The 72,089-nt window shown below is 47.2% G+C and overlaps 1 protein-coding gene across 1 annotated transcript; it reads left to right on the top strand.

Annotated features, from left to right (window-relative positions):
• The first annotated feature begins 23,881 nt into the window (after window positions 1–23,881).
• Window positions 23,882–61,034, top strand: LOC138489271 (myb-related transcription factor, partner of profilin-like). Its single transcript, XM_069616967.1, has 3 exons — window positions 23,882–25,437; window positions 25,787–31,464; window positions 59,533–61,034. Exons 2-3 carry the CDS (start codon window positions 31,080–31,082, stop codon window positions 60,678–60,680), a joined length of 1,533 nt encoding a protein of 510 aa, XP_069473068.1. The 5' UTR covers window positions 23,882–25,437; window positions 25,787–31,079; the 3' UTR covers window positions 60,681–61,034.
• The last annotated feature ends 11,055 nt before the right edge of the window (window positions 61,035–72,089 follow it).

Here is a 72,089-nt window from a genome sequence, read left to right as displayed (position 1 = left end):
AGCAGAACTATACAGTTACAGAGCAGGAGTTGTTGGCCGTCAGAGACGCATTCACTGTGTGGAGACATCACTTGTTGGGTACCACGTCTCCAGTGCAAGTATACACTGACCATAGGAACTTGTTAGCGCTACAGTCTTTACAATGTACTACTGCTCGTCATGCCAGGAGGCATGAATTCTTTGCTATGTACAATTTCAAGCTTACCTACCATCCTGGTCCTATGAATTCAAGAGCTGATGCCCTTTCGAGAATACACAGTGTGTCGTCTCGTTCTTGGGGAGGTACCATTCTTCACGGTAATCAAGTGGTCTGCGCTTGTACATTACACCCCTCATTGGTCTTCCATTCAGGAATGGGTAGCAAAGGGACCCAACGAAATACTGGAATATAACATGGATGTTATCCGTTCTTTGCCTTATGTACATGGTTGCCGGTTTCAGCCTGATTTTGCCACTCTGCACACAGCCATGCAGTGGTGTCATGAATCTCTTCTAGCTGCCCATCCAGGTGGGAAAAAGACCTTGGAGTTGTTGAGACGCTGGTGTTGGTGGCCTGCCATGATTTGGGATGTATCATCTTATGTTTATTCATGCTCAATATGTGCCCAATGTAAAGGTTCCACTTTGAAACCTCTAGGTCTCTTGCAACCATTACTAGTACCTGATCGTCCTTGGTCAATGGTTTCCATGGACTTCATTGTGGAGCTACCACCTGTGAAGGGATTCGACACCATCTGGGTGGTTGTGGACTACTTTTCGAAACTAGCCTTGTTCGTTCCTTGTCAGGGGTTGCCCACAGTACCTGCTCTTGCAGAGTTGTTCCTACACAATGTGTTTCGCTTTTTTGGTCTTCCTGATATCATTGTCGGATCGTGGTGCCCAATTTACCTCCAGATTCTGGAAACATCTCACGAGCTCTATAGGCATTGACAACCGTTATTCCAGCGCATACCATCCGCAGACAGACGGTCAGATGGAATGCCTTAATGCCACGCTTGACCAATATCTGCGTTGTCTTACCCTACAATATCAATCTGTTCTCAAACACGTAGAATTTTCTAACAACAATTCTATCCATGCATCCACTGGTACCACCCCGTTCTATGCCTTATACGGCCAGAACCCTCGTACCCTGCCCTTAGACACCGCTTTGGATACTATGAACCCCGTGGTGCAGGGCTGTCTGCGTGATCTCTCATCCATTCACAAGGATGTTGTGCTCCATTTGACTGATTCAAAAGAGCAGGCCAAGCGGTTTGCCGACCGTCATCGGGGCGAGGCCCTGCAGTATCAACCTGGTACCAAAGTGTGGTTATCCACAAAGAACCTACGTATGCCTGGACGTAGGTGTCTTCTGCCATGTTTTGTTGGTCCTTTCACGGTCCAGGCTCTGGTCAATCCGGTGGCCGTTCGTTTGGAGTTGCCATTATCTTGGAGAACGCATCCTGTGTTCCATGTTTCATTGTTAAAACCTCGTGCTTAAGCTACCAGATTACCTATCCGTCCTCTGCCTCTCATGGTCCATGGTTCTGGAGAATATGAGGTCAATGCTATTCTTGATGCTAAGACAGTTAGGGGTAAGAGGTATTTTCTGGTGGACTGGAAAGGTTACGGTCCAGTGGATCAGATTTGGGAACCGGCTGCGAATATACACGCATTTTTTGGCTTCCAGGAGGGGGGTTCTTTCATTGGGGGAGGATGCTGTCAGGAAACGTAAAGGGATCTGTTGTCCGGGCAAGTCCGGAGCCAAGTAGTGAGGCCTGTCCCACCCACTGTTTCCATACGAACCGGTCTTGAACGTCATGGAGTCAGAGCATTTCCCTACAGCGGTCGTACCTGTAATCATCAGGTACGCTACCAGTCTTTCTGAAAGCGCTGGGGGTTGTCCTGGCAACGCGGACGCTCTGCGTTGCTGGGATCACGTGTTTTTACACGTTGAGCCCAGTTTTGCGGATCACATGACCGGCGTTCTGAGTATTAATGGCCCGTTCAAACTTGGCGCTTCGCTTCTGAATTTGTATTCTACTGCCATTGATTTGTGAGCTTCTTGACCCTTGGATTCTCGTGCCCTCAGCTTGCTTTTGGATTTCTTTTGGCTTGCCCTTCTTGTCTTCTGGCTTCCGGACTGATTCGACCTCGGACTGCTTCTCGACCGTCCTCTGCTTAGTGATTCTGATTCCTGTTTGCTTTCTAGGTTCTGACCCACGGACTACTTCTCGACCTGCTGCTGCCTAACCGTCTAACCCTTTGTCTCTTCCTTACCTGCTTTGTTGCTGACCCGGACCTCTTCCTCGACTCTCCTTGGATCTGCGACCCATCATTTGGACATCGGAGCCCTTCTTACCGCTGACTTCTCCTACGCCCTATTCCTCCTGGCGTATTGAACTAGCGACGCTTTGTGCTGCTGATTAGGCATCCTCATGCCGGCGGTGGGTAGGTGGATCACTGAACTCTCTTCAACACGGACTCTGGGATTTGGGACTATTAGGCGTCCCCGTGCCGGAGGGTGATAGGGTGTTTTCCGGACTTACCTTGGAACACCGGATTCCTCTTCTTCACGGACCTGCAAGAATCATACAGATGGTAAGAGCTTTCTATGTTGACTCTTCATTCAGCAGTCTTGTTAAATCCTTGATAAGTGTCTAATAGTCTTGGTGCTCTTCTAGGTTAGACGTCACGTGGTCTACTTATTACGACTTCCTACTAGTCCTTCAGGTATTACCTTGTTATGATGTCCTATATTGGGTGATTACTGTCAGTTGGCTGTTATTAATTGTGACTTCCTTTGCAGGCTGGCGGTTCCTGTGGCGTCCATCCATCTTTTGGTTAATAGATCCTTCATGGGGTATTTCTGAGCCCCTCTGAAGGGTATATTGGCAGAAAGAACTCGTCGGCTACACGACGGGTTCAACTGCCAAGACTGAACTACGCTTATTTGGCAAAGAATATCAAGCCTGTGCTGACACTGCATGGCATACATTGATGACATAATAATATATAGCAAGACATGGGAAGAACATCGCCATCAACTGTATACAATCATGAGGGCTCTACCCAAAGCTGGGCTAACAGCTAATCCAAATAAATTCAAATTGGCCCAGTCAGCCATAAAATATCTAGGCTTCTTCGTAGGGAACGGTAGTGTACAACCCCAAATGGAAAAAGTAAAAACAGTCTTTGAAGCATCAACACCTAAAACCAAAAGAGATCTAAGAACCTTCTTGGGATTAATAGGATACCATCATAGGTTCATTCCAAATATTTATGATAAAACCTCCAGCATGACCGATAAACTTAGAAATGCAGAACCACAAAGAATCCAGTGGAAAAATGAGGATGAAATGTGTTACAACTTGAAGCAAACCCTGTGCCAAAATCCCGTTTTTAAATGTAGCAGACTTTTTCCAAAGATTTCATTGTTCAAACTGATTCCCTGACTGGATTAGGTGCCGTCTTATCACAAAATCATGATGGCTTAGAACACCCCATACTATTTGCCAGTAGAGAACTCTTTCCCAGGGAGAAAAATTACTCAGTTTTGGAATTAGAAGCTCTAGACATAAAATGGGTCATTCTACATCTCAAGTACTATCTATTAGGTAGGAAGTTTAAACTGATCACTGATCATTCTACCCTTGCAAGGATAAGTCAGTGAAACAAATCTAATCCGTGGGTTATGCAATGGTTTCTGGACTTACAACCTTACTGCTTCACAGGAAAGGACAAAGGTAATGTTGATTTCCTTTTTAGGTTCCCCAGTGAAGCAGTTCTGTCCATATCGCATAGGGGTATGAAAAACTTGGGGGTGGTTCACCACTCAGTCCACGGGGATCCTTATCCCGACAGCTATTTACATTCCCTCTACCTTTATGGGATAATAGAACTCCCATAATTCCCCTCCTATCTTTTTCAACCCAACTACTGACACAAGGAAGAGGAGGACTGAGACTAGGAAGATTAATCTCTAGTGATCTGCAATGGCTCTGTCCCACTAATGAGGCCATGCACTCAGTCACTTCCACACACACCTGAAACACATTGACAGAGCATAAAAGGCAGAGCCTAGAAGCAACACGAAGAACGAGAACGGGTACGAGAAAGAACAGCTGAGTAAAGGCAGCCGAAAACCAGGCTGAGAAGAACAGAAAGCCGAGATGCAACCTGACTGCGAGTGGGAGCAAGAGAAAGCAAGGTGAGGGAATTGGGTCTCCAAGAAGCCGAAGAGGTTCAGAGAGGGAAGCCAAGAAGCAGTAGGAATCCTTTCTTTGATGTGCCCGAAGGTTGCTTGTTTCCCCCCGGAGCGGTGAGAGTATGCAGGACAGTCTGAAAAAAAAAGGGGGCGACCCGGACCTTGGGCGTGATAACAGTGAAAGGCATTGAAAGCAGTCACAGCCGGTGAGTTCTTGAATGAAAGGAGTTCTTGAATGAAGGGAGAGCCCGGTTTATGAAGACACGAGTGATAATGTTGCGAGCAAGGTTATGTGTATGATGGCAGACGCATGGAGAAAAAGATTCAATTGTTCAGAAGAACAAAGTAACAGAGTGGGCCTGCAGAAAATGAAAGACTCATTATTGAAAGTCTCTGTGACCTGTAAAAGACTCTCCCAACCCAAAGGGAGCTGAAAGTAGTTTTGGGAAATGGTTTGTGAAAAGCAAGTCGGACAGAGAGGCTGACAAGGAATAAGCCATGATCCCGAAAGGTCTAGTTTTTGAATAAAGTGAACATTTAACTAAATCAAGGTGCTAAGAATGCCCATGTGAAATCAAAGTGCTAAGAGGGCATGAGTGAACGGAAACTACGATAACCAAGATGCATTGTGTCGAAGTATTCATGCCTGGGCCTGAGTAAATTCATGCAGTTTCTAACGTCTTTGATGTGAAAGTGAAACGACAACCAAGAAGGTTGGGGGAAGGGAATCCTAAAGTTGGAAAATGAATTGAAAGAAGTGGAGGCCCAGACTGGGGTGAGGGAAGCCTTAGAGGCCTATTGTGGAAACTGTTGTAAACTTGTCTAAAGTGAAGGTCCAGACTCGGGTGAGGGAAGCCTGAGGGGCCTATGGTGAAAGATTTACCCCGAAACCCTGTTGTACCAGAACTGTGTTATGTTATGTTATGTTCAAACTGAAGCAAGCAAGGGAAGCCTGAAAGAACTGTGCTATGTTGAATGGAGCTGAAATAGACATGGGAAGTCTGAAAGTCTTGTGTGAGCTCTTTGAATTGTGCAAACTGGTTATCCAAAAGGAATTTCTGAAAACCTGAGTGATTCAACTTGGGGAAAGGAATTGTAGTTCAGCTGCTTTGCCATTCTGACTTTCTTCTGATACACTCTTTGTTTTGATACATTTCCCTACACTTAATTATTGTAAAAGTGTGAGGGCAAGCATAGGTTTTTGACATAGACCTTTCTTTATTTTAACTAACTGACATTGATGGTGTAGACTACTGCCATTATAGAGATAGGGCTAGCTAGGAAGTCTCCAACCCCCATTCAGAACTTAAATAAAGGTGTCGGACCTTAAATCATTGGGCCTCATTACGAGTCCGGCGGTAACCCTGCCAGTGCTACCGGCGGGTTGCAACCAGACCCATAAATATTTACAGGTGCCTGACTTCCCAATGCCACCGGGAGATTACAACCCCGGCGGCCCGGAAATTCAGGCGCCAGTAAAATGTTAGTCCCCATTCCCATAGAGTCCTGCAGGACTCTATGGAAATGGTGACACAGAAGCACCGGCACTGTTACTAACCAGTACTTCCGTGAGCATCTGCCTACTGTGGCCGCTGTGCCCGGCAGGGTTAGACCTGTCGGGCACAGCGGCTCTGGCAGGCAGTCCTGCAATATGCCAGTCCGGAAACACAGTGCCGGTAAACTTACCAGCACTGTTGTTTCTGGCCCGGCAAGGTCGTAATGAGGCCCATTGTGTCTGTGTCTGACTTGTGATACCATGCCTGCCTCACAATTGTGAATTCGAGATCCTGTCTATGGTTTTGTATATCTACTGGGAATTTGTAGTACATAAAGTTATTATTAACCTTTTTTTTTGTATTTGCAGGGAAGAAATATTTACTTATAACAATAAACAACCAAGAAATGCTAGTCATCCTTATTGCAGGGTTGGAAAGTAGGTGATACCTCTTGCAAAACGGCATGCAAACACTGATGTGGTGGTAATTATTCTCACCCATTTGCTTTTGAATTGTATTAAGTAGTCTAATATAAACGCGTGACGTGAAGTAGGGAAGATGGAAGATGGAATCTGCTTCTGTTGTTGACTATAGGAAGGGTCCCTCTCCTCAGCACTTTTATGAGCCTTGGTCCGCCCACAGACCTAGCACTGTGATACAGGATTACAACATGAAGGGACCCACCATGCATGAATATGACCAACTGATGCATATCAGGAAAAGCAAACAATATGACCCTCACGAGACAGGTACCACCCAGTTCAGCAAACGTCATCACACCACAGGGCTTTGTAAGCGAGAGCTAAGGAGCAGGAACAGTATGGAACCTCTGCTTTGACCAGATGGGCCAAAGAAAGCAAATGAATCAGTGGATTGAAAAAACTACCTAGTATTTACATCATTATCTTCTACAAGTTATGCATTCAACCCCACATACCGATCACACAGAAGACACCATGTCGCTTGTACAGTATATGCCCCACCTAGGAAACACTGAAATATCAGCAAGGAGAGAAACCTTCAATTATTTCATACAATAGTTCATTGTCTAACAACGCCTACACATGTTTCACTCATGAGACATTCTCCTTCTACGGACCTTTAAGTGAGCTTCTTCATGGCTATGACATTTGAAGACACTTGTAAATAAATCATACATTGACATAATATGAAACAACAGAAAGACATAATACAGACAAAAAACCTTAACTAGATCAATTAAAGGACAAAAGAAAAACATCCATTCATATTTCATGCAATAGTGTGATTTTTCGGTATTGGCATAGTTGACCTAATGCCAACTTGACCTACTCCCATTTGACCGCATCTTTTTGGTCGAATTCAGTAGGTCAAATGGTATATTTTAATAAAAATAAAAAAAATAGTTGTGTGGCGGGGTGAGGGAATAGGTTGAGGTGGGGGGCAACTGGGGGGGGGCTCCCCCCTCATTCTGGAGGTTGTGGGGGGTGTCCCTCCACAGTAGGTCAAAAACAATTCAACCAAAAAAAATCTGTCAAATCGGCAGTAGGTCATGTTTTTTTAGGTCAAACAACCGATATCCTGATTCTCTATACACATCTCGCAACTTATAACTGCTATTACTGCCATCTTGTTAATTGCATTTTTAAATGATATTTTATTTAAAAAAATAGATTCCAAGTGCACTCATCTGAGAGAGATCCTTATTTATACAAAGGATTTCACTTTAAAAAACAAAGGGGGACACAGTACCCCATACAACGTTGTTTTTAGGTGTATAGCCAGATGTTCTTAACATCATGCATTACAACAACACAAATGTTTGAGCTAAACAATCCCTATACCGAGGTAACCTTACTACACAATGGGCCTCATTACGAGCTCGGCGGTAGCCGTTGAACTCGCTACAAGTACCGGCAGCCCCAAATGGGCCATAACCGGCCCATTACGAGTTGAATGGGCCGGTAATTGCCCATTCGCGGGTGCCGGTGTGGGCGGGCTCCCGATCCCCATTCTGTGGGGAGCATGGTTGTACTGGCACCGTTGATATCGGTGCCGGTGCAATCACGAGTTCTGCTCCAGACCAGGCGTGCAGAGCGGCACCCGCGAGCAGAACTCGTAATGTGGTGGTACGGTAACAACGGTGCCGGTAAAACTACCGGCGCCGTTGTCACTGTACCGCCACATTCGTAATGAGGCCCGATTTCGTTTAGTGTATTTCATGAAGAAAAATACACTGATGTAAACTAGGAATTTGTATACACTTGTATTATGTTGCATTCAGGGACTTCTCTTTTTGCAGGGTGTGTGTGGATCATACCATCCATCTCTCATTTCAGATCTGGATTTATTTCAAGACACCCTGGTGTTTGAGGAATTTAAAGGGACTGGAAACGATCTTGAATTGGTGCCTGAATGCGCCACATTAAGCTTTAAAATGCTGGTACTAATGGTCTGGTTGTTCTGAACCTTTCAAGGATGTAATCATGGTCCTCGGTTTTGTAAATGTTTGTGTAAAGGCTACACCGATTGGGAACCTCCCATTGCAGTGAATTGCAGTAAAAGAATATTTTGGAGGAACCTGGAAGGAATAACACACAACTCAGATATTGGACAGGCATCAGCCACCTTTCAACGTGGTGCTATGCAAAGAATAAAAGACTTTGAATGTCCACAGTTCAGAAGGGGTGTGGCAGGGTAGTCCGATGCATCCAGGACGGTGCCAGGGTCATTTAAGGTGTTCACTTGAAATGAGCCTGAAGCCCCAATTTTGGCAGCCAAGCAAAATATACAGCATTTCATACATTAAGGGCCTCATTCCGAGTGTGACAGTCTGGAAATAAGGGGGCCGGTTGCATGGTACCGGCTCCCTTTCCAGACCACCACACTCCAACTCTGCCTTCCTGGGCCTGCCAGGCGGAGTTGTCACAGAAGCACTGCCACCATTGGCAACAGTGCCGGGGTTCTGTATCATCATTCTCATGGAGTCCTCTGGGACTCCATGGGAATGGTGACTTACACTTTCTGCCGCCTAATATCTGTCATGATTCCTGCCCCTTTTGTCCCCAGCCCTCCAAGATGTCAGGCTGGAGCCAGGCCACAATCGCCTACATGGCCCTCAAGGGCCTCTCCATCCCTCCAAAGACTCACTTGGAGTCAGACTTGCCGCTTGTGGCACCAGACTCACTCACTCCCATAGGATAACATTGGGGATTAGACTTGTAATGCATTGATGGGGACAAGATGGATGCCCCTGCATATTTCGGTTCCCAGAACTGCATGTGCGGTCTAGTCTTTTGGGTGTGGTTCAGCCCAGAGGCACCTGGGATACCCAGAGACTATTTAAGCCACACCCAGGCTGAGAAGCATGCTTTGCGTTTTCTGCACCTGCAGCGTGACACTCGCCGTGTTCGGATCGGTCTCCAGTGGGCCTGCATCTTTCTTCTGCGCTCAGCTCCTGCAAGAACAAGAACACCGTTAGGAACAGCCTTACCTTGCAGCCCTTCTGCCCATCATTCAACGCTCCTTCTGTTCTGCGGGCATCTTCGGCGGTGTCATTCCCATCCCGGCACGCTGCTTCCTAATGAAGAGGAAAAGAACAGAGACAAGGCATTAGTAAGCATTTTACAGCTCTTCGCTTATTTTTTTTTCCAAATACAGTACGAGCTTCAAACACTTACCTGAATCCCAGCCGCTCTGGGGGAACTGTGTCTCCGGAACTTCTCATCTATCTGCGAGGGGGAAAAGACACTCCAGGTTAGCATGGAAACATCTAGAGGCGCCGCATACCGCACTTACTCACTGCATTTGTTCTTCATAACCGGCATCCACGCTGACAACGTCGCGGCACCTAAAAGACACAGAAAAAGAACTCCGTTCAATACAAATACGAAAAGGGTGCATCGCGCATCGCGCTCTCACTCACCTTCAGCGCCACTCATCTCAGCAGCACGCCGCCATCCCCGGACGCCAGCCATCATCTAAGAAGGAAAGGAACGAAGTTAGAGAACTGTTCAAAGACTCATTATACTTACCAGTCGGACTCTGGCCAGTGAAGTAACTAGGCACCAACGAGCCCGCATCAATCAACGCGCCCCTGCGCTGAAAGCAGGATGGAGAGCACACCATCCAAGAAAACAAGGTGAGCTGTGGATCAAAGGGAAGGGTTGGACCCCGGGGAGGAAGGGGTTCAAGCACGCAGAGACAATAGGGAATTAAACTCTACCAATCCTGTGTTTCAGGCCCAGTCACCAGTCGAATAGCCTCCAGGGAAGGGTTCGAGGTCGTAAGAGGCCAGGACCGGCTGAATGAAGTCCCCGTGGATACCAGGTGAGCGTCACAGAACGCAAAGCCTCACATCAAAATCCACCTGGGCGTCATGGAAACGTCAGAAACCGACCAGTAGGCTCAAATGTTGGGACAGCTACGTTCCGAAGTACATGCAGCCAGGCAGGAGACCAACCCTGAGAAGTGAGCTGATAGCTTAAAACATCAGTACGTTCTTTGGCTACTGACAACTTCTCCAGTCACAAGCAGGGCATGCACCATTGCCGGGAAGCGTGCCCTCGATGCCAGCGCCATCAGCCAATCCCGTTCAGATAACCCTTCCTGGGGCAGTTCCCTTGGCCCCGCCTGAATGACTTACGGGGGATCCGAAGAGGTTTGCAACGTGCATGAACCAGTGCCGCCTGCACTTCCTTTGTAGGCCAGGGACCTTTCCGGATGACCAAACACGGGTCGCTTTTGTGCTATCCTACCTGAGTGGTAGCGCCGCGGATGGTCTATACCCTTTGTGGCCCAAGACGATCCTTTGCTGTATGACTTCAGGGGCTTTCAGCAGGAGATGGAAAAGCTGTTCGCCCGGCGTACTTATGGGCAGGCATTAGACAACGAACTTCTGTCCCTACACCAGGGGAATCAAGACTTATTAACATACATAGCCACGTTCAATAGACTCGTAGTTGAAGCAGAATGGCCAATGGAGAAGAGAACCACGTTATTTCATCGGAGTTGCAGCGGGAGCTTAAGGATGTTCTCGCACAAGTAGTGAACCCCCGGGAGACTGCTCAGAATTCATTGACCTTGTTGTTCAACTAGATCATAGGTTGCAGGACCGAAGAGCAGACCGAGCCAGACCGGACCCTCGCCCTATGTATGTGCGTACAAAGGACAATACTACCCGAACAGCGGAAGGTTCATGAGAACCAATGCAAATCGGGGTGGTCAGGTCCCCCTTGAATAAAGTGGAAAGGGATAAAAGGAGACAGCAGCAGTTATGTCTATACTGTGGAAGGTCAGGTCATTTCCTTAAAGAGTGCCCTCTGAAGCCACCGAAGAGGCCACAGACAAGGAAGATACCATCAAGGAATCGGAAAACTCCCCAGCCCGGCAAGTGTAGGGGTCCACTTGTCGAGCGAAGAAAGTGAACTACAGACCTCCCATTTTGCACTACCTGTGGTCTTGATCAATCCCCAACAACCATCTCGGATGCACGCAGTAAGAGCGTACAAAGACAGTGGGCCTCATTACGACCCTGGCGGAGAGGGTATTACGCCGGCGTAGTGCATGGCGTACCCCTCCGCCCTACTACGAGATCCCTTACCGCCATGGCGATTTTAACGCCTGCTTTTTGCAGGCGGTAAAATCCATGGCGGTAAGGGACCTTGTTGTTAATTACGCCACCGTAATTTACGGTGGCGTAATTAACGCCTTCCCCACTCCCATTATACCCTATGGGGCAAGAATGGGAATGGGGAAGGGTAAAATGGGGATTGGGGATTTACCGCCCCGCCAAGGTCGGGATGGGGCGGTAAATCCGCCAACCACCATGGCGGAGTTGGCAGCTTAGCGCCATGGACCATGGTGCTAATAGCACCATGGTCCTCCGCCAGGGTCGTAATGAGGCCCAGTGTGGCCGTTGGGAATTACATCGACTAGGATCTTGCGGCAAAGATGGGGCTTCCGTTATGCCCTAAATCAACCACCGACACTGTTATCACTGTCGACGGCACGGAAATAGCTTCTGGTCCAGTATCCCAATGCACTGCAGCTTTAACCCTTCAGTGCCAGGATGGACAACAAAAATCTATCATTTTCGACCTCATTAAGGCACCACAGTTCTGGTTGATTTTGGGAATGCCATGGTTGGTAGCTCACAATCCTCGAATCGATTGGCGAGCAAAAGAATTGGCCTTTCCTGAGACTTGCACCCACACATGTTATCGCCAAGAGAAACAAGCAATACACAGCAGAACCTCCACGCTTGCGACGGTGGCAATCGGCACCCTCCCAAGTGAATACCAGGATTTTCAAGATGTCTTTCAGAAAGAACGGGCCAATACCCTGCCACTGCATAGACCATACGATTGCCAAATCAATCTGATACCCGGCACACAAATCCCTTGTGGGCGAATTTATGCACTCACGGAACCAGAAAACCAGCACCTGAAGGCCTATCTTGACCAATACCTGGCCAACGGGTTCATCCGTCCCTCGAAGTCTCCAGCAGCCAGTCCTCTATTCTTTGTACTGAAAAAGGAGGGGGGACTTGAGAACGTGCATCGACTATCACGCACTGAACCAGATTACCGTAAAAAACTGCTACCCCTTGCCATTGATCCCTGAATTGCTTGATCAAGTCAAAGATGCCCAAATCTACACGAAACTCGACCTGAGGGGGGCATATCACCTTGTTCGCGTAAAACAAGGGGACGAATGGAAAGACGCTTTTCGCACTAAATACGGCTTGTACGAATATCAAGTAATGCCCTTTGGCCTTTGCAACGCGCCTGCTGCATTTCAATCCTTCATGAACGATGTCCTACGGGAATTGATTGATGTCTGCGCTCTAGTGTACATCGACGATATCCTAGTGTATTCCGCATCAAAGCAGGACCACGTCAAACACATCCGATCCGTATTGGAGAAACTCCGTCAACACCAGCTCTACACCAAGCTCGAAAAGTGCTCATTCCACGTCTCCGAGGTGGAATTCCTGGGCTTTATTCTCAGCCCGAATGGAATCCGAATGGATGTACACAAAGTAGATGCTATCCTGAACTGGCCATCCCCAACTTCATTTAAGGGGGTTCAAAGTATGCTGGGTTTTGCAAACTTCTACCGCCGGTTCATCCCAGGATTTTCGCAAATTGTGCATCCCATCACGTCATTACTAAGGAAAAGCAACAAAAAGTTCCAGTGGACAACTGAAGCCGAGGAGGCTTTCCAGGAACTCAAAGCAAGATTCACATCTGCCCCAATCTTACGCCACCCTCGCACTGATCTCCCATACCTGGTGGAAACAGACGCCTCAAGCATGGCTATGGGAGCCGTCCTCTCACAAAAGGACCCCGAAACGGGCCAGTTACACCCTGTTGCCTTCTGGTCGCATAAATTCACACCCCCTGAACTCAATTACGCTATTACAGACAAAGAACTCCTAGCCATTAAGTCAGCCTTTAAGACATGGAGGCACTATCTCTTGGGCGCCAGACACACAATCACCGTAATAACTGACCACCGGAACCTCCAGTACCTAAAAACGGCAAAGGCCCAATCCTCACGACAACTACGTTGGGCTCTTTTTTTTTGCTGAATGTGACTACATGATTACATTTCGACCAGGGGTGAAAAACGGGAAGGCCGATGCCCTTGCCCATATGGGGGTGGAAGAGCAAGGGCATCAGACTCCTGATCCAATAGCAATCATCCCGAGTGACAAGCTCCTAGGAATCACAGCAACCATAACTCAGAAAGAAATACGTGAAGAAATCCAAAACCTGATGAGTCCGGAACAATTACAAGCGTGGGGTGCGCAAGGTGAACATTACATGATAAAAGATCAGCTGCCCTACTTCAGGAATTCTTTATTCTTACCAAACCAAGAACTACGAGAACAAGTCATGTCCGGTTATCATGATTCCTTGATCGAGGGCCACCCCGGAATCGCTAAAACCTTAGCCAAGGTAAAACAAAATTATTGGTGGCCCACGTGGCGTAAAGACATTATCCAATTCATCCTGTCTTGTGGAGCGTGTGCTCAAAACAAGTCATCCAAGCAGAAACCGGCTGGGCTATTACAACCATTGGAAATCCCACCAGCACCCTGGCACATGTTGTCCCTCGATTTTATTACTGACTTACCACCCAGTGAAGGGTTTAACACTATTCTTGTGGTCGTGGACCCGTTTTCAAAAATGGCATATTTCATTCCTCTTAAAGGGCTCCCAAATGCTTCCACTCTGGCAAAGGTGTTTCTTGAAGGCATCGTACGGCTCCATGGGTTCCCTTCAGTTTTGGTCTCAGACCGAGGTACTCAGTTTGTATCAAAATCTGGAGAAAATGCTGCTCTATGGCCCAGATTGACATCCGGCTATCCACCAGTCACCATCTCCAAATGGATGGTCAAACTGAGAGGACAAATCAGACGCTCAGGCAGTATCTGTGTTGCATGTTACACCAAGCTGAAGGAAGCTGGTTCGACCTATTATGGATTGCTGAATATGCTTATAATAATTCCCTACACACCAGCACCGGGCAGACACCCTTTTATACCATGTATGGCAGGCACCCATGTACTTCTGAGTTGGACATTCCTACAACCCTGGAAATGCCAGCAGTCAAAACCTTGCACACGACCATTTCTCAAACCTTTAAAAGGGCAGCTGAACACCTACTTCAAGCGAAGAATCGCCAAAAGAAGTTTGCTGATGAACACCGAGCAAAGGCCCCCAACTACCAAGTGGGAGACAAAGTCTGGCTGGCGTCTAAACACGTGTCCATTAAAGGACCCCGAACTTTCCATCCAAGATAACTGGGTCCATTCACCGTCTTCTCTGTGATAAATCCTGTGGTGGTCAAACTAGCTTTGCCGTCAAACATGCAGATTCATCCTGTGTTCCACGTGTCTCTCTCCTTAAACTTGTTCAACCTGGGACCAGGGTAGCAACGCTACCGCAGCCAGTAGTAGTTGCCGGGGAGCCAGAATTCAAAGTCAAGGACATCCTAGATTCAAAGTACATCAGATCCAGATTATACTACTTAGTAGACTGGAAGGGGTATGGTCCACAATACAGGACATGGGAGCCTTGTGAGTACATCCATGCACCTCGCTTGCTTAGAAGATTTCATCAAAACCATCCATCCAAACCAGGACCAGACAGAATAGACACCTTGAGAGGGGCCTTGGGGGGGGGGGGGGGAGTGCTGTCTTGGTTCCTGCCCCTCTTGTCCCCAGCCCTCCAAGATGTCAGGCTGGAGCCAGGCCACAATCACCTACATGGCCCTCAAGGGCCTCTCCATCCCTCCAAAGACTCACTTGGAGTCAGACTTGGCGCTTGTGGCACCAGGCTCACTCACTCCCATAGGATAACATCAGGGATTAGACTTGTAATGCATTGATGGGGACAAGATGGATGTGTGAAGAACCACCCACGCAAACTTGGTGATACCAGGATTCAGTTGAGCGCGTAGTGTAGCCGTAGAAACCTTCCAGACAATGCAACTCCCAATAGTACAAAGGGACTATTTTGGAAGGGGAATTGCCCAGAAGATTGTAATGATTCGGAACACAGCTACCTAGACATAGAACACAATGTCAGGAGTTGGTTTCATGAAATAGACACAAGCAAAGCGAAATAAATGTAGAACAAACAACGTACTCACGTAGTGAATACTTCTGGGCAAGGATAGTAAGCCAGAGGAGGGCCAGGATAACCAGGAGATAAGATTAGGTGCTTGTCAGTATAATGTTCTAGCAATGGAAGGGAGGATGAAAGGAAGTCCGTTCGACGATTCAGTTCCAAAAACAAGGACAATCCAACCTAAACCTATACCCGCCGGCACGCGGACGCCTAATGAAAAATGTCCGTGAATAATCCCAGTTCCTTGTGATGAGTTCCAAAAGAAATGTGCTCTGTGTGGAAGGTCCAAAAAACAGTGTTCCGAGTGACAGGATTTCCGAGGCAAGTGGGTTCCGTGAAAAAATGTTTATCAAGCAAATGATAGAAAAATGCAGGAGAAAGATCCGAGACGCCAAATGCAAAAAGTGACAGGCAAAACTATGGTCGTTCGTTCCGAGGTCGAGTAACAAGTGGAATCCAATACGAGGTCAAGGGTTGTTCAAGATCAGTCCGTGAGACAAAAACAGGGTCAAAGATTTAAGGCCAGACAAAAACACAGTAGGGAGCTCCAAAAGTCGAAAATTCAGAAGCAGCGTTCCGAATGCCGGGCGGAGAATTAAACAAATCACGTGACCGTGCGGGGAACGTTGCAATGCCGTAATCGTGCACGAACGTGCTCAGGCAACCAACGTTTCCACGGCAACCCCCAGCGTTGTCTGATACTCTGGAAACGCTTCGGCTCCGTGTGTGTTGGAATTGTGGAACGTGTAGTTTTAACATAACGCTTGATGGAACGGGGAGCAGCCGCTGATTTCTTGACAGTATCCTCCCCCAAAGACGCCCTCACCCCCCGAGAGGCCAAGAAACGAGCCAACAGAACCGGAGCATGTAAATTGGATTCAGGCTGCCAAGTACGATCCTCGGGACCATAACCCTTCCAGTCAATAAGGAAATACCGAACACCTCGGGAAACCTTAGAAGCAAGAATAGCCTTCACCTCATACTCCTCCTCACCCTGTACTTTGACCGGAGGCGGACGAACGGGGAGCCTGGTCCCCTCCGAACAGGGCTTTAAAAGAGAAACATGAAAAACCGGATGGATCTTCCAGTTATCCGGCAGTTCAAGTCTCACTGCAGACTGATTTATTATATCCTTGACACGATAAGGACCAACATATTTGGGTTTCAAACAACTCCTCATGGGAATACGGAGGTGTTTGGTGGAAAGCCAGACCAACATACCCGGGTGGTAATCGGGCGCAGGAGACCTATGTCGGTCGGCGTACTCCTTAGAACGGTCCTGGGCTTCCTTCAGACGGGAATGCACCTGTTGATGTAGAGTAGCAATATCCCTGAGACTGTCTTGGACCGCGGGATTGTCTGACAAGACTGGAAGATCCAATGGCAGAGAACGTGGATGGTAACCATACAAGGCAAAGAAAGGAGAAGTACCTGTGGAAGTGTGAACTGAATTGTTGTACGCAAATTCGGCTGTCACTAATACCGACAACCAGGACTCTTGATGCTGCATGGTTAGACAACGTAAATACTGCTCAAGTGTGGCGTTCAAACGTTCCGTCTGACCGTCCGTTTCCGGATGATACGCAGTGGAATACCTCGCATCAACACCCAGGGACGTAGTAAGATGTTTCCAGAAACGCGAGGTGAACTGCGAGCCTCTATCGGATATTATGATATCTGGAAGGCCGAAACAGCGGAAAACATGGCGAAGAAACAGATCCGCCAGAACCGGCGCCGTAGGCAAACCTTGGCAAGGAACAAACACGGCCAGTTTGGAAAAAGAATCAATCACCACCCATATGGTGTCAAAACCCTGAACGGGAGGGAGTTCTGTGATGAAATCCATAGATATCATGGTCCATGGTTTGCTTGGGACCGGAAGGGGACACAATAAACCCATGGGTTTCATAGTTGTGGATTTACACTGGGCACAAATGGCGCAGGTAGAGATGTACTCCGAGACATCTTTCTGCATAGAAGGCCACCAGCACCATCTCTTGAGCTGTTCCAGAGTCTTGCGCAAACCAGAATGGGCTGAAACCAAAGAATCATGACCCCAACGTAACGCTGTTTGTCTAGAGTCGACATCTACAGACGACCTTTGACATAAGGCATGGAGTTAATTATGGTCATATTCAAACTCTCAATCTCCGGTGGATTCCCCGAAACCCATTCTCTAATGGATTCCTTTAATGAAGGCTTCAAAGTACAGGAGCATATTACCTGATTAGGTAACAACATTCCACCAAATTCCTTGGGAGAGGAGTCATCCCCATACCTCCTTGAAAGTGCGTCTGCCTTGGAATGTAGAGCCCCGGGACGATACGTGATCTGGAAATTGAATTGTGAAAAGAATTTGTGCCACCTGGCATGCCTGGCTGTGGTGCATTTCACTGACTGCATGGCAAGAAGATTGCGATGATCAGTGTAAACTTGTACTGGAACAGCAGTACCCAGAAGATGATGTCGCCATACCTTGAAAGCATCACGCACAGACAATAGTTCTCGTTCGGTGACAGTGTAGTTTGTTTCGTATTTGGTAAGCTTCCTGGAATGAAACGCCACAGGATGAAGGAAACCTGTGTCTTTGCAATACTGAGACAACACCGCCCCAACCGCTTGATCCGAAGCATCGGCCTCCACGTAGAATGGTTGCATAGACTTGGGATGCTGGAGGACTGGTGCGGAGGTGAACGCTGTTTTGAGATTGTCAAAAGCTTTTTGTGCTTCCTCCGTCCACTTGAACCCATTCTTAGGGCTGGTAAGGTTAGTCAAAGGGGCAACAATGGCAGAGAAGGAGCGTATAAAGCATCTATAAAAGTTCGCAAACCCTAGAAAGGACTGCAAAGATTTGATAGACGTAGGAGCAGGCCAGTCCAGTACGGCCCTTACTTTGGAATCACTCATACCGACTCCCAGGTTCGTGATATCATATCCCAGGAATTCCACATGCTGGGCATGGAAGATGCACTTCTCTAGTTTAGCATAGAGATGATTGTCTCGGAGCCTTTGTAGCACCGTGGAGACGTGTTGTACATGAGTATCGTAGTCCGGGGAGTAGATCAGAATATCGTCAAGATATACAATGACATAGTGGTCGAGTAAATCACTGAAAACATCATTAATAAAATACTGAAACGTAGCCGGGGCATTGCTCAAACCAAAAGGCATGACTAAATACTCATACAGGCCGTACTGGTTTTAAACGCCGTCTTCCACTCGTCACCCTTCCGCATTCTGACCAGATTATAAGCGCCCCGTAAATCCAACTTAGTGAAGATGGTAGAAGAACCCAATTGGTCTAGTAGAACCGAGATGAGCGGAATTGGGTATTGGTTACGGATGGTGACAGCGTTCAATGCACGGTAGTCGATGCAAGGGCGCAAATCGCCTTCTTTCTTTGGAACAAAGAAAAGGGGCGATGCCGCCGGAGAACGTGATGGCCTGATAAAGCCAGAAGCCAAAGACCTGTCCAAATACTCCTTGAGCACTAAGTCCTCCTTGTGGGTCAAAGAATAGACACGACCAGAGGGTACAACAGCATTAGGGACCAAATCAATAGGACAGTCATACTGTCAATGTGGTGGTAGGATCTCAGCACCTCTCTTGTCAAATACGTCCTTAAAGTCTCGGTACTCCCGAGGTAATACCGGGTTCATGACTGCTCCAATGACCAGAGCGGAATCCAAGAGATGAGTACTGGGTCCCAAAGACTGGAATCCTGATGTCCCACAAGACGTAGCACAGTATTCAGAATGAAAAGAAACCGTCCTTTTAGCCCAATCCACTAATGGATTGTGCTTCCTTAGCCAGGGCAACCCAAGGATCAACTTGAACTGGGGTGCTGTAATGACGTCAAAGGCTATGGTCTCGGTATGACCAGAGGACGTAGACATAAAAAGCTCTACCGTTTGTTCGGTAACCAGACAAGATAACAGAGTCGTGCCGTCAACGGCGTTGACCAATTCAGGGGAAGGCTTGGGAATCAGAGGAATACCATGATTCTTAACAAACTGGCTGTCAGCATAATTCCCAGTGGCCCCTGAATCCAATATAGCGTCCACTGTACAAGAAACCATGGAAGGAGCGAAGACATCTACATTAATGGGAAACAAAACCATGGTATCAGAGCCCGTATTCGAGGGACTCGACAAAGGGGCTCTGTCTATTGCCGAGCTTTGGAGTTTCCCTGTTTTCGTGGTTTCTTGGGGCACTGTCTCAGGAAGTGTTCCGAGGAGCCACAGTAATAGCATAAGTTGTTCTTCCTACGACTCTCTTTCTTCAGACGAGAGCGGAGCCCTGAGGGTACCTATCTGCATAGGTTCAGGCGTAGCATGGCTCTGATCGGCAGCTATTGGCGTAGGATAGGGAACCAGACTCTTTTCCCCTTTGCGTTCTGCCCTCCGTGCATCGACTTGAAGGACTAGATCTACCAACTCCGAAAAACCAGTAGGAATCACTGGGACAGTAGACAAAACATCCTTGAGAGAGTCCGAAAGACCTTTGTAAAATAGAGCTCCTTTCTTTCGCTCAGGCCAATCCGTCTCCGCCACCAGTTGGTTAAACTTGGCTAGGTAGGACAACAAAGGCAAATCCTTCTGTTGTAAAGAGAGTAGTTCCAAATCCGAGGCTTGGGATTTGTACCGTGTGTCAAAGACACGGGACATAGCAGAGATGAGAGCATCACAATCGTACAAAAGATGGCTCCCTTGTTCCAATAAAGGGTTTGCCCAAACCGCTGCTGTACCCCCAAGGTAGGATAACACAAAAGCCGCCTTGGTAGTGGCATCAGGGAAAGACGTAGGGCGGCACAGAAAATGCAGCCTACATTGGTTGATGAAAGTGCGGAACGTCTTCGGATCCCCCATGAAACGTTCCGGAGGGGCCAAGGGAAACTGGGCCGTCATGTAAACAGGCGCGTTCTCTTGTCGAGGAGCGCCTGCTCCAAGGGCAGAACCAGAAGGAGGGGCGCTAGCACCACCACCTGCCTGCAAACCGGCCTGAAGGGCGTCGATCCGACGCTGGGTGTCATCATGAGCCGCAGTCATATCTGCGCGTAAACCAGCAACCAACTGAACCAAAGCTGCCAACGGATCGTCGACAGTTTCCATCATAATAGGATATAAGGCTTCTGAATATGTGAAGAACCACCCACGCAAACTTGGTGATACCAGGATTCAGTTGAGCGCGTAGTGTAGCCGTAGAAACCTTCCAGACAATGCAACTCCCAATAGTACAAAGGGACTATTTTGGAAGGGGAATTGCCCAGAAGATTGCAATGATTCGGAACACAGCTACCTAGACATAGAACACAATGTCAGGAGTTGGTTTCATGAAATAGACACAAGCAAAGCGAAATAAATGTAGAACAAACAACGTACTCACGTAGTGAATACTTCTGGGCAAGGATAGTAAGCCAGAGGAGGGCCAGGATAACCAGGAGATCAGATTAGGTGCTTGTCAGTATAATGTTCTAGCAATGGAAGGGAGGATGAAAGGAAGTCCGTCCGACGATTCAGTTCCAAAAACAAGGACAATCCAACCTAAACCTATACCCGCCGGCACGCGGACGCCTAATGAAAAATGTCCGTGAATAATCCCAGTTCCTTGTGATGAGTTCCAAAAGAAATGTGCTCTGTGTGGAAGGCCCAAAAAACAGTGTTCCGAGTGACAGGATTTCCGAGGCAAGTGGGTTCCGTGAAAAAATGTTTATCAAGCAAATGATAGAAAAATGCAGGAGAAAGATCCGAGACGCCAAATGCAAAAAGTGACAGGCAAAACTATGGTCGTTCGTTCCGAGGTCGAGTAACAAGTGGAATCCAATACGAGGTCAAGGGTTGTTCAAGATCAGTCCGTGAGACAAAAACAGGGTCAAAGATTTAAGGCCAGACAAAAACACAGTAGGGAGCTCCAAAAGTCGAAAATTCAGAAGCAGCGTTCCGAATGCCGGGCGGAGATTTAAACAAATCACGTGACCGTGCGGGGAACGTTGCAATGCCGTAATCGTGCACGAACGTGCTCAGGCAACCAACGTTTCCACGGCAACCCCCAGCGTTGTCTGATACTCTGGAAACGCTTCAGCTCCGTGTGTGTTGGAATTGTGGAACGTGTAGTTTTAACATAACGCTTGATGGAACGGGGAGCAGCCGCTGATTTCTTGACAGGATGCCCCTGCATATTTCGGTTCCCAGAACTGCATGTGCGGTCTAGTCTTTTGGGTGTGGTTCAGCCCAGAGGCACCTGGGATACCCAGAGACTATTTAAGCCACACCCAGGCTGAGAAGCATGCTTTGCGTTTTCTGCACCTGCAGCGTGACACTCACCGTGTTCGGATCGGTCTCCAGTGGGCCTGCATCTTTCTTCTGCGCTCAGCTCCTGCAAGAACAAGAATACTGTTAGGAACAGCCTTACCTTGCAGCCCTTCTGCCCATCATTCAACGCTCCTTCTGTTCTGTGGGCATCTTCGGCGGTGTCATTCCCATCCCGGCACGCCACTTCCTAATGAAGAGGAAAAGAACAGAGAAAAGGCATCAGTAAGCATTTTACAGATCTTCGCTTGTTTTTTTTCAAATACAGTACGAGCTTCAAACGCTTACCTGAATCCCAGCCGCTCTGGGGGAACTGTGTCTCCGGAACTTCTGATCCATCTGCGAAGGGGAAAAGACACTCCAGGTTAGCGTGGAAACATAGAGGCGCTGCATACCACGCTTACTCACCGCATTTGTTCTTCGTAACCGGCATCCACGCCGACAACGTCGCGGCACCTAAAAGACACAGAAAAAGAACTCAGTTCAATACAAATACGAAAAGGGTGCATTGCGCATTGCGCTCTCACTCTCCTTCATCGCCACTCATCTCAGCAGCACGCCGCCATCCCCGGACGCCGCCCATCATCTAAGAAGGAAAGAAACAAAGTTAGAGAACTGTTCAAAGACTCATTATACTTACCAGTCAGACTCTCGCCAGTGAAGTAACTAGGCACCAATGAGCCTGCATCAATCAACGCGCCCCTGCGCTGAAAGCAGGACGGAGAGCACACCATCCAAGAAAACAAGGTGAGCTGTGGATCAAAGGGAAGGGTTGGACCCCGGGGAGGAAGGGGTTCAAGCACGCTGAGACAATAGGGAATTAAACCCTACCAATCCTGTGTTTCAGGCCCAGTCGCCAGTCGAATAGCCTCCAGGGAAGGGTTCGAGGTCGTAAGAGGCCAGGACCGGCTGAGTGACATCCCCGTGGATACCAGGTGAGCGTTACAATATCCCGGTGCCACCAGGACATCGGGATATCAGGCAGCAGAAACATTGATACGACTTTGGCGGCAACACGCTGGTAGCACCGGCAGGTTACTGGCAAACTCGTAATGAGGCCCAAAGTGTGTGCATGTTACAGGCTGCCTGTGTTGGTGCCCTCAAGTAGCCATCTCCTTCAGGCCTTGCAGTATTCAGCAGCATTCTTGTGAAAACATTTCCTCAGCTACTCCGATTAGACTACATTAGCCCTTGCTGACAACGGCTGCTTAATTAACATCTTTTCAGTGGACATATATTGTTTCAGCTCCCCGCTGGCTGCCTTTTTTTTTGTTCTGTGCAGAGGGAATTAAACCTGGACCATGATAATCTGCACATACTCACCCGCTACATTCCTTTAACTGACCATTATAATCTAAGCACCCCAGAGGTTTTCGTAGGCAAGGGCCCATCAAAGATCATTTTAAAATGGGCCACCATGAGCCCAGACACATCTACAAGCGCCCTGGATGCAGGGGAGAGAAGGGGTGGCGATAGGTGGCCAGTATGCAGAGATGATCTTCAAGCCCCTTGCCAAAGGCTGCCCCTCAAAAGGTATGTGCAGACCAATAGGCGTTGCACAAGTCTCACTGAGTGCTCCAGACAGAGATGGTGCTCGGCTCACACTACACCAGACCTCTCCCATCCAATCCCGTTTGTTAACGTTCGATTCTGTTCATGTTTTAAATTGTAAACAAAAAGCCTACAAGTCTGACAATCCCATGCAAAACCTGGACTGGGTGACTTTCTAAAGCATGGCCAAGGGAAACCTGAAAGCTCTGACTTCTCCAGAGCGGTAAAGGTTGATATATGATATCCTGTCTTTCTGAAAATAACGTAATGGTGTGCTGTAGGGCTGAGACCATTAGTACACAGACCAGCTGTGGAGCCATGGAGATTGATCCAGGATGCTTTATTATACATAAGTACAACTCCAGTTACTAGTATGCAGCTTACATGGTAGGTAGAGAGGTGAACATCTAAGGTCAGACCCTGACAGATCACAACAGACCCACCGGCCATACTCTCACATCCAGCTCAGGCCCCAAATGACATTCATGGAAAACTCACTGAACATTCTCCTGAACTGTCCATCATACATACACCAAAATTCAATCAGCATGCATTCCTGGCCACTGGTACAGGACAAGACTAACTCACATTACAACAAACACTCTCTACATCAGATAAAAGTCAAAAAACAGCTGGGGGGGGGGGGAGAAAAGAGAGAGAGAGAGAGAGAGAGAGACTACTTCTGACAACTGCTTGGCATGCCACGCCTTAGGTCCGAATTCCTCTTTCTACTCACCGACTACACAGCTTTCCTGACACTGCTTCCAAAGTGGAAGAACACACGGTCGTAGATATATAAAGACTGACTTCCCCCAAAGACTAGTGAAACAGGCTGGCAGAAATCATGGAGTTTCGGATCTCAAATGTTCTGCACATGCCCAGAAACGAAACACTTATTAAGAGAGCATGCGCACTAGGGCCCTAACTAGTAGATCAAGCGCGTTTACAGCAGGGCGTGCGCAGAGTCACTAAATAAAACGCCATGCGGAGAGTGTCTAAACAAGCGCGCATGCGCAGAAGCCGCACAAAGGCCGCTTCTTTGCTTAAAGTATGCCCATGAGGGCAAACAGGAAACACTAAAGGGCAACGTGGAGCACTCATTACGCAAGCATGCGCAGAATGACAAAATTAAGGCATACATTTTGCGCATTTGCAAAGCGATGAATACTAAGCTCGGTGTCGGCTGCCCGAAGAGATAGGGGACGAGTAAGCGTAGGTTCCATCTGCTCCAAAGGTGCCCCCTAGATCCTCTAAAGTGACTTTTGGAAACAGCACCCTCAAACCCATATTTCAATCCACGCCCATAAAATTATTTTATCTTCATACCTTGCACTACAAGACGCCTTCGAACACCCCACCCTCTGTGACCCATTGGCGGACTACTTTGCCCCCTCCCTAACTCCAGTGGCCTCTCTCTCACAGCAGTGAAGCCCTCTTTGACTGCTGTGCCGCTTCCCGAATGCCGTGAATAGCCCCTGACGGGTGTGCACCCCTGCCTAACTGTACACCCTCCTGACTTCTGTGCCTCCGACTGCTTTTCCTCTTTCCTGACTGATGATAATAATGTATTTCTTATATAGCGCTACACATCCATAGGTCTCGGAGCGCTGAAATAACAGAAGACATTATTATTATCCCACACAGTGAGAGTGCTGTGCCCTCTCTGTTCATGTGCAGCCCACCTTGGCTGTCCCCTTTGCCCCTGACTGCTGAGCTTTCTTCCTGATTGCTGCCTCCCCTCCTGCCCTCTCCTCGCCCCCTGTGTCTCCCCAAGTCACTTCCTATAGCCTCTCACGCGAATCCCCATTCAGCTACTTCCCTTCTGTACCCAGATCTTGACCATCTTGCCTCCTTCTCTACCCAACACCACTGGGCACCTAACGGGACCATGTCGAAGGGAAGATGTCCAAAATTCACAGACAAAGAGCTCATTATCCTGGTGGATGGTGTCGTAAAAGAGGCGCCACGCCTCATAGGTCCAGATTTTTTGAAGACCCCACTCCGCCAGCGCAACAGATTCTGGAGGTCCATCCTGGCAAAAATCAATGCTGTGGCGACCACCCCACGCAAGATAAGCCAAATCCAGAAACGCTGGCAGGACCTAAAGAGACGTATCCGGAGGCTGGTTGCCGCCCACCACATGGAGTGCCTTGCCACAGGAGGTGGCTCCCCACTGCCACCTTTGGACCTGCGGCCATGGGAGGAGATTGCAATGACAGTCATTGACCTGACCACCAAAGAGGGGGCTGGAGGAGTGGAGACTGGGTTGGAAGGTGAGTACACTGCATCCATGCATGACACAAATTAATGATGCAAGTTAGACACGTGTAAGAGTGGGCTAGAACATTTGGATGTGGTAGAAATGTGCATAGGCGCTGAAGTTATTACCCATGCACACATGTGGCAACACCTATACAAATCTGACATCACCAATGTACACTTCCCTAAAACATGTTCCTGTTGTGACTTTGTACGTGGCAGCAGATAATGTTATAGATTGCCTTGATCTACAGAAGCTGGGAGACAGTTCAAAGCTTTTTAATAAATATATGCAAAAGGACTGGTTTGATAGGCTGAGGTGGTGACACTGTAATGGCTGTCCCTCTCTTTCTTTTCTTCCAGGTGATCCCTCCAGCATGGTCCAGAGTTCCCTAATCCCCCAATCCCCCAGGGTGACTGTAAAGTAGAGATAGTTAACACCTACTATCTAAAAGCTTGCTGGCTAGCAGCGAGGGTCTAAAGGCAGAAGCCATACCTATCTTCCTCCAGGACTTCCTAAGGGTTCCCTAACCTTTTCCCAAATACAAACCGATGTTGTCAGAATTGTGCCAATAGCAATGCATTGGTCCGTTCTCTCTATTTCACTCTCTTCCAGTCCCTGATATTACTACCCTTTCCTTCTCCTCTAATCCAATACTTCCCCTGCTCCCCTTTCTCTCTCTGTCTCACTTTCAGTCCCTCCAGTCTTCACACATTCTCTCAAGTCCCTCTCACTTTTCTCCTATCCTTCTCCTTACCTTCCACTACTTCACTCTTCTCTCACTACAACCCTCGTCCCACCTCTCACTTCATCCCTGTTCTCACCACTCACTCCTTACTCGGGGATATTGTGCCCTGATCACCTTTTCAGGATTATTGTGCCTTGCTCACTCTCCCACTGATATTGTGCCCTGCTAATCCTTCTCTACAAACTCTCAACCTACTATATATACACCCATTCTCACTTTTTCACACACCACCCACTTCTCCTCTGCACTCTTCTCTTCACACTCTTCTCCTAAACCCCTTTCTGCTACCCTTGCTCTCTTACAGTACCCACTTCCCCACTCTACCTACTACCCTCACTCCCTTACTTCTGTCTCCCAATGTTCCCACACTACTACCACCACTCTCAAACACTTGCTCGCTCACTGGTTTACTCTCACAAACTGGCGCCACGCTCTTTCAGTACCAATACCTCACCTGCACTCTGTTCCAATTCTGCCACCAACTCTTCAGCACTCCATTCCTCTGCCTGGCCCACCTCCACACCTCTTGACCTCACTCCTGCAATTCACTCTGCCCCTCACTCGCTCCCTCGCTTTCCTGCTCCTTCTCGTGTCCTCTTATCTCTCCACCTCTTCCTCCTCTTTCTCTCCTTCTCCCCTCACCTTCCCCACACCCCATAACCTTAGTTGCACCACTCCCACCCCCTAACCCCTCATTCGCTCCAGGGCTCACATGGCTCTGTGGGCCACTCCATGTCTGTCCTTTTCCCAAAGACTCAGGAAGACAGGAGAAATGCTTTATAAAGACCTCTAGACCTCTAACCCCCTCAGCCTTTTGCCAGACGGTTTTATTTTCAGTCTCTGATGGTCTCTCTGCTTGCTGTGGATATGAATGTTTATCAAGCAAATGATAGAAAAATGCAGGAGAAAGATCCGAGACGCCAAATGCAAAAAGTGACAGGCAAAACTATGGTCGTTCGTTCCGAGGTCGAGTAACAAGTGGAATCCAATACGAGGTCAAGGGTTGTTCAAGATCAGTCCGTGAGACAAAAACAGGGTCAAAGATTTAAGGCCAGACAAAAACACAGTAGGGAGCTCCAAAAGTCGAAAATTCAGAAGCAGCGTTCCGAATGCCGGGCGGAGATTTAAACAAATCACGTGACCGTGCGGGGAACGTTGCAATGCCGTAATCGTGCACGAACGTGCTCAGGCAACCAACGTTTCCACGGCAACCCCCAGCGTTGTCTGATACTCTGGAAACGCTTCAGCTCCGTGTGTGTTGGAATTGTGGAACGTGTAGTTTTAACATAACGCTTGATGGAACGGGGAGCAGCCGCTGATTTCTTGACAGGATGCCCCTGCATATTTCGGTTCCCAGAACTGCATGTGCGGTCTAGTCTTTTGGGTGTGGTTCAGCCCAGAGGCACCTGGGATACCCAGAGACTATTTAAGCCACACCCAGGCTGAGAAGCATGCTTTGCGTTTTCTGCACCTGCAGCGTGACACTCACCGTGTTCGGATCGGTCTCCAGTGGGCCTGCATCTTTCTTCTGCGCTCAGCTCCTGCAAGAACAAGAATACTGTTAGGAACAGCCTTACCTTGCAGCCCTTCTGCCCATCATTCAACGCTCCTTCTGTTCTGTGGGCATCTTCGGCGGTGTCATTCCCATCCCGGCACGCCACTTCCTAATGAAGAGGAAAAGAACAGAGAAAAGGCATCAGTAAGCATTTTACAGATCTTCGCTTGTTTTTTTTCAAATACAGTACGAGCTTCAAACGCTTACCTGAATCCCAGCCGCTCTGGGGGAACTGTGTCTCCGGAACTTCTGATCCATCTGCGAAGGGGAAAAGACACTCCAGGTTAGCGTGGAAACATAGAGGCGCTGCATACCACGCTTACTCACCGCATTTGTTCTTCGTAACCGGCATCCACGCCGACAACGTCGCGGCACCTAAAAGACACAGAAAAAGAACTCAGTTCAATACAAATACGAAAAGGGTGCATTGCGCATTGCGCTCTCACTCTCCTTCATCGCCACTCATCTCAGCAGCACGCCGCCATCCCCGGACGCCGGCCATCATCTAAGAAGGAAAGAAACAAAGTTAGAGAACTGTTCAAAGACTCATTATACTTACCAGTCAGACTCTCGCCAGTGAAGTAACTAGGCACCAATGAGCCTGCATCAATCAACGCGCCCCTGCGCTGAAAGCAGGACGGAGAGCACACCATCCAAGAAAACAAGGTGAGCTGTGGATCAAAGGGAAGGGTTGGACCCCGGGGAGGAAGGGGTTCAAGCACGCTGAGACAATAGGGAATTAAACCCTACCAATCCTGTGTTTCAGGCCCAGTCGCCAGTCGAATAGCCTCCAGGGAAGGGTTCGAGGTCGTAAGAGGCCAGGACCGGCTGAGTGACATCCCCGTGGATACCAGGTGAGCGTTACAATATCCCGGTGCCACCAGGACATCGGGATATCAGGCAGCAGAAACATTGATACGACTTTGGCGGCAACACGCTGGTAGCACCGGCAGGTTACTGGCAAACTCGTAATGAGGCCCAAAGTGTGTGCATGTTACAGGCTGCCTGTGTTGGTGCCCTCAAGTAGCCATCTCCTTCAGGCCTTGCAGTATTCAGCAGCATTCTTGTGAAAACATTTCCTCAGCTACTCCGATTAGACTACATTAGCCCTTGCTGACAACGGCTGCTTAATTAACATCTTTTCAGTGGACATATATTGTTTCAGCTCCCCGCTGGCTGCCTTTTTTTTGTTCTGTGCAGAGGGAATTAAACCTGGACCATGATAATCTGCACATACTCACCCGCTACATTCCTTTAACTGACCATTATAATCTAAGCACCCCAGAGGTTTTCGTAGGCAAGGGCCCATCAAAGATCATTTTAAAATGGGCCACCATGAGCCCAGACACATCTACAAGCGCCCTGGATGCAGGGGAGAGAAGGGGTGGCGATAGGTGGCCAGTATGCAGAGATGATCTTCAAGCCCCTTGCCAAAGGCTGCCCCTCAAAAGGTATGTGCAGACCAATAGGCGTTGCACAAGTCTCACTGAGTGCTCCAGACAGAGATGGTGCTCGGCTCACACTACACCAGACCTCTCCCATCCAATCCCGTTTGTTAACGTTCGATTCTGTTCATGTTTTAAATTGTAAACAAAAAGCCTACAAGTCTGACAATCCCATGCAAAACCTGGACTGGGTGACTTTCTAAAGCATGGCCAAGGGAAACCTGAAAGCTCTGACTTCTCCAGAGCGGTAAAGGTTGATATATGATATCCTGTCTTTCTGAAAATAACGTAATGGTGTGCTGTAGGGCTGAGACCATTAGTACACAGACCAGCTGTGGAGCCATGGAGATTGATCCAGGATGCTTTATTATACATAAGTACAACTCCAGTTACTAGTATGCAGCTTACATGGTAGGTAGAGAGGTGAACATCTAAGGTCAGACCCTGACAGATCACAACAGACCCACCGGCCATACTCTCACATCCAGCTCAGGCCCCAAATGACATTCATGGAAAACTCACTGAACATTCTCCTGAACTGTCCATCATACATACACCAAAATTCAATCAGCATGCATTCCTGGCCACTGGTACAGGACAAGACTAACTCACATTACAACAAACACTCTCTACATCAGATAAAAGTCAAAAAACAGCTGGGGGGGGGGGAGAAAAGAGAGAGAGAGAGAGAGAGACTACTTCTGACAACTGCTTGGCATGCCACGCCTTAGGTCCGAATTCCTCTTTCTACTCACCGACTACACAGCTTTCCTGACACTGCTTCCAAAGTGGAAGAACACACGGTCGTAGATATATAAAGACTGACTTCCCCCAAAGACTAGTGAAACAGGCTGGCAGAAATCATGGAGTTTCGGATCTCAAATGTTCTGCACATGCCCAGAAACGAAACACTTATTAAGAGAGCATGCGCACTAGGGCCCTAACTAGTAGATCAAGCGCGTTTACAGCAGGGCGTGCGCAGAGTCACTAAATAAAACGCCATGCGGAGAGTGTCTAAACAAGCGCGCATGCGCAGAAGCCGCACAAAGGCCGCTTCTTTGCTTAAAGTATGCCCATGAGGGCAAACAGGAAACACTAAAGGGCAACGTGGAGCACTCATTACGCAAGCATGCGCAGAATGACAAAATTAAGGCATACATTTTGCGCATTTGCAAAGCGATGAATACTAAGCTCGGTGTCGGCTGCCCGAAGAGATAGGGGACGAGTAAGCGTAGGTTCCATCTGCTCCAAAGGTGCCCCCTAGATCCTCTAAAGTGACTTTTGGAAACAGCACCCTCAAACCCATATTTCAATCCACGCCCATAAAATTATTTTATCTTCATACCTTGCACTACAAGACGCCTTCGAACACCCCACCCTCTGTGACCCATTGGCGGACTACTTTGCCCCCTCCCTAACTCCAGTGGCCTCTCTCTCACAGCAGTGAAGCCCTCTTTGACTGCTGTGCCGCTTCCCGAATGCCGTGAATAGCCCCTGACGGGTGTGCACCCCTGCCTAACTGTACACCCTCCTGACTTCTGTGCCTCCGACTGCTTTTCCTCTTTCCTGACTGATGATAATAATGTATTTCTTATATAGCGCTACACATCCATAGGTCTCGGAGCGCTGAAATAACAGAAGACATTATTATTATCCCACACAGTGAGAGTGCTGTGCCCTCTCTGTTCATGTGCAGCCCACCTTGGCTGTCCCCTTTGCCCCTGACTGCTGAGCTTTCTTCCTGATTGCTGCCTCCCCTCCTGCCCTCTCCTCGCCCCCTGTGTCTCCCCAAGTCACTTCCTATAGCCTCTCACGCGAATCCCCATTCAGCTACTTCCCTTCTGTACCCAGATCTTGACCATCTTGCCTCCTTCTCTACCCAACACCACTGGGCACCTAACGGGACCATGTCGAAGGGAAGATGTCCAAAATTCACAGACAAAGAGCTCATTATCCTGGTGGATGGTGTCGTAAAAGAGGCGCCACGCCTCATAGGTCCAGATTTTTTGAAGACCCCACTCCGCCAGCGCAACAGATTCTGGAGGTCCATCCTGGCAAAAATCAATGCTGTGGCGACCACCCCACGCAAGATAAGCCAAATCCAGAAACGCTGGCAGGACCTAAAGAGACGTATCCGGAGGCTGGTTGCCGCCCACCACATGGAGTGCCTTGCCACAGGAGGTGGCTCCCCACTGCCACCTTTGGACCTGCGGCCATGGGAGGAGATTGCAATGACAGTCATTGACCTGACCACCAAAGAGGGGGCTGGAGGAGTGGAGACTGGGTTGGAAGGTGAGTACACTGCATCCATGCATGACACAAATTAATGATGCAAGTTAGACACGTGTAAGAGTGGGCTAGAACATTTGGATGTGGTAGAAATGTGCATAGGCGCTGAAGTTATTACCCATGCACACATGTGGCAACACCTATACAAATCTGACATCACCAATGTACACTTCCCTAAAACATGTTCCTGTTGTGACTTTGTACGTGGCAGCAGATAATGTTATAGATTGCCTTGATCTACAGAAGCTGGGAGACAGTTCAAAGCTTTTTAATAAATATATGCAAAAGGACTGGTTTGATAGGCTGAGGTGGTGACACTGTAATGGCTGTCCCTCTCTTTCTTTTCTTCCAGGTGATCCCTCCAGCATGGTCCAGAGTTCCCTAATCCCCAAATCCCCCAATCCCCCAGGGTGACTGTAAAGTAGAGATAGTTAACACCTACTATCTAAAAGCTTGCTGGCTAGCAGCGAGGGTCTAAAGGCAGAAGCCATACCTATCTTCCTCCAGGACTTCCTAAGGGTTCCCTAACCTTTTCCCAAATACAAACCGATGTTGTCAGAATTGTGCCAATAGCAATGCATTGGTCCGTTCTCTCTATTTCACTCTCTTCCAGTCCCTGATATTACTACCCTTTCCTTCTCCTCTAATCCAATACTTCCCCTGCTCCCCTTTCTCTCTCTGTCTCACTTTCAGTCCCTCCAGTCTTCACACATTCTCTCAAGTCCCTCTCACTTTTCTCCTATCCTTCTCCTTACCTTCCACTACTTCACTCTTCTCTCACTACAACCCTCGTCCCACCTCTCACTTCATCCCTGTTCTCACCACTCACTCCTTACTCGGGGATATTGTGCCCTGATCACCTTTTCAGGATTATTGTGCCTTGCTCACTCTCCCACTGATATTGTGCCCTGCTAATCCTTCTCTACAAACTCTCAACCTACTATATATACACCCATTCTCACTTTTTCACACACCACCCACTTCTCCTCTGCACTCTTCTCTTCACACTCTTCTCCTAAACCCCTTTCTGCTACCCTTGCTCTCTTACAGTACCCACTTCCCCACTCTACCTACTACCCTCACTCCCTTACTTCTGTCTCCCAATGTTCCCACACTACTACCACCACTCTCAAACACTTGCTCGCTCACTGGTTTACTCTCACAAACTGGCGCCACGCTCTTTCAGTACCAATACCTCACCTGCACTCTGTTCCAATTCTGCCACCAACTCTTCAGCACTCCATTCCTCTGCCTGGCCCACCTCCACACCTCTTGACCTCACTCCTGCAATTCACTCTGCCCCTCACTCGCTCCCTCGCTTTCCTGCTCCTTCTCGTGTCCTCTTATCTCTCCACCTCTTCCTCCTCTTTCTCTCCTTCTCCCCTCACCTTCCCCACACCCCATAACCTTAGTTGCACCACTCCCACCCCCTAACCCCTCATTCGCTCCAGGGCTCACATGGCTCTGTGGGCCACTCCATGTCTGTCCTTTTCCCAAAGACTCAGGAAGACAGGAGAAATGCTTTATAAAGACCTCTAGACCTCTAACCCCCTCAGCCTTTTGCCAGACGGTTTTATTTTCAGTCTCTGATGGTCTCTCTGCTTGCTGTGGATATGAAGCCTTATCTTTCCTGTGATTTTTCTCCTCTGCTGATGAGTTTGGTTTGGAGAGGTGTGTTGTGTATCTCCTGCCCCCCTGCAGTCTACCTTCTGGGACGTGTTGTCCTGAAACAGAAATCAGAGAACACTGGCCCAAAAATGTACTGGGTGGCATTATGTAACAAAGGGTGGCACCATTGAAAGCATGCATGCCATGTAACGAGTTAACCCAGACAAGGCCTATCCTACCCCAACTCCCTCTCCCCACATCTATGAGGGTATCTGCCATCCAGGCCCCCCTGATAAGGCCATGACCCAACCCGGTCACAATATGCACTGCAACCTGCCCAGTGTATATTGCCAGATTAAGTCTTTAAGTGTGTAAACAGGTCAATAGGCACACTATCCCCCACTGTTTGTCTCAGAGCATTGGCCTACTTCTTCAGTGTGTTTGCAGTTTAGGTCACTCTAAGGTGAGAAAGGGGAGATGGACTAAAAGCAACTGAGGCAACTGGCCCTGACCACTTTACGGCTTCCCCATTGACATGGAACCATCACCAAACCTTGCCTGACCGAGGAACATGATTTCATCTCTGCCTACCCAAACGTGTAGACTCAGAAATTACCATGTGCTAGGTGGATGTGCATTGCAATGAGCATGTGTACTCTCCAAAGGCGCTACAAGATGTGTCCTCATGTCACAACCCTCACCAATCAGCAAATGTGCGTGCATGCACAGGTATGTGCAATGGCCGGATGCAAGTGTATTTACATTTGACAGTCCTACCTTGCCAATACTGTGAGAAACTCATGATGACACAAGTAAGACAGACACAAGTGAACACAGTTCAAGAGTGTTTATTGAACAATGAAAGTTTGTATGTGGTTGGAAAAACACCTAATCTAAACCTAAATCTAAGATGGAAGCAAGCATCGACCATCACATGAAAATAAGGCAGTCCTAGTGGCGTCTAGCCAAATAATAAAAGGGCCTATACTAAGAAACCTATTGCCAAAACTCACAACTAATACAAAGAGGGGTGAGGCTGGTTATCAAGAAAAGAAAGACGTGTTCTCAAATAATATGTCAGGATGCAGTAGTCTGGGTCTCCCTTCCCCATATTCTGGACATGAAATAAGATGGGAGCTTGGAGCACAGTACGGTCTCTGGCCTTCCCAGCACGCCAGTTTTTAGGACACACTTTCATGTTTATCTAGCATGAGATGACAGTTCAGCTTTTGACCCTCGAGTTTTCAGTAATCAGAGCCGTCGAAGGCCAAGTCTCGTTTCACTTGAAAGTCTCTTGGCTTCGGGGCCTGATGTATTCAAGCAAAAACAAAAGTTCCTTTAACAAATAAAAGTTCATTCCCAATATTCGCTGGGTGATGGGTTCACTCCTGGTTCCCCCTCTTCTAGGCTGACCCTTGTCAACTGTAATCCAAAGTTCAGATAGGGTGATGGCTTCACCCAGGGTTCGAAATTGAGGGGAGCTGTGGGCTATTTAGCCCTTGCTTCTAGCATAGTAGAGCCTGGTTAGCTTGAAACCAACAACTACCAGGAGCTACTTTTGGCTCCTGGAGCCAACTGGCACCTTCCAAACACGTAAATGTGACATTTACTGAGTATTTGAGAATGTTAATAAAGAACAATTCGAACACTTCTAATACACATCTAATACACATTTAAACACAATGGTTCATACAAAATGGACAAAAACTTAAAGGAGCATCTCTGGTAGCGTTTTATGTTATGTTTGAAATCCTTTTGTTATACTTTGGCTCTGGCTTTGGTGATATCCTGTTTCCTAATGTCCGGTTCGCTAGTTTCCTTTATAAATGAGATTCCACACCTTATTTGTGTTTATAGGAGTTGTTGGTTTTATTCTTGTAACACGTTCTGTGGTTGGCATTGGTTCTCACTCATGTGACATACATCTTAGTTTGTACATTGCTCTTAGGGTTTATTACATAGCAACGTGATTAAAACATTTTTTATTTTTTTATTTGAATTTTTTTATTTTATAGGGTGCCAACACATGTTTTAACCTCTGAGGTTTTTCTCAAGGTATTGCATTTGTTAAGTATAACCCCGGTTGGGTTTCTGTGGTGGTAGGGGGACTGGATAGCATCCGTGCCCGGTTGGGTTGTGTCTTCTTCGACGGTCTCGCGGTGATCTGCTAGGTTTAGCTAAACCTGATGTATTCAAGCAAAAACAAAAGTTCCTTTAACAAATTAAAGTTAATTCCCTATATTCGCTGGGTGATGGGTTCACCCCTGGTTCCCCCCTGGATCCCCTTCTTTTAGGCTGACCCTTGTCAATTGTAATCCAAAGTTCAGATAGGGTGACGGCTTCACCCAGGGTTCGAAATTGAGGGGAGCTGGGAGCTATTTAGCTCTTGCTAGTAGCATAGTAGGGCCTGGTTAGCTTGAAACCAACAACTACCAGGAGCTACTTTTGGCTAAACCTAGCAGATCACTGCAAGACGGTCGAAGACACAACCCAACCGAGCACGGATGCTATCCAGCCCACCTGCTTACTACCAACCACCAGAGAAACCCAACCGGGGCTATACTTAACAAATTCAACGCCTTGAAAAAAACCTAGAGGTTGAAACACATTTTGGTACCCTAAAAAATAAAATTATATGTTCAAGCACGTTGCTATATGATGAGCCCTAAGAGTAATGTGCAAACTAAGATGTATGTCGCATGAGTGACAACCAATGCCAACCACAGAACGTGTTACAAGAATAAAACCAACAACTCCTATAAAGCACAAATAAGGTGTGGAATCTCATTTATAAAGGAAACTAGCGAACCGGACATTAGGAAATAGGATATCATCAAAGCCAGCACCAAAGTATAACAAAAGGATTTCAAACACAACAGAAAATGCATACTCAAAACTTGGACTGCAGGAGCTCTGTCCATTTGAAATCCCAGATATTGTGAGTATTAGCTTCACTCCGGATCTCCCACGTCCGGGCTCGGACCCTTCTTAGTTTCTTAATGTCTTTGTCAAACAGTTCAGTGGATCTCCCTTTTTCTGAGTTCACTTTAACACTCTGTTTCTCGGTACTTTTAGACTTCTTCCCTCTTGGGTTCACTGTTGCCTTTGCAAAACTTTCTACTGGTCTCAAATGTTTGTGAGATTCATGTCCCCTTCCTTCATTCACAATTCGGGACTCACTTCACTTGGTTTTAGCCAATTTACGGATCAAAGTATTTCATTTGTATGGGGTTTATGCTCGACCCTCACGTATGACCACTTTGAGTTCCTTTGGCGGCCTTCCTATGGTCTTCTGGTTTCGGTAGTTCTTTTCTAACGGGGAGTAACCAGTGCTTCTCGAGTTAGCACTCACGTGGTGCCGGTTTCCCTCCTCAGCTGGTCTCCTCTTAACCACCTTTTTACAGTACAATCACAGTTCAATGAAATATGTTCAAACTTGCCACTTTGTCCTGATGTATTCAAACAAAAACAAAAGTTCCTTTAACAAATGAAAGTTAGTTCCCAATATTCGCTGGGTCAACACAGCCCAGTGCTTATTGATTCTCCCCTCAACTCAATGGCTGCGATGAACCGCTTGGCTTCCAGCTTCTTTGGAGTCAATGCCGTTATCACGAGTGCAGGAGTCTGCTCTGCTCCGCCTTATCAGCATAGGCTTGACCCGTGTAGGGTTGACATCTGTAGCAGGCTACTTTTTCGCGGTCTTATTTTCTCCTCTACGAAGGTTCTGCGGGCCTGGCACGAAAAGGGCAAGGTTACATCTCTCCTCGCCTACCTCCTTGATTTTCACTGCCTTTCTCCTTCGATTGAACTGCCATGTAACAACCATCCCGTCGTGCTGTCTGCTGTATTTGTCTTGCATTCTTTTGCTCCATCTTTTATCCCTGTGAAGGAAAGGGAAGGGTCGTCAGCTGTGTATGGTTTAAGTCAATTGCCTGACCCTCGGTTTGGGACATGTCAGGTAAACAGGTTTATTACAAGTCCATTGTTTATTATGTGGAAAAGTATTTGTGTTGGAAAAGGGGGAGGTTGGAGTGTCAGAGTATCTTAGGGTACGGGATAGGGAAGGTTGGTGCACTGGATGAGAATGACCGGGATGTGGAACATAACACAGGGGATTGTGAGAACAGTAGTGTTCTGTCCTATTAGATTGGTTATTCGGAAGATGACCTTCAGAAGGACGGGATCGGTAGGATTTGCGGGTTACACAGGGATAGCTCTGATCATGAAATGAACAAAGGGTATTCTGGGAATCGTGTTTTGTCTGATAAAGTTAGGAGTGCAGAAAATAATAATAATCAGAGGGACAGCAAGAAGAAGGATGGGGAGTGTTTTAATGGAGACCAGTGAAAAAAGGATTCTGGGAATTATGCTTTTTGGGTGCAACCGGGTTAGGGACCTTAGAGGATTGGTTGTTGGATCTGGGCAAGAGAGATCTAATGGGAGGATGGGAGGCAGATGTAATACAGCCTGTAAAAGTTTCAGATATCTCGCCCTCCTTCTCTGGCACAATACTGCGTCTCATCTGGGGCATTTTCCCAAGCACAACCCCTGGCTCCCCAACCCAGGTAATTTCCTTTAGCTCTTTCGCCCCCAGGGCTGGGATCTGAGCATGTCAAGCTTCCTTTGGTCACCTGAATAAGGGCTCCTCGAGGTTCACCTGGGAGAATACCCTCCGGTTTCTCACAATACATAGACTCCTTGCATGCTGTAGTCCTGTTTTATCTAGAGCTAACTTCCCATCTCCAGTTTCAGCTACTCAAAATGAATACTTAACGCCCAACAGACCCCTCTGAAATTATGGCCTTAGCCAACTGTACAGTCAGGTTGACACCTCAAGGCTTGGGGTTTAGGGTGAGGTAAGGGCACAGAGAAGGGAAAAGGATGCCCATCAGCCATCTCTTATGAGACGCATGGGTGGGGAGGAAAAGGAATCGGGACTGTCCACTTCTATTCTACCACTGTTGTATTAATGCCAACAATGAAGCACCAGTGTCCCCTTACTAACAGTGCTCCACAACACATAGTTAACCAGTCGTGTCCCAAAGTCATATCCCATGCAGAGAAGTGAGTGACCAGAACACACAATGAAAGGGGGCAAGCTTGAGCGTCACTGTGTTTCAGTGGTGACTGGTACAATGGAGACATATATTCAATATTGGGGGCAACATATTTCCTATTAATGAACAATCGAGCATAGCGAGGGAGAGCAAAACAACCAATGGTTGACCCGGGTGGGAGGGGTAAAAAAATTGGTTAAAATTGTACATTGTGAGCACCTTTCCCTCTAAAAAGTGTGTTAAAAACCACAGAACGTGCCATTAGTTCTGTAGGGTAACACGTGAAAAACCTCCAAATGATGCCAGATGAGAAACCTTGACATAGGAACATTTTTCAAAGCATTTTCAGGATGTGAGTGACCTCAACATTTGCCAGCATTTTCACTTTAAGTGCACATTCGTGTTGCCTTTGCCCAATAACGCTATACTGCCACTGTAAGAACGCACCCACAATGACTTTGCCTAATTAGGTCAGTGCTGCGAGGCACTTTAAGAACACACATGTTTCGGCTTCACCAATTAATGCTGTACTGTAACTGAAAGAACACAGCCATGATGACTTTGTCCATTGTCCAGTTAGGCCAGTACTGCCAGCCACTTTATGAAAACAATGGTCCTGTTTTCCCCAATAATGCCAGTACTGTGGGAACACATCCATAATAGCTTTGCCCAATAAGACTAAGGCCAAAGAAGGATTGATCCACAGCTCTCGGACACAGCAAAATCCTTAGACTTTTCCATTGACAACAGCCTATCCTTCGAGGAACACATAGCCAGGAGGGCCCAAATAGCCTGGCTCCGAATCTCATCCATTTGCAAAAGAAAACCCATCCCACCGTAGGACTTCTGGACAGTAGTGTAGGCCGTTAGGATCGGACGGCAGCCAACGACTTCTGTAGCACCCCCCCCACCAAGGGAAGACGCGCGCCAGGCATTTCCTGTATGTTATAGGAAAGTTTACTGTGCCCCATGGTGCTTGGGTTCAGTGAGAAAGCTAAGGAAATTCTCACTCCTACTCTTCAGAGATCCTCTATGCAGGTGGCCATGGAAAGGCCATTGCTTTTGGATCCTGACCCTGGAGGTGGACAAGCAAGGGATGATCACCTGGGTGGAGGGTACTTCGGGATGGGATTGAGGTACCTGCAGACGAGATATGGTATCCCCTTTCACTTTAGAAAGTCAGCCCAACCTCCGCCAAGCCTTTATGGGCTATTACAAGGCACATCCCTTCATTTCCCTACCTTTGTTGTTTAACAGTACTGTGACAAGGAAGAGGTGATTAGGAGTAATGACCACTAAGAAATCCCATGTCCACTTTAACACTGGGATGAGGAAGATGCCTGCTAAAAGCTATGGGGGTCAGGCATGTTCTCTTAACGTCAGACAGAATTGGACAATGGTACACACCTGCAGCCTATTGAAGGACGACAGGTGTATATAATTAGAAACCAAGAAGTGAACGGAGAGAGAGCGCCCTGGGGAACTGTGGAGGCAGAGAGCGGCAGGAAATCCCGGAAGACTGGAGGCAGCCGGGGTGGGACCCGAGGTGGACCCGGGATACCGGATGACACCCCCCAAGCTTTGTGGAGCCTCTGATGCTAAGTGGGAGTAAACAGAGCAAAGCGGATGTTGTGTCCGTCCTCGCAGAAGCAGATAAACCCCCTGCACCAGCCGAGCTCCAGTCCACAGGCGAGCAGAGCTCACGGAAACAGAAGCAGCAACCAGAGTAGAGGAGAAAAGCAGCGAGAGCCGCCGGAGGAGAAAGCCGACGACCAGTGAGTGCTGGCAAATCCACCCAGAGACCGTGGCCCTACTGGTGGGCTGCAAAAGCATAGAGCTGTGATACTTAGTGAATGCAAGAAAGGCAAGTTGCGCGAGGCACAGTAATAACCAAGAAAGAAAGTAGCACATCAAGTTGAATAAAGGACTCTGACTACAGAGTTGAAGTCAAGTCTAAGAAACCATTTGTTTGTTGAATAGTGAAATGATTGAACCTTAAAACTGTGCTTAAAGGACAATAACCTACAAACCTGAAAGAAGCTAAACAAGAAAGGGGAAAAAGGGTCACCAAAAGTGAAGTATGAATTAGACCCTGAAATAAAATGAGACATTGGGCCTCATTAAGCCTACCAGCACCGTTGTTACAGGACCGGCATAGTACGACACAGTACCCACCCACAGAGTTTCACGGAAGCACCAGCACCGTTATTAACGGAGCTGGTGCTTCCAAGGTCCCCATTCCCATTGAGTCCTATGGGAATGGGGATTAACATTTACCGGCGCCTGACTTCCCGGAATGCTGGGTTGGCACCAGTCAGGGTTACCTGGCCAGGCACCAGTAAATATTGCAAGTCCGACGGCAACCCGCCGGTAGCACCAGCAGGGTTACCGCCGGGCTTGTAATGGGGCGCATTGTATACAGGACAAGAAAGCCAAGTTAAGGAAACTCAAATGCAGAGGCAAGATACTGAGGATCCTATGTGTGAGCAGGAGAACTAAGGGTTTCTGGTTTCTTGACCTGTGATGGGTGGACCGAACTGGTCTGAAAACTGCACCCATACCAGAGAACCCCAACATGATGGAAAAGGTCAAGATAAAATGTGCAAAGTGTCAAGAAGGAAATCTATCATTGATGCATTTAAACCTTGGGGAAGGAAACCCTGAGCTGAATCGTTGGAAATTACCTTGAGGACAGAGCCCCAAGGCCATTTCTTTTGTGATCACTGTTACATTGGACTTTGGGAAGGGAACCCCAAGACCTTCTGTGATGAGACTGTACTGAACTTGGGCAAGGGAACCCAGAGAAGTGTGTGGAACTGTATTACCTTGAGTCCAAGAGAAGGTAACTTGAAAACTGTTGTGAACTTGTTTGTACTTTGATAGGGGAGCTGAAGAAGCCCTTAGCTGGAAATTGCTCGGAAACTTTACTTTTGAAACACTCCTCAGTTTATGGTTGACATCCCCACACATTGTTTTGCTTTAGGTGTGAGGGCAAGCATAGGTACTGGACACAGATAGACTTTTAAGTTTAACTTACTGACACAGGCTATCCTTAGTTTCTTTAGGTAGGGAAATCCCACCTTAGCATAGGGCAAGTTAGGTCTTACACCATCCTGACATTTAAGTTAATACAAGTATTTTCGTTAATATTGAATCTGTGTCATATTTCATGATGCCTTCACAGTTCCCGACGCATTATTTGAGTTTCTTTAGATATTCCGGTCAGAAACGGATATGCTCTGATGTCGTATTTGATAACTGTGAGAAACCGGAAGGTCTCTCCCTGGCTAGTCCCCGGGGATCTGTCATCCAGGTTGCCAGGCCACGGCCATCGCTATTGAATCCACTCCCTGGGGGTGGACCAGTGCGGGAGGCTTACCTGGATGAGGGGTCCTCAGGGAGTGGAAGTAGGACACCGACGGGTGAGACACGGTATTCCCCCCTTCTTTTAACATCTTTTCCCCATCCTACCACATAGGACATTCAAAACCACAGCCCTCCCCCTTTTCCGACACAATCACTTTTGCACGACACACCAGAGAACGGACTAACACCAGAGCCGTTTACCCGACATGTCCAAATAAAAGGGTCAGGCAAAGCCAGGCAATTGACTTGAATCACACACACACCTGACGGCCCTTTCCCTTCCCCACAGGGATGAAAGGTGGAGCAAGAGAGCACAGTACGAGCAAGGTAGACTGCACAACCAGACAGCTATCCAGACCCGCCAGTTCAAAAGGAGGAGAAAGGTGGCAAATATCGAGAGGCTGACAAGGAGGGCCACTACCTTGCCCTTTTCAAAACAGACCCACAAAACCTCAGCAGAATGAATCGTAAGACCGGGGACAATAGTGTTGCAGCAGATGTCAATGGTACACAGAACATGTTGACGCTGATAAGCGGGAGCAAGGGAAACTCCTGCTACTGTGGTACCAGCCTTGACTCCAGTTACGAGGAAAGCCAAGTGCTTATCACAGCCGGTGAGTCGAGGGAAGAGCGGATAAGATCCAGGCTGTGGTGAATGAAAGACGCAAAGTGGCAAGTTGAACTAAGTTCAAAGAACTGTAAAAGTGTTGAGGGGGGACCAGCTGCAGTGGGAACCAGCATCACGTGGGTGCTAACTCGAGAGACTCTGGTCGATCCCCGTTTGAATGGAACTACAGGTACCAGAAGCCATAGGAGAGCCGCCAAGTTAGGTCAAAGTGGTCATACAGGCGGTGAAGCAAAATCCCTGTAGAGTTGAATGCCTTTGACCTCAGAACTGTGCGAAGCAAGGGAAATGAATCCTGCAAACAATTGTAAATGGGAAGTTGGCAAGAGTGAACCCCACTGAGAGATGCTGACGAGAAAGGGGCAAGTATAAAGTCCCATGAAACAGTGGTTTGACAAAAGTGAACCCAGCCGAGTGATGTCCAATGAAATGGTTTTAAGATTTATGAAGGAAGGAAAAGCCATAGTGAACTCGGTTGAGGGAGGCTGAGAGTAAAGATGGCTCAGCGTCCTGAAGAGGGGGAACCAAGGGTGAAGAATCCTCACCCTAAGTGAAAGCAGGAAATGAACTTTCATTTGTTGAATCAATTTTTGTTTTGATGATTGAATACATCAGGCCCTCAAAGGTAAGAGAATTTCAGGTGAAACTAGACTTTTCCCTCGAGGCTCCTGATAAACTGGAACAGAACTGTCGACTCGTGCTGGGGAAGCTTGAATGTGTGCTGTGCTCCAACACCTCATCCTACCGCGTGCTCAAAATGTGGGGAAGGTAGACCCAAGCTACTGCACCCTGACATATTATTTGTGAACACTTCTTTCTTTTCTTGAAACCCATCCCACACCCTTTTTGTAGTAGTTGTAAGGTTTGGCAATAGATTTCTTAGTATAGGCCCTTTTTTATTTTGACACAATGCCACTAGGACTGCCTTATTTTCATTTGATGGTCGACGCTTGCACCCATCTTAGATTTACGTTTAGTTTAGGCATTTTTCCACCTTGTAAACATTGTTCAATAAACACGCTTGAACTGTGATCACTTGTCTGTCTTTACTGTTGCCACCATGAGTTCCTTACGTAACGTACCTAGTTCTAGATGGGCTTTTACATGACGCGAGCTTCCTATAATTTAAAAGCATGGAGAAAGCTCTGTGCCAGTGTTCTCGCAATGGCCGTAAAAGTTGCTCTGGACCTGTGCATCCTGTTTACCTGAAGTTTCCTTGTTTCAAGTAGGTATTTGGTTAGAGTACTGGAGTTCCGACAGCACCAGGAGTGTCACAGCTTGGTATAAAAAAAAGTCTAATCACTTCGTTATTTTTGAGTGGGCAGATGTCATTTGATGGTCTGTCTTCTACTACAGCTCCTGTTCCTCTTCTCTGTATTGTTCCTGAGGGGGGTTGTACAGTAGTTTTTTTGTCACAAAGGCTGTGCAATAGAAGCTTGTGGGATTCAAGGAAGGTGAGACGCAGAATCCAGGTTTTTTGATAGTGCTTGAGATCTCCAAGCTGTAATTGACAGATTGCGAGAACCATCCCTTTCTCCTTAATCATGAATGCTGTGCTTAAAGATTTGGCTTCGGCAGTCTGAAAATTATAGGTAGAAGAAGTAGCCACTTTCTGCCAAGAGAATGCTGAATTGTTTCAAACCATGGCTACCTTCGAGAGCACAGTGGAACAATATGCTAAAAAATAAGCCCCTTAGGGAACCCCCTGGGTCTCTGGATTAGGGGCTTCTTCCTCTCGCTGGGATAATAGAACGTTCATTGCTCCTGCCCCTGGCCAGGACCCTGAACCCCTGCTAGTATTTCTTTTCCGCCCATGACTTCCAAATACAGGGGGGGCCCAAAGGTTTTCTAACCGACCCCAGTTATATGCTTCAGATCAAGCCCAAGTGGCTTTTGTATTGTTTCATCTCGAATAAAAAGAGCTAGCCTGGGCAACCCCATATGTGGATGGAAATAGCCCTCTATTGAGTGATTATGATGGCTTCTTAGAAGCATTTTGCACAATGTTTGACTGCCAGTATACTGTTCAGGCTGTCTGTAATGAATTATTGTATATTTGACAAGGGTCTCAAGATTTACTCTCCTATATTTCCCATTTTAAGGGGTTGGTTACTCAAACCAATTGGCCTGAAGATGCTCAAATGACCATCTTCGGTAAAGGCCTCAATGAGGACCTAAAAGACGCCCAAGGTCAAGTGGTGGACCTTCCTAATAATCTCTCTGACTACCTCACCTTAGTGAGTCACATTGATCAGAGAGCAATGGAAAGAAGGGGAGAGTGATGAGATTAGAATATCATCGATCCATGCCTGTTAGAGTGCGAGGAGAAATAATACTTCCTTAGACCCCCCCCCCGAGCCCATGCAGTAAGGAAGCACCAGCGGAACAGTTCCCCTCGAGGAACGAGAAAGACGAAGACGTTTAAATCTATGCTTCTTTTGTGGGGATCCCGGTTATCCAGTCAGGGAGTGTCCCCGGAGAGCGCCCCTACCTCAGGGAAACCCCAAATCTCATTCAATCTGAGGCCAATCCATCCTGCTCCTGATTCTCCCCCATAGTTTGTCCAGCCATGCCCAGTCAATCCACACTTTTATTTATTCTGGTAGATTTATATCTTAATTACTAGCTCTTATCGACAGCAAGGCAAATGAGAATTTAGTAGATCTCTCTTTTGCACTCAAACAAGAATTTAATTTACTTCCCAGAGGGTATACAGAACCTATATTATCAGTGGATGATTCCCATCTTATTTCCGGCCCTATCTCTCTCCCCGGACTGAAAGTCTGATTATGGTCTGCGCTCAGTTCCATCAAGAAGTACTGGAATTCGACACTATAGCCGCACCTCATTTACAACTCATTCTGGGTACACCATAGCTAAAATTCCATTAACCCTGCTATTGCGAACCATACACCTACCTTTCAGGAAGTCACTGTCCCGATTTATTTTCAAAAAACCTTTTGAATAAATCTCCCTTATTCACTTCTTCCAGAAGTGTACCCGTGGTTCAATCTCTTCCCCCTCAAGCCTTGGCCATCTTACAACTACCCCAGGAGTATCTTGATTACAAGGATGTATTTGATCCTAAGGTGGCAGATACGCTGCAACCACATCGCAAATACGATTGTCCTATTGAACTGGAACCTAATGCAAAAAAAACCGATGGTAGAATATATGCCTTGTCTGAAAGAGAAAATGTGATACTTAAAGAATACATAGACAAGAATCTTACAAAAGGATTCATTTGATACTCTACTTCCCCTACAGGAGCATGAATCTCCTTCATCCCTAAAAAGGAGGATGATGAACTCACGTCATGTGTGGACTACCGACAGCTAAATGTGATAACCATAAAGAACCGGTAACCTCTTCCTCTCAAACACGTTTTGTTGGATCAAACCAGAGACAGCCACATATAATCAAATTGGACCTAAAAGGTGCTTACAATCTGATGCGAGTTGCAGAAGGGGAAGAATGGAAGACCACTTTTAGAACCAAATACAGGCAAATACGGGCATTTCGAGTACCTCGTTATGGCGTTTGGTCTTTGTAATTCCCCCAATGCTCCAGATATGGAAGTGGGAGTATTTTTTATTCCCTTTTTTTTTTTTGGAATTAGGAGTAACATTCTTTTTAGAGAGGAAACATGGAAGGCCAATTCCCAATTAGAGTATTTTATAAGAAACTAAAAATATGTTTTTACTGGAAAATGAAAATGTTTTTTGTAATAAGTACTTAGTTATTCATGCACATCAAAAGATACATGTTTACTTCTTCCAATCAGGCAGGAATAGTAGTGCTTTCTTCCTGTGGTACCACATGCACTATTTGTCCCAACATATCCATGGAACAGTGTGGGTGAAAGGAGGAGCATGAGGTTCTATATGCCTGTTTCCTATTTTTTTGTTGGCAGTATTTTTACTCCCTATTTTTAGGAAGTAAAAGTGGCCGGTACACCCCTTATCTGTAGGGCTGAATGCCCCTGATGTTTTTCAATACTTTCTCAATGATATATTGAGAGATGTATTGGATACTTATGTTGTCATATACCTGGATGATACTTTCGTCATCTTATGAACTTCATGTCACCCATGACAGGGAAGTTGTAGAACACCTTAGGGACCATTGCCTCTATGCTAAACCTTCAAAATGTTCCTTTCATCAAAGCAGGATATATATATTAACGCCTGAAGGAATCAAAATGAACCCCGAGAAAATGTCATCTGTGATCAAATGGCCTATTTCTCATTCTGTTAAGGAATTACAATGGTTTGTGGGCTTCACCAATTTTTATAGGTGGTTTATTCGAAGTTATTCCACCTCTTATTGCCTCTTACCAAACTGCTTAAAACAAGGTTTTGTTATGAATGGACTACCAAGACTGACATGGCCTTTTAAGCCCTCATTCACTACAGCTCCGGTACTCTGGACTAATTGATCTGGATCTTCCTTCTTATAGTGGAAACATGCTATAGGAGCCATTCTTTCACAAAACGGGGGATTAAGAGGCTTTCTTGAATTGGGGGCACCTATTGGAAGGAGCGCAACATACAATCACTGTTTTCATGGCCCATCATAACCTAGGCTTCCTGAAAACTGCTAGATCTATGAATCCACGTCAGAATCGGTGAATACATTTCTTTGCTAAATTTGATTTTATTGTCATCTTCAAACCTGGCCACTTAAACATGATGAAGAAGAAACCATTTGTATCCCCAGATAAAATATCAGTGCCCTTTGTCTGCAATTGTTCGCTTAGGAAGAATGTCTTAGAAGCAATTACACAACTACCCTAAAACATGAATTCCTCCAAAAGGATGTTGGCAGCACTAAAGAACAAGGTCTTCAATTTCACCCAAAAAAGTTATCATTACCCCATAAAGAGAGTCAAGAAACACTTCTGTCATGGTGTCATGATTTACCTGGTTCTGGCCATTTTAGCTTAAGCAAACCCCTGGAGAAGGTTCAGCGTTATGCCTGGTGGGTAACAATGAAAAGCGATACCATCGATATCAAAGGTTGTTGTGTCTGCGCTCATGCTAAAATCTTGAGACAACAACCTATGGGACTGTTACAACCTCTTCCTACTCCTTCCAGACCATGGCAAACTGATTTGTTGGATTTCATCACGGACCTTCCTCAAGAAAATGGTCATACAGCTATACTATACTAGCTATCATGGATGTCACATTTTTATAGCCTTAAAACGCGTCCCCTCTGCTCCTGTGTTTGCTCATTGTTTTATTCACATCTTTCATTCTCCTTCTTATGGTCTCCATCAAACATGGATCAGATCTCGTGGAAAGAAATTTGTTTCAGCATTTTGGAAAGAAACCTGGGTATCAATCATCGATAACTCTTTTGCCTATCACCTTCAAACAGATGGACAGAGTGAAAGAGCCAGTCAAATGTTGCCCAATATTTACGATGTTATGTCATGGAGAACGAGGTAGGATAGACAAACCTTTTACCCATGGCTGAGTTCGCTTACAACGATCCCTATCATTCCTCCTTAGAGGACACCCCATTTCATGTCTTATATGGTTATCACCCTTTTTCCATTCCCATGATAAATTCCTTTGACCATAGAGTTCCTTCAGCCAAAGAGCAGATTAGTCAGATTGCCTCAGGACTGCCCGACACCTATATACAAGGTAAACAATTTAGTATGGTTGTCCACTGAGCATAGTAAACTCTCTGCCTGTTCCAAGATATATTGGAGCTTTCCTATTTCTCATATCATTAATCCAGTGGCCATGGAATTAAAATGACCTGCTAATTATCTTGTCTCCCTTCTAAATCCTGCTTCCATGTCTCGGGTGTATCCCTGGACATTATCCCTGGCCCTACCCTCCGTGAGTCCTCAGAATGAGTATGAAGTTAAGGACATTGTGGACTCCCATTTTCGGCGTTGTTCTTTGCAATATCTGGTCCATTGGAAAGGCTAAGGTGTGGAGGAAAGATCATAAGTGCCTATCTGACATGTCATGGCTTTAATGTCCAGTTCCCTTGGAAACCTGGCTCTGTTATGGCCAGCGACTCCCGTAGCACCGCCCACCAAGAGAACGCGCTTGCGGCAGGCATTTCCTGGATATTATTGGAAAGCAAAGGTTACCGTGTTCCATGACGCTTGGGTTTCCGATGCGTTATTTTCATTTTCCAATGTATTTTGGTCAGAAACGGATATGCTCTGACGTCGTATGTGATAAGGTAGCTAGGTACTTTTATCTAGTTGGGCTTGTATGTGACACAAGCTTCCTATAGTTTAAAAGCACAGAGAAAGCTCTGTGTCAGTGTTCCTGCAGCGGTCATAAACGTCGCTCCGGACCCGTGCATCCCATTTATCTGAAGTTTCCATGTTTCAAGTGGGTAGTTAGTTAGAGATGGGAGGGATCATTCACTGGAGTCCCCATAGCACCCGGAGTGTAGCACTCAGACTGTCACAGCTTGGGGTAAGAAAGACTAATAACTTCTTTATTTTGGAATTTTAAGATGTCAGAGTGGGCAGATGCAATTTGCTGTTCTGTCTTCTACTACAGCTCCTGTTCCTCCTCTCGGAATTGTTCCTGTTGGGTGTGTCGAGTAGCACTGCTGCCTGGAGGAATTTGTTGCACAGGCTGTGTAATTTAAGCTTGTGGGGCCTATTTTCTGAGGAAGGGGAGGTGCCGTGTTTCAGATTTTTGAGAGAGCTCATGATCCCCAAGCTGTGATTGACACATGCCTGGTGGTCTTGCATATTGATGGGGGAAATGCCCTCCTGACGCGTCTCCCAGCTGCTCACTTGGCTCCCACAAAAGCTGTCCACCACGCAACAGCACATATTATTACAGGTGCATGGAAATTTGACCGTATTGTATGCAAACTACAGCGGCTTCCTCTCTAGGCCAGGATACTGTTCAAGACTGCATGAATCAATTACAAAGCAGACACAAGTAGCACACTAGCATACCTGGTGGCTCAGCTCCACATATCTGGTGCCAGATGCTCCTCACGCAGCAAATCGACTTACCGGCTTGAATCACAACTCGTTCATTAATGGAGGACCCGCAAACAATCCTTCTCTTGTCACCCATCCACCCTATGGAACCAATCCTGCTGTCAGGCTGGAATGCCTCCACAATTCTCCAATTTCGCAACTCTCTCAAAACATAGCTTTTTCAAAAACATCTGACCAAGGACTAATTCCAACGGACACACATACAGACGCACAGAAATCGACTCACAGCACTGCGTTACTGTTAAAAGATGCCTGCTCCAATCGCTGGCTACCTAATGTGACAAATCACAAGAATGGGTTCCTTCTCCCCAAAGGGTAGCCCCCCCTTAGGCTAGGGAGGTGAGACCGCTCCACAAATACCCTCTGTAGGGGTAAAGACACGTGTGACCTCATCAGGAGAAACTTCCCTCTTTTGGGACAAAGGCTCCCGTTCTGATGATGAACTCCCTTAAAACACGATTCATAATTTCATAATATCTCTGAATACATCTATTGTGGAACCATGCATGAGAATGACATCCACATTTGTTATTGTCATACAGAAACCCTAAATATCCTTGTAAATGGAATATCCCATTCCACTGGGATGAAGAAACCAATTGAGAGTAATAGTGAGAGACCAGGACGTATGCCGGGGAAGTCCCAGACATATGCCATACAGACAGAGGTATGACACAGGCTAAAGAAAAAGCCTGTGTCAAATGGCTGGTGTTTTCAGTAAGTGGGAGAGGAGAAGCAGATGCGCTCTGTCTTGCCTGGAGAGAAGGGGAAAGAGGCACTTGATGTCTACCCGGAGAGAGAGAGAGAGAGAGAGAGAGAGAGAGAGAGAGAGAGAGAGAGAGAGAGAGAGAAGGAGGCGAAATAGACGTGCAGCATCTTACCGATACAAGAGCAACATAATTGGGCAAGTCGTTTCCCAGGTCTCAAGGAGACCGCTAAACCAATACTGATCCGCATAGTTTTACCTTGCATAAGACAATGGAAACAGTCAGGGGTAGAATGTCCTGGAGTGCAGAAAGAAAAAAATATACCATCTGTGGTGGCATGACCACAAAAGTCTTGTGGTGGACCGGGAGTCCCCCAAACAACACTGAACCCATCTTGCAGAGAAAACCACAGAATATAATGGTGCAGGAAGTACCTTATGGTCATCCTCGACATCAAGAGAGAAAAGGAAGCCCTCTAGGAATAAGAGAGAGAAACCTCCCAATACAGAACACCGAGCAACAAGAGGTCCCCGTTATGTTACCCCTAGAAATCTCTGGTAAAGGCCAAAACAGCAGAGCCAGGAGGGGAGATGGTAATCGTTATGGGACTAATCCTACCTGTTCCAGTCATAGTAGAGACTGTGATACTTGAACCCAGAAGGGGTAGTGATAATCGTTATAGGATCGATCATACTCGGCAAAGTCAATAGATTGTTATAATTGAATCAAGAGGAGAGACTGTGATACTTAAACCAAGAGAAGTGAGTAAGGATCATTATGGGATTGATCATACTCATCCCATACTCATCCCATACTCATCCCATACTCATCCCATACTCATCCCATACTCATCCCATACTCATCCCATACTCATCCCATACTCATCCCATACTCATCCCAGTCGAATTAAAGAGACCTCATCCCAACAGAAGTGAATAGACTAATATTGCTTGTCTAAGTAAAGTTAAAGAAACACATACAATAAAACCTCAAGAAGTGAACAAGAATCAATACTATAATATTTAGTCTCAAGTGAATAAAGCCCAAGAGAGGAAGGTTTAAAGAGAGACTGGTAAACGGTGGAACTGTTTATCTCAGGCAGAGGCAAATATACATTTCTATAAAAAGGATCAAGAGAAATGAGACAGAACTCAAAGGATAATCATCTAAGAAAAGGTCAAGTTAAGTCATATAAGAACTGCTTGAACTAATCAAAACCATAACCAGAAATTACTTGAAGATTCATTATTGAAGTAATAGTTTGCATGAATCAAACCACATAACAGGGAGTCATTCTCTTGTTCTTAGTTGTTGTAATAGTGGTAGGGTCAGTTAGGTTAGTTCTGAATGGTGGACAGTTTCTGTTAAGACATTCACTGACGACTGATGAGCACCTTAGTTGTGTTAGGTAGGGACGCCTTATAGAATTTGGAGAGTTAGGCATTTTCCTTTTCTTTAATAAAACTGAACATAAAATGGTTTCACAGTCTCCCCCTTCTACTGACCCATCATAAATGGTGTCAGGAGTAGGTTAATAGTATCTTGATCAGCCCTAAAAATAAGGGGTGTATAGTCGAATTTTACTCCCTGAAATTAGGGAAATATTCCTTAAAAAAAATAAAATTAGGGAGTCAAAATACTCCCAACAGAAATTAGGAAACAGACACAGGAGCTTGTGCCCACTGCTTTCACCCACGCAGCTACATGGATATGTTTGAACGAGTAGTGCACATAACACCAAAGGAAGAAACTTCTATAATTACTGCCTGATCCAAAGGAGTAAATGTGTATTACTCACTTATACAATACTCCCATTGGGAATGGGACTCCGTTAAAAATCATTTAACTCCTAACTTTAAAAAATAGTGAGTAAAATACTCCCACTTCTAAATCTTATCTGGAGCAGTGTTCTCAACAGAGATAAAGACACACCTTCCCCCAGAATACATGGCACACCTATTGAGAAATTACCTCCAACAGGACTATTAGGTATAAAACCGGCCTTAACAAAAAATGAATAACCTCACACCTGTTATGCCTACTCCCCTGACTTACCAGTTACCTCATACCTCAGAAACCGAGGAAGAAATAGAGGGTGGAGAAAATAATAGTGAGAAGTCTGATGAGTGGGAAGAGGCTGAAACAGAGGATTCCCAAAATTCCACAGACAAAGATAAAATAGGCAGCAACATGAATACCTTAGAAACCCTCTTGGACTGTCTGATTAATAATCAGATACAGGTAGACCAATGCCTCCAGGATGGGGTACACTAAATACAGCCAGGGCCACAACACAGAATAGTTCCTTATGGGGTAGTACAAAGCATAACATAAGCAGAGTTGTATAGCAATTTGATATGAAATTCTGGAGGTTTGCTAATTAAATTGACACTTGTGTAGCACAATTAGCTGTTTAAATCACCCTGTTCAATGAAATCAGTCACCCTGCATTCCTCTCTTACCCTCCGGTCTCTCTCCATGCTCTTTCCTCGAACTGCAAGTTCGACGGGGCTAACTGTTCAAAATATGCCATTCTCAGGACTCAAGGTGTATTCATCTTCCATGTTCCCCAAAAGAATATAAGGAAGTCCACATAAGTAGTAAAGTCTGAGTTCAGTTCTTAAAAGGTCAACCAAGTGGACTAAGTAACAGAACACGTGTGAGTCTGGGAGCCACACCCAAAAAGGCTACTCAAGCCAGCATCAGAGTAAGCACAAGGTCTGCAAGGGTAGTATACCAGACACACTAGTTCAAAGAAGGTGGATCTAAAGAAACCCAAGGAAGTCTGAGAAGAAAACATTCCTCTGCTTTCTCAGGGCCTACAGAGCAGAACAAAACCAGTGTCTGGCATGGTATTATACCAGACCAATTTTTTCTAAGAAATTGGAGCTGAAGAAGCCTAAGAAAGGCCAGGGGAAGGGAGACATTCCCCCAAATCTGTGGATTTGTTAAGAGAAGCCTGAGAAAAGCCAGGGGAAATGAGACATTCCCCCATCTGTGTGGAACTGCCAAACTTTATGTTCATCTGAGTCATTTGTGTTTAGAACTCTCATCCATTGTGCAGTAGAAGGGAGCCATTCTTCTAGACTAAGAAGAGACATTTCGATCTGTAGTTGTAGACTAGTGTAAGGGACAGAAGTAGGATTTTGACACAACGGTGGACATTTGAGTTTGGACATTCTGGTAGTCTCCTTAGCATTGTCTGAGGCAGGGGAAACCCCTCTTAGTATTGGGGATAGCTAGGGCTTTCCATTTCTGTTTTATAAAATAAGTCTATAACCGCAAACATACCACCTTTGTGTCGGAGTCCTTCTTCTGCACCATTACACCACCCGATTTGAATGGGATGAGGGAGGAAAGACTTGTACTTGGCCCCTCTTCTAAAAGAAGACCTTCAAGCCTCCTATCAAACCATTAATCCATCAGGAACTGCTCCATTCATAGAAATAAAACAGGCTATTTTGGAAAGAGTAGACAAAAGGAAAGCTTCCATAGATTACAATTCCGGGAGATACACCTCTTGCCAAACGACATAGTCTTAGAATTGGCAGCCGTGGTTCAAAATACCCTATCTCAGTTGTTGGGAAGAAAGGCCTTTCCTGAAGGCCCAACAAGGCTGAAACACATGTCTGGGGTTGCTGTTGGTACTCTTGTTCAGAAGAGAATTGCCATAGCATTTCGGTGCTGAACTGCCCATGTGGGCTGGACAAAGACTGATATGCAAATGGGAATGTTCCCTTCTGTGAAAGGTACAGTGAGTTAAAGTGTGGCTGTGTACTCTCGAGTGGGTACCTTTCTAAAGAACAGGTCATTTAGCTGTGTTCTTTCTCGCAGAGGGGCGCCTATGACTATTCTTTGACTATATGATAATGCAGCTAATCTTAGAAGTAAGAACCTGAGCAATAGACATAAAATTAGCAATCGTACCAGGTTTACCTGAAGAAGCCATAATAGGTACAGACTTTCCAAATATTTCTGACTTGTTAAGACCTCCCATAGTTACCAGAAAACCCTAGTCTCCCTTACACTCCTGGGAACCATCCCTAAATCTCTACGACAAACTCATTTGGAATTGGGAAGTGATACCAACTACATGTCCAGAAGAGACAATGTCAACAAGTCCGATCTCAAGAGCATTCGGAAAAAGGAAAAGGAAAAGGAGAAGCTAGGAAAATAACTGGAAAGGGATGTGACGAATTGCAGGAATTTGTACCTTTTCCACACGGGGAGCCCCCGACCCCATGCAACTAGGGAGGTGAGCCTGCTCCGCAAATACCCTCCCTAGGGGTAGCGGCAAGTGGGACCTCACCGGGATAGACTCTCCCTGTGGGGACAAGGACTCCCATTCTGATGAGGAACTTCCTAAAAACCCTATACATAATATCTCTGAAAACATCTATTGTGGAACCGTCAATTAGGAAGAAACCTGTATCTGTTATTGTCATCCAGAATACCAAAATATCCTTGGAAATGGATTATCCCATTCCACTAGGATGAAGAAAGTAATTCAGAGTAATAATGAAAGACCCGGGCTTGCACCGGGGAAGTACTAGGTATACGTCTTACAGATGGAGGGATGAGACTGGCAAAAGAAAAAGCCTGCGAGTTTCAAAGGGCTGGTGTTGCCGGTAACAGATAGGAGAAGCAGACACCTGGCTTCTTGGCTGGAGAGAAGGAGAAATAGATGCTCAGCATTTTCCCGGAGAGAGAAACTGAGGAGAAATAGAGTGGGAGCATCTTACAGATACAAGAGAGAGAGATTTTGGTATGCAGCGTCCGAGGTGGAAAGGAGGCCGCGAAACCGATACAGAAGTACATCGTCTTACCTGGAGTAAGACCAGGGAAACAGATGGACATGTAACTTCCTGGAGTGCCGAAGAAGAAAAATATACCAAAGGTGGTAGTGTGACCACAAAAGCATTGCGGTGGGGAGTACCCCAAAAAAAACGCTGAAACCCGCTTGCAGAGAAAACCACAAAATATAACGGTACAGGAAGTACACTATAGTGATCCTCGACATCAAGATGGAAAAGGAAGCCCTAAGTGAATAAAAGGGTGAAACCTGCCAATGCAGAGAATCAACCCTGAGTCACAAGAAGTCCCAGTGACATTACCCCTAGAAATCTCAGGTAAAAGGGAAAACTGGAGACCCGGGAGGGGCGATGGTAATCATTGTGGGACTAATCTTACTCATCCCAGTCCAAGTAAAGAGACTGTGATACTTGAGCCCAAAAGGAAGAGTGATCATCGTTAAGGGACTAATCCTACTCGTCGGAGGCATAGTTAAGGGACTGTGATGCTTTGACCCAGAAGGGGTAGTGATAATCGTTATTGGATTGATCATACTCATCTCAGTCATAGTCAAGAGATTGTTATAATTGAATTCAGAGGAGAGTGTGAGAAACCTGGGGATATTCTCCCATGTAGACCCTGAGAATCCTCTATTCAGGTGTCACATGGAGGGCCATCACTTTTGGATCCCAACCCTGGTGGTGGACGAGCAAGGGAGGATCACCTGGGTAGGGGAGTCCGGGTTTACGCTCCTGGGAGTACCCCAGGTGAGACGCGGTATCCCAACAGGACGGTAGGTGAGGAGGAATGGGACCCGGACGCCTTCATGGGATATGCAGGTCCCATAGGCCCCAAACCAAGAGGGAGGTGGAAAAATCATGCCAGAACAAAACCAGGCAAGGAGGTGGGCCGATAAGACGAAGATATGACTCTAACCTTAACATATATTTATCCTCCACTGGTTCAGAGCATAGGGAGTACTATCAAGACCAGTGCTTTCATGGCAGGATGTCTGGTATAAGGAATAGCCTCCCCCTTATATAAAACTAGAGCCAGGAGATTCCCCTCTTTACTCTGTCAAACCACTTGTCGTAATTCCACCTACAAATGTCAGTTTCCATCTTGTCTTGTCTTCCCCTCCCCATTTCCAACAGGTATAGGGACGAGGAAGAGGCACCTGACTCCACTTGACTCTCGGGGTATAAAAGGTGTGGTTCTGCCAAAGAAAGTGAGCGAGCAGGGGTTGCTGGTTGGAAAGTGGAGGCTGCAACACAAAAAGCTTGTGAAGTCCGGGGGAGAACGAGATGCTGTGGTGCTGGTTGGAGGGTTGCAGCATGGCAAGGGAGCCGTGTCTCCATGGAGCCGGAGGGCGGTATGCTAATTGGTCGTGTCCAGACCGGTGCTCCTTCCTCTGGGACATGTGCTGGTCCCAGGGGTATCTGAGGGGCAGGTGGTAAGACCCTACCTCAACCCAGAGATACCACAAAGCCGCTTGCCAGCGCCATGCTTTATGGGTGAGTCTCATTGCAGGAGAGAGAGAGAAACCCAACGGCGTGTGTGTGGCTGGAGCGGAAGCAATGTTTGACCGCTGAAAGTGACACGAAGACCAGACAGCAAAAGGAAAGCAAAGAAACGAGGCATACTAGCGGCGCTAAGAAAGAGAAGAACAGACAGAAAGGGCGCAAACAACCCGGAAAACAGAAAAAATACATTTGAGAGGAGCGGAAAGTAAAGAAAGGGCGACCCAAATGCAGGTTAAAGGGTGTGAGCGACCCAAAAGCAGGGAAAAGGGTGTAAGCGACCCGAAAGAGACAGTGTGGTTTAAGGAAAACGGAAAGCCAAGTGAGGTTACGAGCGACCCGAAAATAGGAAGAGGTGTAAGGGTGCACGGGCATAGTGAAAGAGTGCCTGGAGCACGATAAAGTGAGAGGATTGTGCAGGAAGCACTTCTGGAACAAAAGAATGTGCAGTAGTGCACGGTATAGTAGAAGGAAAGGAGAAAGTAAAACAAGAATATAGTGAAAGCGGCGCCACAGTGTAAAGGTGCCAGGAGAAAAGGTTACAAAGTGCAAGGAGAGGGGTCAGAAGTCAGATTGGTCATGCAGGGGGTGGAGCATAAGGCCTGGCGTTTTCGAAAGTCTCTGACCTGCCCAATGGAAAGAACTGTGAACTTTTGTTTGAGACCAGAGGGGCCTAAGCTTGAGGAAGGGAACCCCAATGGGCCCACAGAGACATTTTTTCGTTGAACTTTGCAGGAGTGGCCTAGACTCGGGGGAGGGGACCCTGAGAGGTCTGACAAGAACTGAAAAAGGTGCATCCTGACAAGGTGACATTTTATTTGATACCAGAGGGGCCTGAGCTTGGGGAAGGAAACCCTGAGAGGCCCAAAGAGACAATTCTGAACTTTTGCAGGAAAGACCTAGACTTGGGGAAGGGAACCCTGAGAGGCCCAACAGAAACTGTGTTTTTTTGTTTGCAAGTTTCGGGAAGGGACCCCCAAGAGATGCAGAGACAGTGTGAACTGTATTGACTTGCTGCAAGAACCCTACGTGGAAGGTTCCAAGGGCAACCCTTATTGAGTTGAAATGCACCTGATGGTAAGGCTACCTGAAACCAGTCTTGGTTGGCATTTCCTTTTGAGCCACCACTTTTCTTTAGGAAGACCCCCTATCACATTTGGTTTAAGAGTGAGGGCAAGCATAGGTTTAGACACATACAGACTTTGTTTTTGGATTTACGGACATTGACGGCCCTAAGAAGCATCCGTTGAGGGAACACCCCCCTTGAGTTGGGGCCAGTTAGGCATTACACCAACCCAACAAAATTCTATAATAAAGGTTTTCCGAACTGTTACTCTTGAATCTGTGTCTCTCTTGATACCATGCCTGTCTCACTAGAGGCAGTGGGCCTCATTACAAGTGTGCCTGTACGGTGTTACCGGACCGGCACACTACGAGTCTGCGGGAAGCACCGGCACCGTTATTAACGGTGCCGGTGCTTCGATCATCCCCATTCCCATAGGACTCAATGGGAATGGGGATTTACTTTTTTCCAGCGCCTGACTTCCAGGAACACCAGGGTCGTAATCACCTGGTGTTTCCGTGGAGCCAGGCGCCAGATAAATGCATGAGTTCGGTGGCAGCTTGTCGATTTTACCGGCAAGGCTACCCCCGGACTCGTAATGAGGCCCAGTGATACTTAGACCAAGAGAAATGAGCAAGGATCATTATGGGATTTATTATACTCGTCCCAATCGAAGTAAAGAGACTTTAATATGCGAACAAAGCAAAGTGAATGGAGGTCTTCATAAGAGTAATCTCACTCGTCTCAGTACAGATAAAGAAACACATATATGTGGACATGCTAGTATTCACTATTCTATCTAGGTGTGGACATGCTAGTATTCACTATTCTATCTAGGTGTGGACATGCTAATATTCACAATTCTATCTAAGCGTTGACATGCTAACATTCAGAATCCCATCCAGATGCGACGCAAGCTAATGTTCACTATTCTATCTAGGTATGGACAGGCTAATATTCACCATTCTATCTAAGTGTGGACATGCTAATATTCACAATTCTATCTAAGTGTGGACATGCTAGTATTCACAATCCTATCTAGGTGTGGACATGCTAGTATTCACAATTATATCTAGGTGTGGACATGCTAGTATTCACAATTCTATCTAAGCGTGGGCATGCTAACATTCAGAATCCCATCCAGATGCGACGCAAGCTAATGTTCACTATTCTATCTAGGTGTGGACAGGCTCATATTCCCCATTCTATCTAGGTGTGGACATGCTAGTATTCACAATTCTATCTAAGTGTGGACATGCTAATATTATGGCAGTCTATGTTATTTGGAGGTAAGATAGAGTAGGCTGGGCTTTCTGGAGTAGAGCGATTGCTCTACTCCCCACCCATACCACACTCACGGTTTTGTTGGTGTCTGTTAGTTGCTGGCTTCATTGGATTCCCCTGCTAACACCTGCAGACACATCTTGGAGCCGCCGATATTGGAGCCGCCCTTGGCCTTGGGGCCCTTAGCCGCATGGGCTGCCGGGCAGAGGGCTACCCTGGGGGTTTCAGTTAGGCCAGAATGTGGACCAATCACGTATGCAGGGAGGATTGGGAGGCGGGCGGAGGGAGTGTTAGAGGAAGGGAGGAGGGTTGGGAAATGGAGGCTGCATGCGGGTCACAGGGCACATGGGGACACGGCCCAAATAAATAAACAGGCCCAGAATGGGTCAGGGGCCACTTCAGCTCACCTGGGAATGCCGTGCTCTCAATGGCGTTGTCCCACGGTGAGGCCGAAGTCCCCACACAGTGCTGGCCCATGCGGGCCAATCACGAACGCAGGGAGGATCGGGAGGCGGGCGAAAGGGAGGGGAAGAGGAAGGGAGGAGGGTTGGGAAATGGAGGCTGCACGTGGGTCACAGGGCACATGGGGACACGGCCCAAATAAATAAACAGGCCCAGAATGGGTCTGGGGCCACTTCAGCTCACCTGGGAACGCCACGCTCTCTATGGTGAAATGAATCTATTTGCACATGCATCCGGTGGGGCATTGTGATCCAGAGCTTGTGGCACAGAAAGGTCACTTCACAGGAAATGGTGATGTCAATTGCCCATGATCTATTCTCCTGTACCTGACTTACACCTCTTTCGTATCTGCTTCTAATGTTTGCAAAAGTGAAGCTGTGTGGCCCACCTTTTCTGACCCCATCAAGAACAGTCAGTTTTTCACGATTCCCGCACTGTTGAGTCATTATTCCTGCAGATCACTGTCACTGCCTTATGGTTGAACTCAGTGGGACATGGATCGTGCAGACAGATATAAGACTGACTTAAATGATGTATGTATATTTTAATTTCCATGTGCTGTGCCGACTAACTTTGTGCTCCCTCACATAGGAGAACCCAGTGAAAGTCTTGATGAGGACGATGGGGAGGATGGCAGTGATGAAGAAGACCCTCTTGGGGGGACAAGTGAGTCTGGACCAGGCATTAAGGAAGAGACAATCGATTCATCACCCACCATCCCGCCACCTGGTAACACCATCCAGCCCTTGTCCTCCACCAACTCTACCATCCGACTCCAGGGCCATAGTGACACCAGCAACATTTCACCATCGGACGTTGTCACGGTGGCATTGAGTAGAGGTGATTGCCTACATGTGGTTGATGGGTTGGAGGACACCATTGCTCCCATTGAGAACTCTCCTCCCCCAGCAGGTAGGAACTCTGCCATGACTCCAGGGACACTGGGATCTGCCCCAACCATGGCACAAGCATCCACAGTCCCCCTTCTGCCACCTCCACCCTTCGCTCATGCCTACATAGGTGACAGTGTCATATCAGGCATTCCTGAGAGACTGTCAGCCATGGAGGCAGCCCAGGCACAGTTAGAGGAGAATGGGAGGGAAATGGCGAATGCCTGTTCTTTGATGGTGCAGATCTTGGCCCAAGTGAACCAGTCCCTTGAAGGCCTCCAGCAGGAGTTCAGTGTTGCGAATGAGCTGAGGGAGGAGTTGATAGAGGAAATGCGTGCAGCACGTCAAGAGGCCAGTGCAGCAGCTGCTGCGGGAGCAGCAGTAGCTGCAAATGCAGCTGCAGATGCTGCTGCAGCAGCTGCAGATTCCTACTCTGGAGCCAGGGAGGATGCTCGCCTGGCCCGAGAGCAGGCTGCCAGCAACAACCTGGCTGCTTGTCATGCTGCCCATTTCTCTGCAGCAGCAGTGCGCCAGTTGGCCCGCTCCAACGTCGCGCTCAGCCACCAGATGGTGAAGGCCAGCCAGCAGTACGCCCAGTCCCAGATCACCATGACTGGACTGCTGACCTCCCAGGAGCAGCCCCTCTCTAACATGCATGCGTTTGATGGGACGGAATACCCAATGATCTCTCCCTCCACTGTCCCTTCTAGCACCTTCTGCGGCCCCTCATCTGCACAGTGGGCCCCTGACCTTCGCCCCTGGCGCCGCCGCTCCCACAGCTGGTTGCTTGAACCTTCCCCTACCGCAGCCAACCGCCCAGAAATCAAGTGGCCAAAGATTGAGAAGTGACCCTGTCCCTTCCCTTCTCTTCCTATGACATTCATTTGGGGCCCCTTCCCAGTTGGATCTTCTATTTTTGTTACATTTTCACCACCCTGCCTTCACTCTGGATTTGTTTGGACACACCCTGAACGTTGGATTTATTTGGACACACCCCGAACGTTGGATTTATTTGGACATACCGTGAACTATGGATTTGTTTGGGAAAACCTTAGGTTTTGGATTTGTTTGGACCTGGAATTTGGTTTTCTTCAGATCTGCCCTGGACATACCATTTCTGTTATTTTTATTCACCCAACCCCATCAGAGCATCAGCAGCACCCCCCGCCGTCCCTCCAGTTGTAATAAAAGATGGATTCAGAATGACTCTTGTCATTTAATTTAAGCATTTTCCTGTTTGATTTCTCCCCACAGCACACAGTGATCACCATTGTCACATTAGACCCATTACAGTTGTTGGTGGCGAAGATGAAGTAGACCTTTTCTGTTCAGTACATGAAAGCACCACCTGTCCTTTGAAGCCATGGAAGGTGGTTCTTTGGGCCACCAAATGTCAGCTCGATTAAGTTGCAGGTCCGAGCGTGGCAACATTGTAGCACTGCTGCCTGGGGTTGAGTCGCTGGCATAGCGGGTTCATTCGCCAAGGATACATTCAGTATCCAGTCATCTGTGGAGGGCAGAGGAGGGTGGAGATTATCATTCGTGCATTTCTGGGAGCGTAATTGCTAATTCCGCCCTATTCGCCAGTTTGTCAAGACTTATATATTTCAGTGGATTGAAGCAAGCAACGTGAATGTACACATGTGGTCCTGTAGTGTGTGTACATCAAGTAGGACTCATTTGTTTGTCAGGGATCTAGACTTTCCATTTGTTGTCAATCTACAGGTATGTGCTTACTGTTTGCTCTGACAAGTCATTGACGGCCAATCTGATGTCGTATGGGCCTCATTGGCTTTCGCAGATTAAACGATTGGTAGTTGTAGTCCTCATGCATGTCACTCATGTCTGCAATGTCTTGCCTGGCTGCAACATCCAGTCTTGTGTTGTTGATTGCCTTCTGTGAAATAACAGTCTCAGAACAGTAGGAATGGAACCAGGACTGTGTGTCCTACTCCCACTTAGCATTGGGGAACTCGGAGCTCTGCCTCCTGTGGCCACATGTGTTAGAGGAACCTGCAGTGTAAGTCACTTTTGATATGCATGTGTGAGGTGGGGTGGGTTCTTATACTTTCCCAGCAGGCCTAGTTGGCATTTTTGTTGCAGCTGCATGATGTGTGGCAGGTTGCTTCAAACCAGGATTGTGGTGTCATGGGTGGAGTTAGGGAATCTTTTGTGAAGTGTACAGACGTGGATGACAGTGGGTGGCCTCAACAGTGGGGTAGATGTTATTCTTTGTATTTGTATACAGGGAACAACAATCCTATTTTCATTGCAAAAGGAACGTGCAAAAGTTAAGATAGCAGATTTGATGGGAAGAAGTGAGCTTCTTACAATGGGGTGAGTTTGAGTGACATTCTGACCAGGTTGTGGCGGGGAGTAAATGGAGCAGTCACTGGGGACAATACATGGGTGCACAAATACAATTTAAGGACAATCAACATGACACATTTTCTAGTGCAGGTAGGAGGTACGGCCAGCTATGTTATGGATGTGACCATGATGGATGAAGTCTAGAGTGGTGAGAGTGGAAGTAAAGGACAGAGGTAGGTTAGAGGTGAGGGGAAAATGTTAGCTTTAAGGCAGGTCAGAGGTTGGTTAAGAGAGTAACTCGGAAGCGAAAGGGTAGACTTTCAGTTTGGCTTTGAACAAATCAAGTGTGGACTGTTTATCAGAAGTCTGAGGGAAGAGAATTCCATGCAAGTGGAGCAAGAAGAGAGAAGGAGTGGAAGCGAAAGGAAGCACACGGAGGGTGAGGAGCAACAGGGGTTGTCGAGGAGGCAGAGCAGCGATTACAAGAAGGCTTGTAGAGTTGGATAGAGGAGAGATACTGTGTTGCCTTACCATGGATAGATTTTTGAACCTGAAGAAGACATTTAAATCTGGCCCTGTTTTGCATCGTTATCCCGCCAGCCTCGTGACAGTACGAGGAAGTAGGTGTGAAGTGAGGGGGTTTACAGAGAGTCCGGTAGCAAAGTTAATGATCTTGTCGAGAGGACAGAAAGCATAGATGGGGAGACCAAAAAGGATGTCGGCACAGTAGTCTAGTATAGAGAATACAAGAGTGGTTAAGAGGTCGTTGGCAGTGTTGAAAGGAAGGAGGTGCCTAATTGTCCTAATATTTAGGAGGTTGGGGCGAGCCTCTGTTGCAGTTTTGGAGATGGATGTAGCAAAGGTGTGAGAAGGGTCATAGATAACTCAGAGGATTCTAGCTCAATAGGAGTAGGGGAGAGTGCCAGGTGGGAACTAGATAGGCAGGGGAGTAGATGAGAGAGAGTATTTGGGAGGGAAGAGGAGCACCTTTGTTTGGTAGAGTTTAACATCAGAGAGTGCAAAGTCATCCAATACTTAATGGCAGAGAGACAGTTGGAGATGTTGCTAGAGAGAGCAGGGGAGAGTTCAGGAAAAGAGAAGATTATTTGGGTGCCATCCACAAAGTGTTGGTACGAGAACCCAAAGAAGGAGATTAGTGCTCCGAGAGCAGAGGGGTAGAGTGTAAAGAGGAGAGGACCAAAGACAGAGCCTTGTCGAACATCAACAGGTAGAGAGGGAGTTGAGAGGTGTGGTTGTTCCAGTGTTTAGCAGAGTCGATGAAGTTGGCGACATTCATGCGAGCAGTTTCCGTCTCCTGGATGTCTACAAAATTTGTAAGACAGTTGATCACAACCCTTTCCATCACTTTAGAGTAGTGCCGAAGGCGAGACAAAGGGCAAAAGGTAGCCGGCACGTTCGAGTCCGACCCTTGCTTTTTTAGGAGAGTGATGACCATGGCCATTTATAAAAGAGGGAAAGCAAGCTTAGTGGAAGGACAGGTTTAAGGGTTTAGCAAGGTGAGAGGCCACCAAAGGGGCTTAAGGGTTGACTAGGTGAGGACCAAGAGGGTCTGATGGGGCACAAGATGGGTTAGACATCATCAGTAGAGATTAGACTGCTTCAGTATTAGTGTGACTAAAGTTAGAGATTGTCACGTCCCTCACCCAAAACCCCCTCTGGCAAACCCATTGGCCAGGTGGAGTCAGGACTCGGGCCTCTAGAGACTGGCATCCTCTTCAAAAGCCCTCATGGGGCCAGTCCTGGCGCCTATGGCGCCAGGCTCATACACCATGAACAACAATGTGCCTGGGAACTACTTTATTGTATTGTCAGCCAACATGGAGGCATCCACATTGCTTGGTTCCTAAGAACCAAGCTATGCGGTCTAGTGTTTTGGGTGTGGCAGGCCTGGAACTACTTTCCCTGGGCTATATAAACCACACCATGAATGCAGAACACGCTTCGTGTTACTTTGCAGCTTGCAACGCGACGCTCACCGTGTCCAGCTATTCCCTCGAACCTCGGAGAAGCAGAACCTGCAAGGAGACAAAAGGAACATCATTAGCAGCAGCATCTTACCTGCAGTCTTCATCTTTAAACACTCGCAGCTACTGAGAACAGCTTCCTCGAATCTGCACGCTTCCGGGACAGAATGACCTGAAAGAGGAAGATAGAGGCAACATTAAAGAAAACTGTAGAGACATTTACAAATTATGAACTGCTCAAAAGGCTTACCTGGCTGGTCGCCTCTCGGCTGGCACCACTCCGGACATTCCACTCGCGCTGAAGAACATTGCGACCTACAAGGAAGGAAAACACAGGTTAGCAAAGGCAAGACTTCGCAGCGCTGCGCATAGCGCTTACTTACCACATCATAGCGCTCTTAATGTGCCATCATTTACCAGCGGGGCTCAACCAAGCCAGTTCGCCGCGCTGAAGCTCCGCATACCTAAGGGAGAAAAAAGAGACATTTTAAACAAAGAAAGGCATGCAGGATAGCAACAAAACTAAAGAACAGCAATAAGACCTACCTGAACAATATCAAACGGGCCGGCGTCATTGAAGTAACTGGACAGCACTCGCCCATGAAAGACAACGTGCCCCTGCAAAGAAGGCAGGACGGAGAGCACGCCTAATTCTACCACAAGGTGAGGAGAGGGCGCCAGAGGGACTGAAAGCATACGGGGTGGAGGGAGGATACTTACCCCCGTCGGTCAGTCTTGAACACAGTCCTCCTGTATTTTCAGGCAGAACCTCCCCCGCAGACCACATCAGGGCAAAGCTGAGAAGCATACCAGCGAGTAACCCAGCTGGGTGGTGTCCCTGTGGATACCAGGTGAGCGTAACAGAACACGAAGCCTACCATAACAAATCCACCTGGGCGCCATGGAGACATTAGAAATGGACCAATTGGCCCAATTACTAGGAGAGCTTTGTGCTGAGGTTCATTCTGCCCGACAAGAGACTAATGCCCTCCGGAGAGACCTAATAGTGACCAAAGAACACACTGAAGAGATTAGCAGGCAATACTTGCAATCACAGGCAGGACAGACGCCTCTACCTGGAAGCAAACCAACGATGCAAAACCCTGCCATACCACCCACTCCGATACAGATCACGTTACCTGGAACAGTGCCCCTGACACCACCAGAAAGGTTCTCAGGCGACCCATGGAAGTATGCAGCATTCATCAATCAGAGCCGCCTTCATTTTCTTTGTAGGCCTGGAGCATTTCCAAACGAGCAAGCTCGGGTAGCTTTTGTTTTATCATACCTGAGTGGTAGTGTAGCAGATTGGTCGGTGCCATTGGTAACCCATGACAATCCTCTATTACATGACTACAGAGAGAAATGGAAAAACATTTTGCTCGCCATAACCAGGAACAAGCAGTAGACAATGAACTCTTGTCCCTCCGACAGGGGAATAAGGACTTGTTAACGTACATTGCTACCTTCAACAGACTAGTTGCCGAAGCTAGGTGGCCAGAAAACAAAAGAACCACATTATTCCATCGAGGCTTACGAGGCGAATTAAAGGACGTCTTAGCCCAGGTGGTTGATCCACCCAGAGACTGTGCAGAATTCATAAATCTGGTCGTGCAGCTAGACCACCGGTTGCAGGACCGAAACTCAGACCTGTCTAAGACGGACCGTCGGACCGTGTATGTTCGACCAAGGGAAAGCACACCCCGTGTACTTGAAAATGCTGTAGAACCTATGCAGATTGGAGGGATACGGCCTCCATTAACAAAACAAGAGCGGGACAAAAGAAGACCACAACAGCTTTGTTTGTATTGTGGGAAACCAGGACATTTCCTGAAGGACTGTCCAGTAAAACCCCCAAGAAGAACAGTCGGGGCCACAGAGAAGGATGAAGCTAAGGAATCGGGAAACTACCAAGCTCGACAAACGTAGAGGTCAGTTTGTCGAGTGAGAAGAAAGAGTTGCTGACCTCGCACTTTGCAATACCAGTGATCTTAATTAACCACCAACAGTCGTCAAGAATACATGCCATTGAAGCATACATCAATAGCGGAGCAGTTGGAAATTATATTGATCAAGAACTGACAGCAGAGATTGGGCTTCCTTTGTGTTCTAAGCCAACTATTGACAAGGTAACCACCGTGGATGGGACAGATATTGCTTCCGGACCAGTATCCCAGTGCACAGCCAGCTTAACCTTGCTGTGTCAGGACGGACATCGGGATTCTATTTCATTTGATCTCATCAAGGCACCTCAGTTCAGGCTAATACTAGGGATGCCATGGTTGATTGCTAACAACCCTTTGATATACTGGCGGGCATGAAAATTAACCTTCCCCGGTGACTGCTCCCCTGCCTGTTATTACCAAGAGGAGAAACCCGACGTCTGTATCCCCATGACTCCTGGAGGGACAGTATCAACCCTGGGAGCAACTAATACCTTGCCAAGTGAATACCATGATTTCCAGGATGTTTTCCAAAAGGACCAAACCAATACATTGCCGCCGCACAGGCCCTATGATTGTCAGATCGACCTTGTTCCTGGTGCACAAATCCCTTGCGGCAGGATCTACGCTCTCACAGAACCAGAAAACCTTCATTTGAAATCCTATTTAGACCAGTACCTTGCAAACGGATTTATCCGTCCTTCGAAGTCCCCCGCAGCCAGTCCTTTGTTCTTCGTACCGAAAAAGGAAGGAGACTTGAGAACCTGTATTGACTACCGTGCATTGAACTAGATCACCGTGAAGAACCGCTACCCCTTGCCACTTATCCCTAAGATGCTAGACCAAGTTAAAGATGCCCAGATTCATACCAAATTGGACCTTCGAGGAGCGTACCACCTGGTCCGAGTCAGAAAAGGAGATGAATGGAAACCGCCTTCTGTACTAAGTACGGCTTGTTTGAATATCAAGTCATGCCCTTTGGGTTATGTAACGCTCCTGCGGCATTCCAATATTTCATGAATGACATCTTAAGGGAGTTAATTGATGTGTGCGCCTTAGTGTACATAGACATCTTAGTATACTCAGCCTCCGAACAAGATTATGTCAGGCACGTTTGTTCAGTCCTCACCAAGCTCCGTCAACATCGCTTGTTTGCAAAGCTTGAAAAATGCTTTTTTCACGTCACTGAAGTAGAATTTCTTGGTTTTATCCTTACTCCAGGTGGCATCAGAATGGACGTGCACAAGGTAGATGCCATTCTGAAATGGCCTTCACCGACATCTCTGAAAGGGGTACAAAGCATGCTGGGCTTTGCAAACCTCTACCGCCGGTTCATCCCAGACTTCTCTCAGGTTGTGCACCCAATCACAGTGCTATTACGAAAAAACAATAAAAAGATTGCTTAGACCGAAAAAGCAGAAGAAGCCTTTCAGGAACTTAAACGAAGGTTTACCTCCGCTCCAATCCTGCGACATCCTCGTCCAGAGCTCCCTTATGTCGTTGAAACTGATGCGTCCAGTCTGTCTCGCAATGGGGGCTGTCCTTTCACAGAGAGACCCGGAAACCGGCCAGCTACATCCTGTGGCCTTCTGGTCGAAAAAGTTCTCACCTCCAGAGATTAATTATGCCATCACGGACAAGGAACTCCTGGCTATCAAATCCGCCTTTAAAGCCTGGAGGCACTACCTTCTGGGGGCCAGACACACCATTACAGTCATCACAGACCACCGAAACCTGCAATATCTCAAAACAGCCAAGGCCCAGTTCTCGCGCCAATTACGGTGGGCCCATTTCTTCGCTGAATATGATTATGTAATCGCATTTCGACCAGGAGTCAGAAACGGAAAGGCGGATGCCTTATCTCGCATGAGCATAGATGAAATAGTATATGCAACTCCAGACCACGTACCTATTATACCTGAAGACAAACTCTTGGGTATCACGACAGCCTTAACACAAGCAGAACTACGAAAAGAAATCCAACAGTCAATGAATCCTGATGCCTACCTCGCATGGCAAACTCAAGGAGAACAATATACCATCAAGGACCACCTACCCTTTTTTAGGGATCGCCTATATGTACCCAAGAAGGAATTACAACAGCATATTATTTCAAACTATCACGATTCACTGATCGAAGGGCATCCTGGGATCGCCAAAACCCTAGCTAAGGTGAAAGAGAACTTTTGGTGGCCTACCTGGCGTAAGGACATCATTCAGTATATTCAGTCCTGCGGTGTCTGAGCACAAAATAAATCACAGAAACAAAAACCATCTGGTCTCCTACAACCATTGGACATTCCTCCAGTTCCATGGCACACTCTTTCCCTTGACTTCATCACCGATCTACCTCCAAGCCAAGGGTTCAACACCATCCTTGTAGTTGTGGACTTATTCTCGAAGATGGCCCATTTTGTTCCTCTCAAAGGCCTCCCAGACGCAGCCACTTTAGCAAAAGTGTTCCTGGAGGGCGTGGTTAAGCTACATGGCTTCCCTTCAGTTCTGGTCTCTGATCAAGGCAGCCAGTTTGTTTAAAACTTCTGGAAAAAATGCTGTGCGATGGCGCAGATCGACGTTCGGCTATCTACCAGTCCCTATCCCCAAAGGGACGGCCAAACCGAGAGAACCAATCAGACACTCGAGCAATATTTACGGTGCATGCTGCACCACGAACAAAGGAATTGGAAAGACCTACTATGGATAGCCGAATATGCATAAAACAATTCTTTGCATTCAAGCACGGGACAAACGCCCTTCTAAACCCTTCATGGCAGACATCCACGTACCTCTGAACTAGACCTTCCAGCCAGCTTGGAAATGGCAGCGGTAAAGACTCTACAAACAACCATTACTCAGGCTTTCAAAAGGGCAAAGGAACACCTTATTCATGCCAAAGAAAAACAAGAGATTCGCTGACCAACACCGGAAAAAGGCCCCTGATTATCAAGTAGGAGACAAAGTTTGGTTAGCCGCTAAATTCGTACCCATCAAGGGAACCCGGACCTTTCATCCCAGATTCTTAGGACCCTATACCATTAAGGCAATTATCAACCCAGCAGCCGTGAAACTGGATTTACCACCTAATCTACACATCCACCCGGTATTCCATGTGTCCCTCCTGAAAACAATGCAACCCGGCACACGGATTGGGACACCACCTAAGCCCATACTTGTTGACGGAGAACCAGAATTCGAAGTCAAAGATATCTTGGACTCTAAATACTCTCGGACCAAGCTATATTATCTCGTCGATTGGAAAGGATTTGGACCACAAGATAGATCCTGGGAGCCCAGTGAGAATATCCACGCTCCACGTCTAATCAAGAAGTTCCATCGGAACTTCCCAACCAAACCTGGGCCAGACAGAAGGAACACTATGGGAGGTGCCTTAGGGGGGAGTGCTTTCACGACCCTCGCCCAAAACCCCCTCTGGCAAACCCATTGGCTAGGTGGAGTCAGGACTCGGGCCTCTAGAGCCTGTCATCCTCTTCAAAAGCCCTCATGGGGCCAGTCCTGGCGCCTATGGCACCAGGCTCATACACCATGAACAACAATGTGCTTGGGAACTACTTTATTGTATTGTCAGCCAACATGGAGGCATCCACATAGCTTGGTTCTTAAGAACCAAGCTATGCGGTCTAGTGTTTTGGGTGTGGCAGGCCTGGAACTACTTTCCCTGGTACTACTTTACTTGGGCTATATAAACCACACCCTGACTGCAGAATATGCTTCGTGTTACTTTGCAGATTGCAACGTGACGCTCACTGTGTCCAGCTATTCCCTCGAACCTCGGAGAAGCAGAACCTGCAAGGAGACAAAAGGAACATCATTAGCAGCAGCATCTTACCTGCAGTCTTCATCTTTAAACACTCGCAGCTACTGAGAACAGCTTCCTCGAATCTGCACGCCTCCCGGACAGAACGACCTGAAAGAGGAAGATAGAGACAACATTAAAGAAAGCTGTAGAGACATTTACAAATTACGAACTTCTCAAAAGTCTTACCTGGCTGGTCGCCTCTCGGCTGGCACCACTCCGGACATTCCACTCGCGCTGAAGAACACCGTGACCTACAAGGAAGGAAAACAAAGGTTAGCAAAGGGAAGACTTTGCAGCGCTGCGCATAGCGCTTACTTACCGCATCATAGCGCTCTTAATGCGCCATCATTTACCAGCGGGGCTTAACCAAGCCAGTTCGCCGCGCTGAAGCTCCGCATACCTAAGGGAGAAAAAAGACATTTTAAACAAAGAAAGGCATGCAGGATAGCAACAAAACTAAAAACAGCAATAAGACCTACCTGAACAATATCAAACGGGCCGGCGTCAGTGAAGTAACTGGACCGCACTCGCAAATGAAAGACCACGCGCCCCTGCAAAGAAGGCAGGACGGAGAGCACGCCTAATTATACCACAAGGTGAGGAGAAGGCGCCAGAGGGACTGAAAGCATACGGGGGTGGAGGGAGGATGCTTACCCCAGTCGTTCAGTCTTGAACACAGTCCTCCTGTATTTTCAGGCAGAACCTTCCCCGCAGACCACATCAGGGCAAAGCTGAGAAGCATACCAGCGAGTAACCCAGCTGGGTGGCGTCCCTGTGGATACCAGGTGAGCGTAACAGAGATAGAGGCAGAGGATGACGGTAGACTAGGCGGAGTGTAGAATATAGGAGGAGGAGGCAGTGTGTGGAAGGTCAGGAGAGAGTCTAGCAGTATTCAGCTAGGTCATTAGCTCTGATAGTGGAGTTGATAGTCGTAGCTTTAGAAGGAGTGAGTTTAGAGTGTCCTGTGGTCAGTGTGGTTGGTTGGAGTAAGTCGATTAGAGTGACATTGAATTCCCTTTTTGCTCTATCAAGAGAGAACTTCAGAGAGTTCAGGGCAGAGAGGTAGAGTTGCACATCCTGATGTGGGTGGGTATGCCTCCTTTTGTGCAAGAGCTGCCAACAATTCTCTGTGAAGACAGTGTATGAATGGGGTGACCCATGGTTGAGGATGCTGAGATTTAGGGGTGAAGGTTAGCAGTTGGAAATGAGAGGAGGAGTCCTATAGTATGGGTTGTAAGCTGGAGGGGGCAGTTATAGAGGAAGAGGCATCAAGTGTGCAGGAGGAAAGTGAGACCTATAGGTCAAAGAGAAAGGAAGGAATGGCAGAAGGTTTACATTTCCTTTTAGTAATAGGTGAGGTGTAAGTGATAAGGAGATGTCAGAGGTGGTGGAAACAATGGGGTGATCAGATGGGGATGATGTGACAGTAATATTAGAGGTTGAGAGAGAGGTGGAGATGAATACGGAAACCAAAGAGTTAAACCCAGTGTGGGTTGGTAGGTTATGTATAGAGTGGAGAGCATGGTCATTAAGAGAAGACGGAAGTTCCGATTTCTGAAAAGTCGTTGGAGAGGGAAGGTTCAAATCACCTAGGAGAATGAGGTGATGTTTAGTGAAAAGGGAACCAAGGAGTTGCCCAAGTTCATCAAATAATGGTCCACTGGCACCACCAGGGCGATAGATGGAGATGATGTGAACTGAGTGAGGTGGAGCAATAGAAGGGATGGTGAATGCAAAAGAGGTAGGAGAGGTTGAGGCGGAATAGAGTAGGTGTCCGCCGCCTCCCCCTCTGGCAGTCATACGAGGAGAGTGAATGAAATATAGTTTAGAGTACCTTAGAGCTGCCATAGTGTCAGTGTCAGATGGCGAAATCTAGGTTTCAATGATAGCAAGGAGGTCTAGGGGAGGAGAGCTGGCATGAAAGTAGTCCGTGATAAGAGCAATTTTGTTGCATATAGACTGTGCATTCCAGAGTGCAATGTTCAGTTGCTTCGGTAAGGAAGAGTAGAGAAGTTGAGTTGCAGAGGAAGAGAGGCGAGGTGGATAGGTGTAAGGGGAGGTGTGGTTTGCTCGTCAGCTTTGTTTGCTGGAAGTAGGAGGTGCAAGAGAGATGGAGCAATGGGAGTTTCAAGACGTGAGTTTTATGATAGGGATAGGAAAGGAGGAACTACAAGTAGCATGACTGGAGAAAACATAGGTAGAG

This window comes from Ambystoma mexicanum, chromosome 9, assembly GCF_040938575.1.
Source record: "Ambystoma mexicanum isolate Mex_15411 chromosome 9, UKY_AmexF1_1, whole genome shotgun sequence".
In the NCBI taxonomy this organism is placed as follows: domain Eukaryota; kingdom Metazoa; phylum Chordata; class Amphibia; order Caudata; family Ambystomatidae; genus Ambystoma; species Ambystoma mexicanum.
The sequence above is the reverse complement of the archived record's forward strand: the minus strand, read 5'-3'. Positions and strand labels throughout refer to the sequence as shown.

What these genes read in the sequence shown, in the direction of transcription:
- LOC138489271 (XM_069616967.1), top strand. Translation starts at nt 31,080, where the DNA reads ATGTCGAAGGGAAGATGTCCAAAATTCACAGACAAAGAGCTCATTATC. An exon ending in AGTGGAGACTGGGTTGGAAG is followed by an intron (nt 31,465 to 59,532) that starts GTGAGTACACTG and finishes TCCCTCACATAG; the next exon opens with GAGAACCCAGTGAAAGTCTT.